Below are 70860 nucleotides of genomic sequence, written 5' to 3' on the forward strand. Positions count from 1 at the left end.
CATGTGCCAATCAGGGCTATCTTGGAGCAATCATCAGTCTCAAGGTAAATGGCTTTGATGTCTACTTTACTTGTCAGCTTGACATTGGTTGGCCCTGACTTCTTTTCTAGAATCTCAAGCTCTGTTGGGGATAGCTTCTTGGATGCGGCGAAAACTTGCATCATTGAGTTTGATACTTGGGTAGTTGTTGCTAGTTCCATGGCTTCTGTATCGCAGTCATACAACCTCTTCAAGTATCCGCGCAGGGAGAGTACTCCCTCGGGTCCCGGCATCTTGAGTACTAAGTACACATAGTGCGGGATGACCATGAATTTGGCCAATGTTGATCTTCCAAGGATGGCGTGGTATGATATTTTGAAGTTCACCACCTCAAACCAGATGTATTCTGCCCAGTAGTGTTCTTTGGTCCCAAAGGTAACTGGCAAAACCACCTGTCTGTGGGGTACAATTGTGTTGCTCGGGATATCCCATAGAATGGAGAGTTCATTGGGGCAAGCATATCGGTGAGTTGAGGCCCGTCTTCTTCAGTGTCTTGGCGAACAGGACGTTGAGACCGCTACCACCGTCGATGAGTACTTTAGTAAGTCTGGAACAAGCAACAACCGAGTCTAGGATGAGGGGATACTATCCTGAGTCTGAGAAACTAGTCCATTGGTCCTTTCTGGAGAAGGTAATTGGCACCTCGGACCATTTCAGGAACATTGGCGTTGTAGGTTCAATGGACATTATCTCTCGAACAGTGAGCTTCTGGGACCACTTAGTAGTAGTACCTGGGGTTCCATCGAAGATGATGTTGATGGTATTGGATGGGTTCTAGAACTTGCCATTGTCACCATCATCTTCTTCTTCCTTAGCCTTACCCTTGTCTTTGGTGCTAGATGGCTCTGGCAGGTCCTTCATGACTCTTCTTAGATTGAAACAATCTATCGTAGAGTGCTTGTGGTATGGGTGCCATGGGCATTATTTCTTCAGGAGTTTTTTGAATGAGGGCCTATCTTGATTCTTCTTGCCACCATTCTTGGACAAATGCAAATTTGCCACGACGGTATTGTCTGGCTTGCGCTTGCAGTTGTGACCTCCCAAGTAGTTATTTCGGTTTTCATTATTGGGGTGATCACTGCGGTTCTTGTCATTGTGTTGGCCATTGTTTTGATTGTTGCTGTTCTAACCCTTGTTGCGATTGGGCTCAAACCTTTCGATCTCCCTATCTTCTTCATCTGCCCATGTCTATACCATGATCTTGAGAGATTTGACATCAGTGGGGCATCTTCTGCCGAAGTACAAGAACATCCGGTGGTCGTGGATACCGTTTTGGAAGCAGTCAATAACGTCACACTCCATGACATCCACAATTGTGGCCTTCTTGTTGAAGAAGCGATATAAGTAGCTCCGCAGGGTCTCATCTTCTTGTTGTTTAACTTGAGATAAGTCGATCCTGTTGCCAGGACGCCACATTGCCCTTGTGTAGTTGTTGGTGAACGCTACCTTGAGGTCCTTCCATGAGTTGATAGAGTTCTTATCCAACGATTTGAGCCATGTGAGTGGCACTACCTCCATGCAGATAGGGAAGTAGATGACTTTGGTGTCGTCGTTTACCCCAGCTACTTGTACTGATAGCGAGTAGCACCGGAGCTATTGGACTGAGTCCTGCTTACCATCATACTTAGTAAGACCCGGGGGTTTGAACTTTTCAGGTACAGTTGTCCTCCTCACACATCTTGAGAAGGCAGGGAACCCATCAGTACCATCTCCTAGGTATTCGACTTCTTGCTCACACTCACGGTGCCGTCCATCAATGATGGTACGAGCATTGCAGCTGGTGTTGATCTTGTTGTGGAGGTCTCTTACATGGTGTTCAAGCTCTGGGTTAGCTCCACGGTGGCCACGGCCTCCCGAGGGTCTTGCCCGAATACCTTCAGCTCCAGCTTGACTTGGTCTAGTGCCTCCGGGTTGACTTGGTCTGGCACCTCCAGGTTGACTTGGTCTGGACAGAGAGCCTCTATGGCTGCTGACATGTTGACTTCGCTGGGATGGGGAGCATTGGACTAACTGTATCAGATTCTGCTAATCGAGTTGCTCGTACGCGAGCTTGTTCAGCCAACTGTCTTGTGTACTTGTTCTGAGGCATCACGTGGGTGATGAGATCAATAGACGTGACGGTAGCCAGGGAAGTACGATGGTGGCGGTGAATTCTGTAACAACTCTGCCTTAATTAGGTGTACTTAAACCTAAACCAGTTGTTAGTCGCTAAGCAAAAGAGGTAAAATGTCCTTTTGACCCTAAAAAGCTCTTTTTGGAGTTAAATTTAAGACTTGAGTTTTTATATACAAACTTAAATCTTTTGCCCAGATAAGAGTTGTAAAACTTTTAATTTCAAATAACTTTTGTTAAAAGACCCTTTGGCTAATTCGGAGTGCCCCCCCCAAAGTCGATAGTGTGCGGTGCCCGACCTTGCCTCGATGCCAGCGCGCCCAGGCATATTCGCCCGTGCGTCACTGGCGGCATGGCCGCCGTCCACCGGCAGCTCGCCGGCTCCCTATCCCCAACGAGGAAGCGATGGGACGGGAGCCTCGATGCCCAACCCGCGCCCACGACAAGATGGGGCGAGCGCCGTGCTGGCCAATCGCTGGCCGAGTACATCCTTCACCCCTGCCGCGCATCCATGCCCGCCAACCGGAGCTTTGCCCGCTCGCCGGAAAAGCCACCACGCTGCCATCATCCCACGCCTTCGCCCACTCGCCCAACCAGCGCCCGCGTCCTCCTTTCCCTCGCACACCATGCCACTACCGCACACCGGCCGAGCCGCCGCACCCAATCCTGCGCTTGACACGACCAGACACACACTCGACCTCGCCAATCCTTCCACCTAGCAAAACTGCGCTTGCCTAACGCTATCTTCCTTGCCCAATGCCCGAAGGATCCTGTCCCCGGAGCTCTGCTTCTCTGGCCAATGGAGGCGCCGACCAATCACCGCCGCGATAGAGCACTTCCTTCTTCCTTGATCTTATCCTCTCACCCACTCGAGCTCATTCATTCCTCCGAACACTTCCGCGCAGCTATAAAAGGGATACCGAAGCCTCTTACCGGAGTCCCCTTCACCATCACCGCCTTTGCTGCAATGCCTGCTCTATTCTTCTCCACCGCACTTGCCGTCGCACACTCCTCTGCTTCGCACTCAAGCACTCGCCGCCGCCTGAGCTCTCTGTGAAACTCCCCTTTTCACCCAACCCCACGCTTGGCCGATACCACCAACCACTTCACCCTCCTCTCGCACAACTCTAGAGCTTGCTGGTTGTCCACGAGAAGCACCACCACCGTCGGAGCACCAACGGACCTCGCCGCCACCCGAAGTTTACCGCCTCCCGCCGTTCCGCTTCGACTTGTTTCTTCCCGACCCCAAGACCTCGTCCGTTGGACCGGAGGTGAGCTGCCGACCCCAATCCATCTCGCCCAACCCTGTCCGCCTCGCCCGAGTGCTGTCCATCTCGCCCGACCCTGTCCGTCTCGCCCGACCCTATCCACCTCGCCCGAGTGTTGCCCGCCTCGCCCAAGGGCTCGGCTATGTCTTTTTCTTTTGACTGAGGGTATCTGTGTAAAATTCTGAGGACTTCTCTGTGTGAAATCTGAGGATCCTGATGCAGTTATTCCTTAAGTCTAAGGGTCAGATCGTAAGTTTTCCCGATCCGACTCTTTTAACTCGTTTTAAATCGATAGAAGCTTGGAAGTTACATCTTAAATCGAGGAAAAATCAGAAAAATGTGAAATCACTTGGGTTGGAATCCTCGTTCTGAGTAGAATCCAATAAAGTGGGTTCCGCACCTTTTCCTGTAGTTTTGCTACAGTTTTTGGGTTAAATCCTTGCAACCGCTGTTGAAATCACCGTCTAAGTGTCTTACCCTTGCATTGCATTTCGTGTAGAGCTGAACCTCGCCGACGGCACGTACGAGCTTCACCCGACACTGGAAGACAAAGCCGTAGCAGAGCTGCCGCCTACAGGAGTCAAGCCCGTGCACGCCGAGGACCAGTTCGCTACCGCCTCGCTTGAAGACAAGCTCCGGAGCATAACCCAATTTTTCTAAACTTGTGCATGCCTTTTGTTGTTATGTGTGTGCATTTACGTTCCATGAGTTGATTGACACCGTAGATGCATGACTTAGATTCCCTTTGATCTGAACACTAGTATGATAGGCCGAGTAGCTGCCTTGCTTAAATAGGACTCGGTAAAAGTTGAGTGATTTCCTGTCACTCGTGAGTTATAGGAGTTGCTTGCTCTCCTTTTTGTTACAACTATAAGGACGATGGACGGGGTAGGGCTCTGTGAACTATTTTGGTGGTCGGTGGATTGCCCCGTCTGTCTACATGAAATTGGTTTAAGGTCGAAAGGTGATGGTGTTCGTGATCAAGTATTTGAAAGTACTAATCTCATACCTAGTATGGGATAGGGAAGCCTAGTACCTAATTGAACTGGGGCGTGGCTTATACCCCTGCTTTCCCTGGAACGAGGTTCCCATGGTGCATCATGTGGGTGCAAGTGCGGTCATAGTGCAGTAATAGGCCAGGACTGTGGAGCATTGCATGCCAAGAGAAGTTTGGACCTGACACACGCCTGGGAATTGATGGGGACGGCTGAAAAATGAAGCAACCCTTCGTGGTGCGCGGATGTCATGAGATTAGGTTCACCATGCATGGTTAAGAAATTCGAATCGATTCGTCTGCCTCTCACAGTTTGGGACTGCTTGATCGCTATGCTACACTAAGTAAGAATGGAAGATGATGGTGATCTAAATATTGTTACTTGCTTAATTGCTTGGAAACCATTGCTTGTTTAGTATAGCTGCTAACCTAGAATGGTAAACAACAATAGAACTTGTGGCTAAAATGTTGAAAGTAAGGATCTACTGTAGTCGCTTTTGGCAAATCAAACCCCTCAGCCAAAAAGCCTTGCTTGTCTAGAAGTTGGTGGATTAGAACCACCCGTCGGTTAAGTCTTGTTGAGCATAGTTGCTCAGCCTTGCTTGTCGCACATCTTTCAGGTGATGTTAAAGCCCCTGATTTTGCTGCTTGTGGCACTTGGCCTCCCCAGCTTCCTCCTGGGTGGACGGTCGAGTGGGATCCCTCCTCGGACGGCGAGGATGGGACTCATTGATGTCATGATCGGCCTTGTCATGACGTCCGACTCCAACGCTAGCTTCCGTTAGATCATTTTCGCTGCTTAAGAACTCCGCAACTATGTTTGAATTTCGAACCCGATGTGTAATAAATTAATGTACTTGTTTAATTTTGGATGATCTATTGTATTCTCTGGAACCACTCACCTTCGTGTGAGCTCTGCTTTCTCGGTCCTGTGTAGTGGTTTATTGGATGAAATTCGACAGACTACCGAGTTAACTTGATTAAAGCATACGATCGCGTGTCAGGCGACTTGATTGTGCTTTAGCTAAGTTAATTAGAGTAGTTCCACCACAAGCTCATCCTGCAAAACATCATTCGAGTGACGCTCATGTCGCAGGTTTTTGTCCCGTTGCTCTTCTTCTTCATCCTCTTGTCCAGTAATGATGGCAAAGAGTTCTCACTCTTGAGAGTTGCTTCCCGAGCTTGAAGTGATGACCTTCATGGTGCCGCCTTCCTCGTAGATGGGCGACAGAGGAGCTCTCTCCTGGTACGGGAGAGTGTCAAGGTAGGCGATAAGGCGCGAATCGTCATCTTTGGCAAGAGCAGGTGGCTTCATGTTGGGCTAGTAGATGAATCTGCCTTGGGGAGTTGATATGATTACCAGGCCCTACTGCGGACCTGATAAAGGAGTCTTCTCGTCCAAATCCGAGTAGTAGTTGAGGTCCTTGATTGTATCTGTATCGGATTGTGATCTTTATTGGGCAGCCTGATAAATAGTGGCCACGTTGCGGAGTCCGAACGGGAATCAACTCGGGTGGTAGTTTGACTCGCACGATGGCTTATGTGCTAGCCCATGAAAGTCAATCTGACTGGCAGAAGAAGTTGAGTTGAACTCGGACTCGTCCCCCCAGCCTCTGACTAGGTCAGAAATTGAAAATTCGCTAAAATTCTTGATGAGATCCTCTTGAACTTGGCGCTGGAGGTTCATGGTTTGTTGCTTCTTCTCCGGGATCAACGCAATGTGGCGGTGGAAATTTCTAGCGCTGGTCAACCTAGGAGACGAATTAAGGATCATTAATGAAGGCAAGTCCTAGCACCCACCCCTTGATCATATTTTTATCCTATGTTTATGTAGATAATAAAATATACCAAAGTAATAATTGGACTTGCATGATTTTTGAAAGCCACAGGGACAACCCCTCTATTCCCTTCCTCGCCTTGACTTGAAGCCAATTCTAGCCAGAAATCCTATTAATGACCCTTGTCATGACTAGATCGATGATCGAGTGTCATTTAGAAATAGAATTCCTTATAAATATCACAATCATTATGTTTTCATGGTAAACCCTGAAAGGCATGAGTTTAATAAAATAAACCAACCAAAGAGTTAGAAACCATTAAGGACAGGACACGGGAGTAAGGGAGCAACCTCGTTGGAGGATTTTGTCCCAATGCTTACTCCAGTCATATAAGGATTGGTTCGTGGGAAAGTCTTTCTAGTGATATGTATAGCCATGCGTGATAAAAAGGTACAGCCTTCGGGAGTGCCTAATCATGTGAGGCCTTGATTCACACCCCACCAGCGAAACGTAGTAAACCATCCCAAGGGGCCACAGTGGACAACAGGTAGACTGGAGTAGGACCTTCGTAGAGTCCTAGGTTCGGTCAGCATGGGTCATAGGTTGAGGTCAAGAGGACCTAGTGGCATTGTATGCCAAGTTATGATGCATCTTTTTCCTAGGATAGTGTCCATGTGTGGACGTAGTATGGCCCCTGCTTAGATCCCAACAGTATCTTTGGATGGAGCTAGGGAATGTTGTTTAGGAATAGACGCCAGTTGGTACGGGTCTTGTAGGTCAGTACCGCCTAAAGCTGAGGTATGGGCTGACCGAATGTATGGGTAAAGTGTACACCTCCGCACAGAGTCATAAATATATCTGGATAGCCAAGGCTCACGGTTACAAGCCCACATAGTCAAAGCTTCCGTTGATTAAAATCATAACTTGAGTGTGGTAAGATGGGGCTAAGGCCCTAAGAGAATAATTTAGAATGAGGCATAAGCCGTCCCAGAAGGACCCTGACGATCTCTGGTGCTCCTTAAAATTTGGGAACTGGTAGGGGAGGTAAGATTCCCCCTCCAGGGACAAAAACTTAAAGAACATGCTTTCTTCCTATTCTTTACCAAAACTAACCTCACCCTGCATAAAATGAGTTTCTTCAAATAAAACCAAACCTCATAACCTCTCCTTGATCATCTCTGCATATAATATAATTTCAACACTAGGATTTGCTGTGAGTGTACTCAGACTTGCTTTCATTATACAGGAATAGGACTAGTGGTGCTCTAAATTCATTATACTTGTGGAATGGGTAACTGCACCGCTCTCCGCTACGTAAAGGTGAAAACCCTTTTTCTATGATTTTAAGCATCTTTTATTGTTTTGATACTAAACTGTAATGAGGACTGTATCAGCTACTGATCCAGGGATTGATACAGGGATGGATACAAGTAATCAGCAGGTTTCCGGAAGGAAGACGCTACTTGGGCGGTGAAGACGAAGGTTCCACTGACTCAGCCTCATCCTGTGGTTTATTTGTGCCGCCTGAAACGGTAGTACTAAGTGGATGTGAAACACCCGGGACTAAGGGTGGAGCATAATGACCACCAAAAGCAGGTTCCTGACCCGCGGCAACAGCTTCTTGATGAGGTTTCTGCAAATAACGAAGCATTCCTTTTTCCAACACGCTCATTTTCTTCGACTTATGCTGAGGGCCAACTATGATTTTCCCCTTGCCGAAAGAGGAACGACGATCGCCCCCACCATAGTCACTTCCTCCAGTAGCAAAAGCCATCTATGTACAAAAATTCTTACCTTAGCACTGCAAAAGTTGTTGAACTTGAAGACCGTGATCATCTCGCGAGCATATCCTCAACTGGGAGGCACCGCACTTTGTCATGAAAGAGGTTCGATGCTACAAAAAAGGGGACACAGTCACGATGTTCGTATCCACTCTTTCTCGTAGAATCGAACCTCCTTCTTGACATACGTTGCTGCTCGGTGGAGAACATCATCACAGAGATGAACACGGTATGCAAGTTCAACAAGTATGGATTTGAAAAACCATATTGAATTTGACAAGATAAACCATCTAGACAAGGTAACATCATTCTTAACCTACTGCAAGAATACATACTATATATGACACATCAATCTCCCTCACATTCTAGCTCAAAATACCCCTCCATTTTCTACTTCATCACATTCTAGCAAATAATCTTTCCATCTCCAAAGCATCAATCAAAGCATAACACGAGGATGAAGTAGCAAACCTTCACAACACTTGTGTTGGCTGAGTGAAATTCCCACGAAAATGAGGAAAAAAATTCGTGCAGCACCTCCCTTGCTTCAGCACCACCGGAGAGTAGGTGAAGCTCAGCTCTCTGTCTATGTGGTGGACTGGCTCGGGCTGGAGGAGGAAGAAAGGCCTCTGTCTTGGTATATAATGGGGATGAGTTTTTATCCCGGTTAAAAACTCCAACCGTTTGTCTCGGTTGAAAGATTAGTCCCGGTTGGAGCCTCCAACCGGGACAAAAGGATGCCCCCTTTAGTCCCGATTGCAAATACCAACCGGGAGTAAATCTCCCCTCCATTTTTGCCTACCGTGGCGCACCCTCTTTTGTCCCGAGCCAACTTTAAACCGGGACAAAAGGGGGCGCATCGAAAGCCAATTCTCTACTAGTGTCTTTTAGACAATATCTAACTACCAAGAACTGTTCAGAAGTGCACTATTTAAATTAGTTTTCTTCAATAGCAAGTTAGTTCTTACAATTCTATCCATCCTATCATCTAGGGGAAGTTATGGATTTCGATTCATCGACTTTCGAAGTATTTGCTCTGTGACAGTAAATGCAATTTAATTTTCCAAACAATTTTCAATATTGTTATAAGTGTACCTTGATGCTATTGATATATCACAGTATATTGAGATTTTCTTTGTGGATATAGATTACGCATGCTATTTTTCTTGGTTTTATGTATTTTGTGTGTACATGTACTCACAAATTTGGTAGAGGAAGAGACAGATTAAACAAACTGGTGGTGCGATACATTTAAACTACAATGTTACTGCACAACACAACAAAGCTTCCTTTGTATACAGATATATAGCACACATGGGCAGTAGTACTCAAGCAGACGGTTCTCCCGTTAAATATTTTTCCCCCAAGAAGAAAGAACCACCCAAAACTCTCCCAAGAGCTAGCGCTTATTCTGTTCCGGCGATCTTCTTCTTCAAGGTCTCAATGTCAGTAGCCAACTCTTTCCGGCTCTCCTGCAATCAAAAAGGAAAGAGGACGAATTTATTTCTGTAAGTTACGCCGAGATGCACGCGTTGCCAGTGCAAGGAAAACAGCTACGAAGTTGGAATGATTATATTTAAGCCAGATGCCTTGATAATTCAATATTTCTAGTGCGTTAGCTCTCCAGCCGAAATATGTTTAGTTATTGGTTCGTTATTACCTTGAAGAGGAGGTAGCGGTAGACGAACCAGCCGGTGTAGCCGAGCCCAACGAGCTCCAAGATTTTGGGGAGCTGCTCGATCAACCACACCGTATCACAGATTAGCACAATTCAGAGCAGCACGCACCAACACATACAAGAAGTTACATCATCACGAACACTACGACGACGTACCAGCGGCACGGCGTTGATGGCGCCGACAACCACGGACGTGAGCCAGAGGGCGACGACGGCGCCGCCGCCGTACAAGAGGACGGTGGGCTTGTCCTCAACGGCGTCCCACTGCACGATACGTCAAAGCCACGTCACATTGCCTCATGCTCATGGATTGCACCGCAGGCAGGCGTTCATCAACAGATACTAGCTAACACACGTACCTTGGCTTTGAGGTCCTCGATGAGCTCGTCGCCGGAGGCCGATGTGTCCTCGGAGGCGGCCTTCACGCGGAGCAGGGACAGCCTCGGCGCATCTGCAGAGGGAATCGCCAAAACAAACCATCATCAGTGACCGGTGTTCCTCTGAAACTGCTGCCACAAGAATCTGCTCCGAGATCGATGATGATACCTTGGAGGCGAAGCTGGCAGGCGGTGCGGCGCGGGAGGAGGGCGGAGCCGCGTGGGACGGCGGGGAGGCGCGCGCCGCCGAGGAGCGCCACGGAGTACGCCGTGGCCGCCATTGCCGCCGGTGGCACCAGCTACTACTCTACCCTTATCGCTACGGCTAGCCGAAGCGCTTCTCGGCCTCTCCTTTTTTTTCGCTCGCGCTCTGCTCTCTTGCTGTGTGCTGGCTCTACCTACCAAAGTGGGACGGTTATTGTGCACGTATGCTTCGGCCGTGCCCTGCTGGCCTCACGCACTGAGCGGTGAGCGCACACGTGGCTCGATGCTTGGTTCCGATTGGCTGCCCCCCTATCTTCGAAATCCATGGGTGGCCTCTCGTTCATTCCCGGGACTGATTTTGGGGCCCACCTGGCGCGGCTGTTTCTTTTTCTTGGCTTGTGTAGACTTTGGGCATTTGTTCTGATGACTGATGGGCACCTGGCACCTCGCTTTCGATGCTACGGCATGACCTTATTAGACAGAAAAATGGTAGTCATCACCGTGACACCGTTCGTACTCGTACAAGTGCAAAACCCCGAAGTACAACATGTATTGTCAATGCACAGATGAGGTTGTCAGTGAACTTGTATCAGTACAGCAAAGCATGAATTCATCTCGCTAGAACATATTGTTCACCGTTTTCTCGTTGACACATCTAAATCGTTCACTATATGGTTCTTCTCCTCACATACCTGATTCTGCTACACCGGGGAGCAGAATTTGCCTCCCCTACAGAAAGAAACTACACCGACAAAGTTAATGGGCTAAATTCCATCTGCACCCCATGACACGAGCCGAATGAAAGATGAAGAACTTCTGTTTATGGGCCATGACAGATCCAGTGACAGATCCCTTTCCACGCCCACCATGCTCCCAGTTCTCGAATAATTGACACTACACCTTCTGACCAACTGGATCACTAGTTCACTTCATCGGGACTCATCATCTGTGGAGAGATATGCATGTTGCGTCGTGCTCACTTCTTGCTCAGACCCGTTATCTTGCTCAGAATCATCTTCTTCCTCAAAATCATCTTCAACTGATTCTGTGAAGGCAAATTCAGCAATAATGGGCAAATGATCGCTGCCAATTTCCTGATAATTTATATGGCATATGTTAGAGATGAAATATAATCAGTATATAGAGGCAAAACAAACACAAGTTCAAGCCTCACTGAAGTTTAAGCTTACACTATTGATGCACCCAAAGGATACATTTAGAATACTACAAGGCATATCAGACGAGGCATTACCCTGGTTGGAAGACCCCTTGTTCTCCTCAAAACACCTATTGGGAACGTGTCCAAAACTCTAGAGCATTCAAGTCCATGAGTATACCTTTGATAAAAGAATCTTTAGTCATATTGTGTGTGTACAAGGAGCTGCAGACGATATTTAGAGGCATACCACAAATAATCCACCGTGCCGAGAAATTTCTTGTGAAAGGAAGTTGCAAGAGGCTCAGCATGAAGACCCCTATTACTTGAATTTCCCTATGATAACTAGCAATTAGTTTCATTTAAAGGCCCAAATGTAAAAAAGTCGGTGTGCTCCAGATATAGTAACACAAACTGGTACCTTTAAATTAGCATATGAACTACTGAGCTTCAATGGATGTTCAGCGACCATGACATTCGAATACCCTGTTGCATTTCTTACTTCTTCATCACTCCATTGGTACTTCAGTGAGCTACGAGAAATATTCAGATAAGTCTCCAACAGAGCAGATAAAGATAACTGCCTTCTACAATCAGATGTAAATTCAGACTGCTGACCTACAAAGCTCGTATAGATCAAATTCAGAGCTATCAAGTCCAGATAACTTTCTTCTATCATGCAAAGAAATGTTCAGCTGGTGACACAAAAATCAAACACAATGCACGTGCAAGTTAAATTTTGTAATAACTGGGGATAACTATAACTTCTAAGAAATTACTACCGCCGGTCGCGAAAGCTTGTTGTTTCAGACAAGCTATATAAGCTGCAAACAGGTTAAGTTTTCTTGACCGGAGGGAGTATAAGGCATCACTCTACCTTCATTGTCGACAAGAACTTGTAGATAGCACTCTGCTCTCGAAGGAAACAAGAAAACAAAATAGCAGAAGAAATAACAATGTCAGCAACATATCAGAAAGGCACACATATTCTTTAAACTAGATATCATATTAAGAACTTGAGATGGCCTAATGTACCACACTACTATGGCCACATAACTAATTTATAGAATATTACTAATGAATACTAGTGTGTTCACATTGCTATTGCATAACAAGATACTTGCTACACATCATTTTGTGCTATAAATAAGACAATCATATGTGTCAAGAGGAAATAGAAACATACATCAGGTGTGCTGTTGAAATCACCAGCAAGCACAATAGGAATTTCATCCCATTTTTCAGCAAGAGCATTTGCCTTCTCAAGTAGCAAGCGAATCTGCAGGGAGGACAATGAATTGGGTAATGTTCTGGGTGGTAAGAAAGCAACTTATTTTAAGCCCAAATGTCAAAACTATACATTCTATTAGCATCAGGCCATCAGTAAATATGATCATATCAATATAAATAGGGAAATTGTTAATAAAGGATATAAAGGGGAATAAATGAGGCTGAAGTAAACAGATATACCTGGCCCAATTTTACATCACCCCTCTTTGGATTAAACAAAACATGAATATTCCCGAGTACTAATTTGTGTGTTCCATTAAGCTGAAAAGTAAACAGATAAAAAAACAAACAGAAAATAAGGTCAATATACCAGCAATAAAACACCATTTACTTGGCTTTAAATTGACAAAGACAGCTTCAAAATAATAGCAGACTTTACACCTTATGGCAATTAGGGAACAGTTTCTGTAATTAGTAATAGACAGGTTTTGTTGATATTCTGTTTAGCAAATATACAATCATGAGTCAAATTGAGGTTCACAGCACAGGAGTGGCATACATGCAATTATTCTTGAACTAACAAATGCTAATTAAAGTACCTCAAAAACACATATTTGAGCAACATTATTTCGGAGATTGAATTCACTAAAGTCAATACTATCTTCCTCAAGCAGACGTAACCTACATTTGGAAACAAAGAAAGAAGATGAAAATACCACTTTATTCAGATCAACGGAATTACGAATATAACAAAGGCCAAATGCATCATTCATACCGTTTTGACTTCCAAAACATGGCACATCCATCTCTAGTATCTCCAGTTCGCCTCTGATGATCACACAACTTTCGCTTAAGAACTGGAACACAGCAATATTTGAACGGTAGCATTTCTATGGAGAAGTGATGTACCTGATATATACCTTCATACCCTCTGCTCTTCATTCCTGCAGCAATGTCCTGAAACCTATCCACCTCCTAACTTCCAGATAACGAAGTGTTATGCAGTACAGTCCGAAAATGTCATCGCCAGCATGGAGACTAGTAAGTTCTTACCTGAAGACACACTAGGTCAGGGTCCCAGTGCCTAATTTCATGGATAATAAGCCGCCTCCTTGAATCCCACCTCATTGCATCCCAAGGGACATCCCGATAGAGGTCAGGATGATTCCTTGCATGGTAATCAGCCAAGATGTTGTACGACATGATTGTGCAGGCATCTAGGAAAACAAAGCACAAGCACTAAACTAATGCAAGGGTGTCATCCATCATACAAGAACATAATTCCACACTAAATAATATGCACCAATACAGCTTCATGGCAGACGACCAGAAAAAATATCGCAACTTAAAGGGGGGCACAGAATTGTGCTGATTCGTGCAAATTCCTTAATAGCGATCTAAGTTGGTGAACAATGTCCTATCCAGTTCCTAGTATAGCAAAACTATAAAATAAGAAAGCAACGTCGCGACCATACTCAGGCATATTGACAAACACTTGGTGAGCAGAGGCAACTGGCAACTATGTTCTCCCAAAAATTAAGCAAAAGCTAGATTAGTAAAAGCGACGAATACCTCCAGAGGAGGATGTCGAGGCGCCCTCCGAGGAAACCCACCGCCGCGAGGTGGGCAAGGCAGACTGCGGCGGGCGGAACTGTCGCCAGACGCGATCAGGGGCACGCTCGGGGGCTCGCCAACGGCTGATTTGGTCGCGGGGCGCGACGTGCTCGGCGGAAGCGCGCCACGACGAAGTGCTTCTTGTGGAGGGGGGCGAGCGGCCGCGCTTCCTCGGGGGGCGGACGGCGGGTGCCGGCGGCGAGAGGCGCGCGCGCGGGGCGGCGGATGATGCCATTGCGGCGCGGCGAGACAGGGCGGTTGGGGAAACGCGCGACGCGTCCCGCTTTGGGGGCAGCGCGCGACCCGCCTGGTTGCCTTCCTGCGCTCCTCCTCTTTCGATGTTCTGTTTAGCAGCTCCTAAATTTACTCGAATCGAATGTTTAGATACTAATTAGAAGTATTAATATATACTAATTACAAAATCAATTACACAGATGCAGGCTAATTCACGAGACGAATCTATTAAGCTAAATTAATCCATCATTAGTACATGTTTACTGTAGCATCACATTATCAAATCATGAACTAATTAGTTTTATAATTAGCTCATGTTTAGTCCTCCTAATTAGCCTCCGAATATTCGATGTGACATGAATTTTAGTCCAGACTAAAGATCCAAACACTCATGTAGCCTTCCTAAAAAACGAAAATAGCAACAACCGCGGGGCGAGACGGTGCGGGAGGTGTCTTCCGCGGTGTGATTTATAGGGCGCGGCACTGTTTCTCGACCCCTCCCCATCTTCCTCCCCAAATTGGCGCCGCTCCTACGCCCTTGTGCAATAGCGCCTGCTACTACGCCGCCGTCCCAACCCGTGGAAAAAAAAAGGGCAAATCCCTGTTAGAGAAGAAGGCAAATCCCTCCAACTAATCTGGATTAAGGTAAATCTGTCATCCTTGCTTGCTGCGATTTGCCTCGACGTTGTTGGATTTTGCATCTGCAAACAAGATCACTTCTGTGGGGATATATAAAAATGAAAATTGCCTCTACAAATTTACCTATTCGTGGTGAAATATTATGTAATTTTGTCGTGCTTTGCTACAATTTAGCGTCAGAAGTTACAATCTGCATGATTTTGGAGGTTTCATGGATAGTTTTTGGCTGATATGGTAATTTAAGCTCAAGGAAACATATCTGTTTTTGGTGTGGCAACTTATGCTTTCCTAGCGTAGCAATTCGTATGTTAGGTGTGCCTATGTTACTAACGGATTGCATATGCTTATTTCTTTTTCTCTTACGTATCAACTTCTGTTTTGTGTTACAATCCCTGATCCTAGCCTTTTGTTTGTATTTTTATTTTGCAGTTCCAAGACGCTTTTTTGAGGTCTATTTGATCTGAATGCTGAGTTGTTGCCTACTACTGACATTCCAGATGTGGGTGTTGTTGGGCATGATGAGATTGATGAGGTGTTTGAAGCCCTGTTGCCTAAACCTGTACCTACTCCAGATGCCACATGTACCTACTCCAGATGCCACATTGTTGCAGCTTATCAGTCCACCTATGCCCAGCAGCAACTTGGGTGTTCAGTACCAACAGTAGCAACTGGGGTGTTCAGTAGCAACAATAGCTTGATTCAGAGGTGCTGCAAGCTAAGTCCGGCGGTGTCATGCTCGCATGATTGTGAGGAAGACATCCCAAAATCAGTGGGAGGTTGTTCATTTTGAAAAAGAACACAATCATGACTGTGTGAGAAAATTCTCGCTCACAAAATACCTTAACTCCCACTGAGAAATACCAAGTGAGGAAAGGGAGTTCATCAACCTACTCCATGGCTGCAACATTACAACTACACGAGCTTATCAGATAATGGGCGAGTTGTACGGTAGCATTGTGCATTGCCCATACATAGAGGGTGACGCCAAGAATTTGCGTGTTGAGTACCGTGCTGAAAATAAAGGCAAAGATATGAAGGCCACACTTGATTACTTCGAGGAGTTGAAGAAGGAAGATCCTGACTTCTATTACAATTACACTCTCGATGACGAGGATAGGGTTGAGAATTTATTTTGGGTGGATGGTGCAGCAAGGAAGGCGTATGAGCTCTACGACAATTGCATATCTTTTGACACGACATATTTGATAAATGCATACAATATGCCATGTACACCTTTCATAGGTAAAAAATAACCCCCCTCCCCCCCCACCCCAAATCTGCTTCGCTCTAAAATTGCACCGCTGGATTTCTATGTGACTGAACCAAATTTAAGTTGCTGCTGTTGAAAAAGATATGCCATTACTGATTTGTTGTATGATTGAACATAAGTTGCTGCTTCAAATATATACAAAATGATATTATGGTTACCCATAAGTTGCTTCTTCTGAAAAAAATGTTGCTACTTGCAAAATATATGCAACTTTAGTTTTGGTTGTTAGCTCTAATTTATTTTTTAAAAACAAACTCTCAGGGATTGATAGGAATGGCTTAACTATACAGCTGGGTTGCAGGTTCTTGAGAAATGAGAAGACCGATGATTTTATATGGTTGTTTACTGAATTCAAGAAAGCAATGGGTGGGAAAGACCCTATAACTATCATAACTGACCAGGACCTTGCAATGAAAGCTGCTATTGGTGAAGTTTTCACCACATCAATCCATAGGAATTGTAAGTGGCACATCATGGAGAATTCTGTAAGACCATGGGTTCTTTTTTGAATGGCAAGCAAGAATTATCTGATGACTTCAAGGATTGTCTTGATAACAGCTTCTTGCCAAGCGAATTTGAGGGCAAGTGGCAAGTGTTTTTGGATAAACATGGCTTGAATGATGATGAGATTCAAGCATCTGTATGACATGAGGCATAGCTGGGTCCCGGCTTATTTCATGCAGTACTTTTTCCCCTTCCTCCAGATCACGGCGTGAAGTGAAGGCTTCAATGTTGTCCTGAAGCGCTATGTGAACCCAAAGAACTCAATTTACAACTCTATTCAGCAGTATAGGAAGATTCAGTGGAGGATTTTTGGCAAGCAGGATTTGCAAGAGGCAAACACGGTCACAAAAGTCCCCCACTACTTGACGGGTCACCCTATGGAGCGCCAAATAAAGAAGGTTTACACAAGGAAGCTGTTCAATTTGTTCCTATATGAGCTCCAGCTACTATATTGTTCGCGTCGAGGGGGATAATCTGATAGATGTTGTTTCATACAAATATTATCGAGAGCCGCTGTACGGCACTAGAACATTCAAAGTCACCATAGACAAGTCGGAGGGTGTGTATAGCTGCACTTGCTGTAAATTCTAGAGAGATGGTGTGTTGTGTTGCCACGTAATGAAAGTGTTTGATACGCTTGCTGTTCGTGAGGTGCCTGAACAGTACATCTTACCTAGATGGTCAACTGAGGTAGTGGATCAAGATGATATTGAAGTTGTTAGTGAGTCGCTGCACGCACAGCAGCTTGCAAAGCCAGGGGAAGTACATTGTTCGTTATAGCAGGATTTACAACGGCTTTACAAAGATTGTTAGACCTTTCATGGGCAACAACGAGGGCTACGGTAGAGTTTCGAAGCATATGGTTACGATGCAGTCTGAACTTACTGCGTTGAAGAAGAGGAGAGCATCAAGTATTGATTCAAGGCTGCAATCCATTAGTGCTGCGGGCTCAAGGCAACACAAAAAGCAGTGCAAGAAAGCAAGTGCATCTGCTACCCAGGATGCTGCTGCTGTACCTTCAAACCCTATTGGTAGGAATGCAAGTTAAATTCATTTTTTTCTAGCAGCATTCTTTGAGATGGTAGCAACTTATGAATGAAAAAGTGTTTATCTCTGCTGCAACTTTTATTCATTTTGGCTATCAACTTTGGGTTAATGATAGCAACTTATTTATTACATTTTCAATTTGCCACTGGCTCGGGGGGTGTTGTTGCAGTGGTTGGTGATCTGCCAATAACCAAAAGGCAGGGGCGCCCAAGATCAAAAAGGTTGAGGACCGGGCTGGATCTCGTCTCACCAACTAAGAAGTTGTGTGGCTATTGTGAATCTATTGAACATATTAGAGCTCATTGTCTGTCCAAGCTAGCAAAGAAACGTACAAAGGAGCTTATTGATAAACCCCTAATGCAAAGCTAGTAGTGTGATGAGAAAAAAAAAGATTATTGTTTTGTTAGAAACTCGTTGGATTATAAGTTATAAGTTACTTTTAGTAGGATTAATATTTGAGTATACAAATATGTGGTTTGCGAAAAAGAGAATGTAATTATTTATCATGTGACTCCTTCCTCTTTAATACTATCCTCTGCAATCTGACTGCATGAATCTACAATCCGCAATTAATTTGCGTGGTTGCCACAAATAGTCCGGCAATCTGGCTGCATTCTATGGGAACAAAGGCAGCATTCTATGGGGATCATATATTTGCTCAAGAACTTCCACAAACTGTGGAACACTTTTCATATTTCGTAGTGTGTACATAGTTAATAAAAAGTTCATGTGCAAACTTATGAGTGAAACCAGTGAGGATTCCATGCAAAGTGAAGATTACACAACCGGTGAAGATTACACTTCTACTTAATACACAGAGTGGGCATAAAAGAAATGAGAAAAACATCTTTCACGTGCCATGGATTCCATGCAAAGCTTGTCTTTTTGTCTACATAGTTGCTGTCTTCTGCGAAGCTAAGTTCCCATGTTCTCAAAGAAACAAAAAAAAAGTGAGGATAAGTTCAGATGGCAGAACCAAAAAATAAGTTGTTGTATGTAGTAAACAAGCTGCTGCTGAGGGAATGCATTTAGCACACAAGTTGTTGTGTGGTGGGCTGTATGTATGTAGTAAACAAGTTGCTGCTTGGGCCAAAATATTTTTTTTTGTAAGGAAAAATAGAGCCTGTATATGAAATATAACAGTTTAAACTTACTTTGCTTTTCATTTTAGATAAGAGACAATTCCTCCAATCTATCTTGTTTGTTGGGCTGTTTATCCACTCAAAAAGCATGTCTTTTCTCAGTTTAAACTCGCCGTATCCTATAAGCTTGGGCAACCTGCTCCCATCCCAACATTGCATTGCCTTAAGAGTAAAAGGTCCATAGTCATGTCTAGAAAAAAAATGGGGGGAAATTAGGATAAAAGGGAGAGAAAAGTTGCATTCCAAGAAAAATAGAGAAAAAAGGCAAGAAAAGAAGTTATTTTTGGGATTGCAGCAACTTGTTTTACTTACATTCCATTGCTTGAAACCTGTGATAAACTCTAGCTCAAACAAGTAGATTGTAGGGACTGTGCATCCCATGTGTTTTGCTGTGTACTTTTTCCACAATGTGATCACTTTGGCGCGGACCTTATTCGCTTTGTCTCTCAATTCAGCATTGCTTGGCGCCCTCAAAGAGTCAATCACTTGGAACTTCTTAGCTTCCATGTTTACCACAATTGTGAACCAGTGCCCATCTCCCTTTGGTTCATTCTCATTGCTTTGGTGGATAGGGAATAGAATCTATTGGATAAATTGGATAAATTCATAAAATACGGTAAAGTTGCTGGATGATATGCACATGTTGCTGCTGATTTTTTTTTGGCCCCAGGGACTGCTATTTCCTAATTTGGGTGCAGAAAAAATGCAAATGGGTGCATGAGTAATTACCATGTTATAGTCTGCGTTCAGAAAGTCGAAAGCTTTCTCTACAAACTTGTTGTACATCCCATCTGACATCATTCTTAGCTGCTCGAGTAATGATAAAGAACAACCAAAAACAAAGAAAAGAAAAGTGAAGATGATGTTGATGATGTGCATTAATATAATAAAATAAAAGTGAAGCAAGATTAATGTTTTACCTCGACCCATGGAGACATTATCTTCTTCCTCTTTTGATATGGATCTTGTGATAGCACATAGGTACCTATATGGAGAAGCAGGTGTCTAGTGATCTGCCCATGAGCACACCATTTGCTATTTCACCTGCAGTGGCCGTGATCTCATTGGATTTGAATAAAATAGGGTTGCATCATAGTTGTAGTGGTTAAAAAAAATGCTGATTTGCCGGAGTATGTGTGTGTGAGTTGTGTAGGGGTGCGCATACCTCGTGTCGCTGGTAGGTTGAAACCTGTTGTAATTGCATAGTGCCATGTACAAATCATCCGTTTCCTACCTTGGCACGTGCTTTAGAATAAGCTCGTCTTCTAGTTCCTGTACCTACTGTTCGGTTGTTTGCTCTCCAATCTTCTTGTTCATTGCTTGTTCATAGGCCTGTTCCAGCATTGACCTAGTGATAGATCTTGATCCTGTTGATTTGTTTGGACTATTGCTTATTTCATCATCAAATCCAAGGGGGAAGCTTGGAGTATCTAGAGCGTCCTTCAAACCTTTGCTCTTCCTGATTTTATCGGGGGAGATGGGGGTTCGTTTTTACTTTTTAGAAAAAAAAATGTCTTCTTCAAAGACTTACATCTTCTGCATCACTGTGAGGAACATGACTACACCCTTCCCTATGCTTTCCTTTGCTGCCAGGCACATCCAAAATCTTGTTAAGTTGCTGCATAGAAAAAACAATAAAGTTGTTAGAAATTTCCACAAAGTTTTGGTAAAGTTGCTAGCTGTGTTTGTTGTCTTATCATGTTTGTTGTCTCCTTTTGAAGGGTATCTTCTGCTTGTGGTGCCTTTTCCACTTCGGCTGCCTTAGTATCTTTATGCTTTCGGGCATACACTACTACCCTTGCATCATTTTCTCTGTCACCATCTGGGCTGATGCTTTCGTTGGTGGGTGTCGCATCTTTTTGCTTGTTTTCTCTATCGCCATCGGACCCGTCTTGTCTAGATGCAACCCCACCTTCCTTTTCTAAAATCTTTTTTGGTTTTGGTGCAAGTGGCGGCAAATTGCCAACAGGCTTTACTCTTTTGGCGAGCTGCTTCCTTAAAGGAAAATATGTCCTTTGTGCACTTCTCTTGGTCCTTCCTGACTTGACCTTGCTTTGGGGAAGTGGAAGGGCAGCTGTCTCCTCTTGGACTATTTTAGCTTCAACCTTCTGGGCTGCTTCTTTCAGTGGCATATTCAGTTCATTAGCCGTGTCGGCTGCATCCCTGAGTTTCCAAGCTCTATCTCAGCTAGATTGGTGATAATATTCCCTAGGTTAAGGTGTGTGCGGGTTTCTAAGATTTCTGGCTGCTGAAACATAAGTTGTTCTGAAGGTCCCCTCTTGGCTCGTTCTTTTGGTGGTCCGGCCATAAATTCAAGCAACGACATGCCCGCATAAAATCCTTTTTCATTTGTGGGTGTTGGTGGCGTGAGGTCTTCATATTCATCAGTGGATGCGTTCGAGGCTTAGCTATTATTCTGACCTTGTGCACACTGCCTTGGTTTCCTTGAGCATCTTCATTAACCCTATTTGCGGGTGTTGCTTGTGTTGTGGGTGTCAAATATTCATGGCCTTCTTTTGTGCCCCCTGTCAAAGGTTGTTCATCATCTTCCTTGCTTGTTTCATCAGCAGTAGGAGCATGGGCATGCCCTTCTTTGTTGTTGATTTCCACTATCAAAAAAGAAATTTGTTGTATGAGTTACAATTTGAGCACAATTGACTTGGCATAATTATTGCTATTGACCCTAAAATTATTAAAAAGCAGACATTCTATTACCTTGTTTGTCGCCAGCAGTTGTGTGGCCATCCTTATCGCCTTGATTGCCTTCTTTTTTGCCCTCTATCAAATCTTGTTGGACATCTTCCTTGTTTGTTCTGTCAACATTAGAGACTTTGGTGTGCCCCTCTTTGTTGCTGCTTTGCAATGGCGAAAGTATTTTCAAAAAGCAAGGAAAAAGAGTGTGAGTGGAAAGAAAAAATAAAGTTAATGCTGTGAAAAAATACACATAAGTTGCTGCTTGAGCACACTGAATTTGCTTATAAGTTGTTGCTTGAGCACACTGAATTTGAATATAATTTGCTACATGGAGTTGCTATTTGAACGCGCTGACTTGGCATAAATTTACTATTGACCCTAAATTATAAAAAGCAACTTTTCTATTACCTTGTTTGTCACCAATAGTTGTGTGACCATCCTTGTGGCCTTCATGGCTTTCTTTTGTGCTCTCTATCGAATGTTGTTAGTCTTCATTGGCGTGTCCCTCTTTGTTGTTGCTTTGAACTGTCAAAAGTTATTTTCAAACAATAAGAAATATAAAAGCAAGTGAGTGGAAGAAATATAAAATTTAATTGCTGTGGAAAAAATACCCATAAGTTGCTACTTGAGCAAACTAACCTGGCTATAAGTTGCTAGAGAATCTGTGTACCAGTTATATTACCTTGTTTGTCAACAACAGTTGTGTGGCTCTGTGAACCAGCGTTCTCTGCTTCTTGTGTGACCACCTAACCGTCTTCGCTACAATCTCCGTGTGCACTGTCCTCCGGCTCACCATAGTCTTCTGGTTCCTCACTGCTGCTCTGAGCTGCATCAATGCTCTTCTCCTCATCAATTTGTGCCCTGGGGCTATCCTGTCTTCTTTTTGATCTAAGCTCACGAGTCCCACCGGTATCATCATCTGTCTCATCATCGTACGCCATTTTAGTAGTACCAGGGGGCGTATCACTTTTCTCTTCTAACTCATGCTCATCTATTGCCTTGGGGATCTTCAATGGTATCTTTTTGGTTGCCTTATTGCTCATCCTTCCTAACCCATGCGAGGTGCTAGGTTGCCCAGCAGCAGCACCGGCCGTGTTGATTTGACCAGTTGTGCTGGTATATGGGGCAATGTCATGATGTCCTTGCTGCTTTATACCACCCTAGCATAAGTTGAGTGTGAAGTTCAGCACAGCTCGGTTGATGGTTGTGCTGAAATTAGTCGACAAACCCTTGAAAGCCTCTCTGCTCTGCAATTACATGTGTGCCCATTTTTTAGTGAAGCAGTAACTCTAGGAAAAAAAGAGTAGGTGGAATTACAAGGGAAAATTACCAATGTGATGGAGTTTCCTGGCATAGTTGAATTCACAAAATCGTGGACACTGCTTGGTGGTATGAGCATTGATTGAGTTGAGCATGAGTATTCTTATTTTAGCTGTAAAAAGGAAAGGTTGGAAAGTTGCTGAGTGATGTGCACAAGTTGCTGATAAAAAATGAAATACACAAGTTGTTGGTAATGAGCACAAAAAGATGCAGGTAATGAAGAACAAGTTATTGGGGGCAATGTTTTTCTTACCAGTAGCTTGCCAAAATCATTGTCAGTAAGCCTATTCATGGAGCAAACTTTGCTGACAAGGGTGCCAGTCCAGACAGCAGCTCTTGTTTCCTCATCTTGGTCTACAAGCTGTCCCACCTCAAGTGAATCAAGATATAAAACCTGCCAAAAAAAATAAAAAATCATCACTTGTGGCGAATGGAAAAAAGAAAGAAAGAGGGGAACAGATTAGTATACACGTACAGTTAGGAAGAAAAGGTAACCCAACACAAACTTTCGATTCCTTTCCTTAAACTCCGTGATGCCTTTTTTGAGCCTTTCAACGATGAGCTGGCACTAGTTGTAGCTTGCGATATTGTTTGGATTTGCAATTGAATGGAAAGTTCTAGCACATAGTTTTGTGCTTGATGTCGGGCACAACAAGGTGCTGATGGCAAAAACTAACCAATATTGTAACCACCTGTCAGTGATTTTGCCCTTTCCTTCACCTAACAACCACTTTTCAGCTTCAACAAATGTGGGTGGTATCTGATCTTATTCGTGGCCAAAGATTTTGTAGAACTCAACAAAGGTATCGGCGCCGCTCTTCTTCTCGTAATCGATGTACTCCTCTCCAATAGGGAGATTGAAAACTCTATGGACAGCTTGGTCGTCGACCTTGATCCTACCCTTGTATGGAATGACCAACTCTGACTTCTCTATGTCAAAAATCTTAATGAGCCAGGAGGACAATTTCTCAGGTACGTAAATGCACTTGATCTTCAGTAGGCCACCAAACCCCACTCCTATGATTCTTCTTTCTGACGATCATCCAAATTGTTGTTGATGGTGATGAGTTTGCTTGCAGAACTACATCCTTGAAAAAAAAGGAAAAGTAATTAGTAGATTGCTGGAGTACGTATTAATAAGTTGCTGGAGTGGGGATTATAAGGTTCATACGTTGCTGTGCAATAGATAAGTTGATGGTGATTGAATTATCACAACAAAAATGGTGCAAGAAGGGTTGGTGCAATAATTGTTACCGGATCTGTTTTTTCGGTTGATCACCTTGTTCAATTTTCCCTTTCCCCTTGATATCGTTTTCTACATTGCCCTCTCCTCCAATCCCTTTAGCACATTGTCTTCTGGTTTGCCTTCTTTGTCCTACCTCTGCAAGCTGTGAGTCCTGGGAATTTTGCACTAAGATGCCCTAGTCGTTCTTCTTGGAGAGGGGGCTGGAACAATGGCATCTAATTTGTGCTTTGTTCCCATTCTGTAAAAAAAATTATGCAGTGCAGATCAGTTGAATGGCATCTAGTTTGCGCGTTAGGGGGTTATACCATTAATTCAGAGAACGAACTACCACATAACTCAAAAAACTAGTGTCCACGCAGGGGAATTGACAAATGAAAAACATAACTAAACTCCATCAGACTAGTTGTATTTGTCAGTTGCTACCAACCATGAGAATAAGTTGCCATGGAACAGAAAGTAAAAATATAGTGTTGTGCATTATCTCCCTAAAAATGCAACATATTTGAACTCTCTCCTAATGATCGTTCCTCGCACAAAGTCTCTCCCCATACCCCTTCCCCCAACATCAAACCAAAGAAACGACGGGAGGATGAGTGAGCATGCGAAAATTACTAGGTAAAAGCAAAACTAGTGGCTTTTTTTTTAGAAGTTACTGACAAGTCGCTAAACCATAAGAATAAGTTGTCTATCCTTCCTTCCTGGGACTTCCCCCCAAAAATAAAACCTAAAATCCGACAGGGGATGAGTAACCATGCGAGGGTGTGTGTCGCTGGGAGGCTGGGGAGAGGAGTTCTCACCTAGGATTGTCGCTGAAGGAGGCCGTGCGCCTAGCATCAGTGCCCTTGCGTCCCGCCGCAACCGTCACGGTGTCAGCCTGCCCTCCCGTGCTCCCAGTCACCTTGGGCATCTGGTCTGCGTCGCAAGCCCGCAAGCGTCGAACAGAAGGTGCCTCCCCCCCTCCCCCCGCCGAAGGCAACCCTGACGAGTCCCCTCCCCTCCACCTGTGCTCGCGGGTGCCGCCGGAGTAGGATCCAGTCGCGGCGGCGGCCCCTTCTCTCCGCTCCTCCAATGCTCGCGGCCGCCACCAGCGTGGGATCCAATCGCGACGGCGACCCCTTCTCTCCGCTCCTCCGATGCTCATGGTCGCCACCGGCGTGGGATCCAGTCGCGGCGCCGCCCTTCTCTTTGCTCTGCTCCTCTGAAGCAAAGCAATCAGTTACGTGATTTTGGGGGAGGTTCCTTTGGGACAAAAACGGTCGGAACCGCTGATTGGGAGGCGGTCTTAACGAGCCTAGGAGGAGGCCTGCTGGGCTGAGGCAGTCGCATTGGAGCGCGACCCTTCGTAAAGTAATTTTTTCCTTGGGGAAAGGGGAAGGAAATTGACGAGCTTGCTATGGCCTATGGGTTACGGCTGTTAGATCTCGACCGTGCGTCTTCTAATCAACGGCCACAGTGCGCTACAGAATTTACATCACCAAAACGCTCGAGAATCTCAAGTTAAAAATAGAATCTCAAGTAAAAAATATCGTAAAAAAATCTTCGACAGGTTCGTCCAAAAAAAGAATATTCCATAAATCACACTGTTGTGCACTTTTTTAAATAATAATAAATATACTACAGCTTTGTGTGCAAATGCGAAATGTGTTCGGCAAAAAAAATAAAAGGAGAATTCATGTGTCAACATATCAAAAAATAAAAGTGAATATACACATAGCCCAAGAAGAATAGATGCGATCGGTGTTCAGATCAACATATCAGCCGTCATTGAAATAGCATTGCCCTGTAAGAACTCACAGATGTATGTCTGGGTGTTGATCTTTTATTAAATATAAACACTACTGGAATGACTGGTAAGTGATCAGACCACCATAGTTCCAGATTAAGGAAATGAAAACCTTGGTTGCACAAAATATAAGATAAATCTGCACAAGTCACAAACAACCCCATGTGTGGGGTGCAAATTACTCACTCCATTCTAAATTTAGCTCTTTTAGATTCATAGATATTATTATTCATCTAAATATTGTATGTGTTTGGATGCATAATAATACCTATTGAATTTAGAGAAGTCAAAACGACCATAATTTGGAACGGAGGGAGCAGGAAACTAGATTAACGATAGCAATCTGCAACAGGATTAAGAGAAACAACCAAAGAAAATTGGTCACGGGGATGACAAATATTTACAACGCTTTGACCAATCCATAAACAAACAAACAGTGTACAGTGAAAACCCAACACGATGCTGCCAAGTATGGAGCACAAAGCATATCTCCATTGCTTGACTAAATGAACTTTGCCGCATGATATGAAGATGAAATGACCAGTGAACCAACATTCTTCTGCGACGACAGAAACTTTCACCATTGCTTAGACAGCACTGGCTGGAGCGACGGGTTTCACGAGGCTTTCACCAATAGCTGGACGGAGGCCGTTATCTGTAACGGCTGCAGGAGCTGCCCCTGGAGTATCTTCGTACGCAGCATCATGAACACCCAGAGCTGCACGGCCAGACTGTTCTTGGACCAGGCCGCGTCCCATTCAACAGCCTTGGCAGTGCTGCATGCCACACTTGGACCTCCAGGAACAGTCGACCTTGCTGCAGGCTGTAATAATCATAGGGTTATGTAGATGGGCAGACGCACTGTTTCAGGTTTAAGATTATTTCAGACCGAAATAGCTTTGCAAGAGCAATGCAGCTTACAGACCTTGGGGAAGTATTTTTTAAATATCATTCTATAGTAGTACCCTTCTTTTGTTGTGGGTGTGTTCTCTGGGTAAACAAAGCTAGCATTCATCATCATGGAATCTGAGACCTGAAAACACAAAGAATAAACATCAACCGCAAGTCCAAAAGGGACAAACTTCTTGAGTCGTTCAACATAGGAAATACGACATACATGTTCACTTGCATGGTCCTTCAAGCCATCAATCCAACTATACCCAACACCATCACTGAACTGTTCCTTTTGCCTGTATAGAATATGCTATTCACAGAAAGTAAAACTTACGTAAGTTGCCGCACCTAGGATTTAGAAAGTAACACCATGAAAATAACAAGAGAAACTTCAAACAACCTTAGGTAGATAGGGCCTCTTCTCATCATCGAATGCATTAGGATAACCCACTTCTCAATCCGACCAAGATCACGTTTTATCTAAAATTTTCAAGGCAATATTCAAAACAAAGCAATCGTGCTGGTTAGAACCAAAGAAATTTATTACAGCGAAATTAGATTCCTAATATTGTTGCAATACATATCAACATACCATCTTCCATACAGGATCAATGTCCATTGCTACATTGATGAAACTCTTGTGAAGGAATGGAACACGTGCCTCAACACCCCAAGCAGAAGTTGCTTTGTTCGCTCTCAAGCAGTCATATAAATGTAGAGCTTTTATCTAAAGAATCAGGGGAAAGATTCTCTTGTAAGTACATCTAATTGCAGCATTCACGATTGAATAACTAAGCAACTGTACTGAAAGAGGCAATATGTTTGTACTACTCTGCTTTAAATGCTTCAAGAGTACTTATTGGCTTAAAACTTTGGACAGTAACATATTTCCGGTGGAAACTTCCATTACCTTCCGACATGTTTCCTCATGGAATTCCTTCTTGTTTGGTGCCTTATGAAAATAAAGGTATCCACCAAAAATTTCATCTGAGCCTTCTCCAGAAAGAACCATCTTCACCCCCAAAGATTTGATTTTGCGTGACATCAAAAACATTGGGGTACTTGCTCTGATTGTTGTAACATCATATGTCTCAATATGGTAGATGACTTCTTCCAAGGCATCAATGCCCTCCTGATATTTTGTTGACAGCAGTACATAAAAAATTCAAAGAAAGGTTTTTTCTGATGTACAAAGAAAAAACAAATTGAGAACCTGCACAGTAAAGTGGAATTCATGGTGTACAATGCCAAGGTAGTCAGCAACTTCCCTAGCAGCTTTAAGATCAGGAGAACCCTAGAAAGAACGAAAGCAGAAGAATTCCATTACATTGTTCCTCTGCTTATATCATTCTCAGTAGATATTCCTTACTCTTGTCAAAATAGTAAGCAACAAGAAAACGAAATAAAACTGAGAAGATGGCAAAAAATGATGCTCAGCACTAAGGGTAAACAAGAAACTTACCTTCACCCGATACAAAACGTATGCAGTTTGTTTCCCCACTGTCTGGCAAATTTTGTTTCTTCTAAGTGCCATGAAGCAACAGATGCAACCAAAGAAGAGTCAAGTCCACCAGACAAGAGTACACCAAATGGCACATCAGTCATCAGCCTCTTAGTAACAGACTACAAAATTTGTAAATAATGTAAGATGGTATGGTAAATGATTAGTAAGCAAAACAATTTAGAACCAACCAGCAATAACTTCGAACATGTCACCTATCTAAATTCTTAATGAAGAAAGCAACACATTGAACCATCATTGAGTACATCACCACATATTATACTGGATTAACCATTGCACATACAAGATCAACTGATATACAGATAAGCAATTGAGCATTGCCCAACCAGAGGCATTAATACAACAGATAAGCATGAAAGTTAGATCAAAACTTAAAATAGATTAGCACTAAAACAAATACAGCATTCATAAACATATCAATAAATTATTACTATATGCATCAAAGGATGTGAAATGAAACAAGACGACTGCATAGACTGCAAATCAACTATACTTTATGTATCAATAGGTATCAAAGTAGAACATGGTAACAGGAAAGGAAATGCCTTCTCAAACATCCCTTGGAGGAGAAGAGGATTGTAAGGGGTTGAGGGAATGCTTTCTAGAAACCATGGTAGGTTGAACCATCTCCTTAGACCACCTAGAAAGGATATAAGAACTCAGGTTAGAATGCAAAACAAAAGGAAATTTCCAACATAAGTACTACCTTTTTTTATATGTAAGTACCACCTCTGATCACAAATATAAAGTCCATTTAGGATTATTGTTGGTCAAACTTTTTAAACTTTGACCATAAATATCTAAAAGAACATATAGATCGACAACATAAGATTGATCACTCTTAAATTCACCATGAAAAGAACTTTCATAATATATACTGTTAGTCAAAACTGTTACATTGGAGATCATATCCATGCCCAAATGGACAATTTTTTTAAATTGTGATCAGAGGAAATAGTAGCTTATTGCTTTTTCCTGCAGGGTCTAAAAACTTATTCTGGTATTATGGCTGGGATGGGATTGTCAGCTACAAAAGTCAACCTGTTTTGCTGGAGTACAAGGTGCCCAGGTGGGAAGGTTATGAAGCGTTCACAATCATCACTCAATGCCTTCATCTCCGAAGAAAACCAAACTGACCCTGAAAACATACAACAGTATGAATTAATGCCATGTGGCAGTTATCGAAATTCAAAAAAAAAGAAAAATTGGATGAATTGAGTTGGGTGACAACACAACACCGCGTATTTCCCGATATTGAAGAAAAGAAGAAAATAGTAACAGTTTTTTTCTCGAACACGCAGGAGATCTGCTATCATTATATTAAAGAAGAAAAGAGGGTATAAAGAACACTTCTTCAAATACAAGAACATAGTTTCCCTAAATAACATAGCTACATAGTACTTTTTTCTGTTTTTGTTATTGGGCAACAGAAAAGACTTTAGCAGTGATAATCCCACTTCCAGACTGGTAATGAAAACCAAAAGGCCCACAAGAGCCGCTCTTCAACTATGTGGTTTTGTCTCAGTAACCGTCCATAAAACTATTGATATTTCATTGACATGCACATACCAATATTGGTCATACCCCCACATTCCTACCTCCAAGAATACAGTGTGCCAATAACCAATCTGGCATCTTCCTTGCATGCAAGCAGGATCTAACCACCAGGAACAAATGCAGACAATTCATTGTTACCTATGGGCTTGCAAGTACCACTTACAATTTCCAGAAACAAAATTCATATAAAGGCCAAATTTTGCATATTCTTGTGCACACCCAGACATTAAAAAAGAATAGCATCGTATCCGGAACACTAAGTTAGATAATTCCTATCAGTTGGAGGCACTGTATTCCAGATGGTAAGATCTAGAACATTTGCCAACCTGTTGGCTCTTTCCAACTTATTATGGAAATTGATAGAAAGTGTTTTTTCTACTATTTATTTACTAGGAGATCAGCATTCAAAATTCAAATTTGAATAAAATCTTCTGTGCGGTTTCTAAAGTTCGTGGCAGTAACTGGCTGGTTGCAACCAGGATTTTTGGACCATGACCTTCAAGCACTGATTGACTACTGCCAACAATAATATAACAACAAAATTCACCATTGACAAATTTCTGAAAATAAAATTTGAGATGGATAAACATGAATAACACACCTGATTTTCTGCACAGGACAGAAATTTAATTATTCTTTATACATACCATCAAGACCCCATCCCATGTATAATGGGCAGATGCCAATAGCATCACGAGCTGCAATGAAGCTTTTATCACGTGTATCAAGAAGAACAAATGCGAACATGCCATCTAACATATCCACGAATTCTTCCCCATATTCTTCGTACTGTTTAAAAGCAACATTAAAAGGTCTCAATGCGGAGATTAAGCAGGCTTATTTATAGAGGATGATGTTAAGATGAAGATAAAGAAAGGGCGTAAGAAATAGATATGCAACTTACAAGATGGGCAATAACTTCACAATCACTGACAGTTTGGAATTTATGAGTTGTCAACTTAGCTTTCAACTCTTCATGGTTATAGATCTCTCCATTCACCTGGAAACACAAACCAGACGATAAGTTGTTGTTCTGATGTAACTATACACAAACAGAAACATATTTCCTCTAGTTTATTTAGTTCAATCAAGACTTCTGGTGGGTTAATAATTAATATAATGATGCATTAAGGCACGCTCAGCCCAATGATGACATTTGCAAACCCCATAACAAACTTTTGGAAACAGCTGACAGCTACCAAAAGCAGAACAATGAAAAAGTCATTTGTCGAAATGAAATCTGCAGTTAGCACAAAGAAATGAGTGGATACTGTGAAATTGTATTTCCAACCCAGATACAGACCGTTACAACAACCGATTTGTCCTCATTGTACAACAGCTGGTCTCCAGATGTGGGATCCACAATAGCCAACCGCTGGTGTGCAAGATAGCAATCCTGATGGCAGTGTAAACCGCTCCAATCAGGTCCTCGGTGCCGTAACCTACAAAAATTATAAATTTCATTTGAGAGAGTGCATAAGCTATTTATAAGATGCACCATGCACTATGTCTTCCAAAGAACAAAGTGCCCAAAAAAAAGCTACAGAGAAATTATATACTACAGCAAAGAAACATCTGGCTCTTGGTTCTGAATTCTGAAAGAAGACACTAATTTGTGTTCAACAGGTTATTTCTAGTAGAAGATTATGTTAATTCAGGAAATTGTAACTCTTTGATTCAACAATTGTGTGTTCCTTAAAGATGAAGAACTTGCTCATAAGTCATAAATTCTACTCACTCTGATTGCTTCTATAAATTGATTTAAACTTTTCAATTTTTCTCTGATCATAAGCCACCGTGGAACTTCTAGGCAATCTTGTTGTCTTTTCTTTCTCTTCTGCCATGCCAAATGTGTTGCATCACCCGTTGGCAATGAGAAATAATTTTAGGGTAACCCAGCAATTTCATTTAAAATTTTAATTCTTGTCACGAACCAAAACATCCATGCCACAAGCACTACCAACCAAAACCTAGAAGTGCATCACTGGACATAAAGCACATCAACACATGCTACTTTTTACTCAAATTCAAATCTACATTCAAAACCATGGACATCCCGGAGCACACAAGAAGCGCATCTGCTACAGATGAAACGTGTCCATACATACCCACTACTACTGTTCTTGAAAAATAAACATTCATCCCGAAACAAACACCTTCGGTATGACAACCTCACATGATGTCATATACAAAGCTACATAGTCTTCACGCCCAGAATCTGATCTTCCAAATTCTTCACACGAGCACACGACATAGATACGGCATCACTCGATCAGGGCACTTCACAAAGATCAGAGCCTGTCAGGGGCCACAGCCCATTCCTAGACCCTCGGAGACTAGCATTATACTATTATTCAGGTTTGACTGTATTGCCTGCGTATCGTTGATTCATTTCAGCTTGCGCAGATTCTTGACAAACTGTTAATCTAAATCAAATCGACAAGTGGACAGCTACAAATGGCCAGATAATCCAGAACGTTCCCATTTCGCCGAAAGTAAAATACGTTCTCTCAACCCGCCCAAATCCGCCACCAAATTTCCGCCACCCTCTCCCTCACGCGGGCGCAAGCACCCGCCGCCCCCGCTCGCTGCGCGTACAGACACAGAGGGAACCGATGGATAGGGAGATGGCGAGACGGGGCGGGGGCGGCGGGCCTCACCTGCGCGAGAGCTCGATGATGCGGGAGCGCTTGGCGAGGGAGACGTGAATTAGCACAGGTTCTGCAATTAGTTTTATAATTAGCTCATGTTTAGTCCTCCTAATTAGCATCCGAATATTCGATGTGACATTGCTAAAGTTTAGTACCCAGTATCCAAACACCCCCTTAGTTGACCCAGAGTCTATGGGTAGAGTCCATGATGCCAAAATCAGCTGGACACTACTGGACACTACACGTAGAAACTACTTCTCCCCATGGTTTCGTGTTGGTGGCCGGCGGCGAGAATCCACAGTTTCTTTTGAGTGAGAACCACCTAATATTCTATCCTTCGTCTCTCTCGTTCCCTCTCTCTCCACCCAATCCGCACGCCAAGAAGGGCAGCGGCAGCGAGCTGGTAGCCGGTAGCAGCCGCCAGTCGGTGGGGCCGTGCTCAAGCGTCCCCGTGCAGGCCATGGCTACCGGCCTAGCGCAGGCGATGACAACGCCCACAGCAAGGCCGCTGCACGGGCTAGGGGTTGCACGCTGTGCGCGAGGCCAAGCCACGGGGCGGCACGGGCAGTGACGACCATGACAAGGCTCATGTGCAGCTGTGAGGCTTCCGCGTGCAACGACATCAGAGCAAGCACGAGCAAACTACCACGAGGCCGCGAGTAGCGGCGACAAGGTGGGCAGGGGAAGAGGCAGAGCTCCCATCCCGTCCTCTTCTCTCCATCTTCTCTCTCAGATAATCTCTCCAAGCAGTGATTGCAAATTGGAATGTAATGCATATACAGGTTAGCAAATCTAAACTAGATTTTGCATATTTCGTTGCGAGATCCGATCCAATTTCCTTGCTTCGATTTGACTTGATTTATTCCCGCTTCTGTTTTGTTTGCTCTATCTTACTATTACTAATTGGAGGCTCCTTTTGAAACCTCCAGGTGAAGTGACCTAGGATCCTAGGTGGACACTCTAGAAAAAGAGAGAAATCCAAGAAATTCTAAAAAAAAACAAAAAATCTAGCCATCAATCAGTAGACTCAAATCATCATAGCTATTGGATCTATCATGTTTTCTAAAAAAGTACCCACCTATACCATTATATAAAATATACTCAAATAACCCCCTAATCTTCATCAAAATTACCCACTTTCACCATTATAAAAAATAATTTAAAATAACACCCTAAATCTGCAACTAAATTACTCACCACTAATATTATAAAAAATAACTTACTCAACCCCTTAAATTTCCATCAAAATTACCCACATATGTCATTATTAAAAAATTTGAATTCAAATCACCTTAAAAAAATATATCAAGAGGTATGACAATATATGATTTTAAATAGTCTATTTCTTACACTTTTGGTACAGAATAATAATTAAGGTATATACATTTAACATTTCATCATTTATAATATATAGAGGAAGTGATGATGATAATATAGATTTTCATGCTAAAATATAGTTCAAGTTAGGGTCCATTAAAAAATTCAAACACATACCTGCAATGTAAGATGAAAACAATAAATATTATAAACTAAAGTTTATCATAATTGGTTGAAGATAATAATTATATATCTATATAAGTATTGTGTTAACGTATTTAACAAATGAAAGAGAGGTTAAGGCATAACAATTTTGATTGTTAGCCATGCGCTCTTATTTTTTTTTCATTAGAGACTCCACAAGATGCGATAAGAAAAAACATACATACTAGAAATTCTCATAAAAAATAAAAAACATCTAAGCATCAATCATGTAGATTATAATAACCATAGCCATTAGTCTATTATATTTTCTTAAAATATTATCCACCACTAACATTATGAAAATATTTTAAAGTAAACCCTGAACTGATATCTAAATTACCCACCTTTGCACTATAAAAGATAATTTAAAGTAACCCTATAATCTTCTTCTAAATTTTCTGTATATGTTACTATAAAAAATAACTAAAAATGATTTTCTAAATTTGTATCTAAATTACTATTATATATCATTATTAAAAATAACCTAAACTAAACACCTGAATCGTAATACAATCATCTAAACTAAACACCTGAATCGTAATACAATCATCTGCATGTTCATTATATAGAAATGTCCAAAAGTAAAACAAATATAAGATTATAATTTACCTATTTCTACGTTTGTTAATATAAAAATACTAAGTATATATACAAGATGTGTGTCACCATGTAGACCATTTATACATGTAGGGGAGGAAGTGATAAAAAATATTGATTTATATGGAGGTGCATTATAAAGTAAAAAAAAGTATGAACGTGGATAAAAACGTGCGTAGAGTAATTACTAATTAAAAGTCAATCATAGAGTATTGTATTAGACTATTAAATAAATGAGAATCATAGATAAATAATTTTGATTATTAGTTAGGAATCTAATTTTTAAATAACTTTATAATATAATAATTTTTAAAATAATTAGCCCGTGCGGAAGCATGAGTTGATGCACTAGTTCTGATTCAATCAAACACGGTGCGTTGACGGGACTGTGGCTCCACACTGTCGGCGAGAGGCAGCAGGCAAGGCTCAGTGCAAGGTGCATGGCCACGCGCAGGCCACCGTGCCGAGCATGCAGACTGCAGGCTCCACGTGGGCGGCTGGGTCGCGCACAAGCTAGCGAGGCTGGGTCGCTAGCATGGGCGGCTGCGTGCGGGGCGCGCGGGCGGGCGGCGCAACTGCAGGGCTCACGGTCGGGACTCGAGCGTTGGGGCAGTGGCGGGCTGGGGCGAGGAGGGCGCAACTGCGTTTCTCTGGCGACGAAGTTGCTGGACCGTGGGTCCCGTGGGAAGAAACGCCAAAGCCTTCCAACGCGGAATCGCCCATGCCTTTGTGCCTCGGTCCGCGAGTCGACCCAGTTTCTCACCTGAGAAATGAAGTCTTGCATTTTTCTCCTCTCTCCTCGTTAAGTATACTGCCACATCATATTTTTCTGACATGTCACTCTATTAAATGCTATGGAAACTAGCTGAGGTGGAGGGTTGGGACTGCTCTAATGGTGCCCCCACCATGAGGCGGCGACTACCGCTTGGAAAGGGGTTGTAGGGGGAGTGACATGTGGTGTAGGTTCTTACATGGGTTCATGTGTCATTGGGGTTAGGTGGGGTGGAGCGAGGTGGACTTGGGAGAGGGCATGGTCAGAATCTTGGACCATGGGCGCACGGAGATTCTACCGGTCCACGTGATGAGGTGGGATTCCCTTGCTAGCGGACCTACGTGCGCCGCAGCTCGCCCACTGGTGCAGTTGAGCTGGCCGTCTCTGTCGTGACTCGGTTGCATGGTTTTGCAACATGATCATTTTGGGCTAGTTTGGCTGTGCTCCTTGGGGCTCTAGCTCCACCTGACACCGACCACTACAGCATGTTAGGAGCTGGAGCTGGAGGAGCCATGATTTCTAGTTCCACCGGCTCCTCCGGTGGCTGTGAGGGGGAGGGAGGGGAGAGAGAATACCGGTTCCGATGAACAGTGCTTCTACAGTAACGTGTCAGGTTGGTGTTAAAAAAAACAAGAGCTGTTGATAGCTGCACGAAACACATCCTTTGTTGGACCTGGCCTGTTGGTTCGTGCACAACCTTTGCACCAAAGCAATGACAAAAGGGTCAAAGGAGAAGATCAGATGACCATAATAGCATGCAACATCAAGGTAGACACGGGCGGATGTAGGAAAAAAAAAGATACCAACAAAAGTTCGTTGTTTCTAAGTCGTGTTACTGTTCACTGACAATCCATAGCGAGGGGTTGGTTTGGGACCGCCGCGTGCAGTGCTGGTCTTGGCGTCACATCCCGGCATCCCACCATGCCCTGCTTGCGGCCTTGGGTTGCTGCTCTACACGCATCGGCGCTTCCGGCGGCTCGCCGTTCTCCCTTGGCCCTCCGCCCTCGCAGCTTGAGGCAGGCCGTCGTAACTCCCAGGTGCGCGTAGGTTAGGACCATGGGCTTCATTTGTTTTGGGCTGTAGGCCATAGGCCACGTCCCAACTAATTGCCTAGTTCCTTTGCTCAGCCTTTTTCACCCATCCTAGTGGAATAACGCACAATTCATCTTCTACCTCTGTCTAAGCTAAGCAAGAGTGTTCGGTGCAGATTGCTGTGGCTGTTCAGCAGCCGCAGCTGGAGCCGGGCAGCCGGCTGCTGCAGCCAGCAGCTGCTGCCAGGCAGCAGCGGCTGCAGCCAGAGAAGCCAGACTTATTCACATTCAATCATTTAAAAAATGGGGAATCAAAAATTGAAATGGACTTTTAATCATGTATGCAAAGATGCACAAAATAAATGACATGCATATTGCACTCAAGAGTACACAAGGCACACAATTAGAACATTTCAGTGCTACAATAGTTGACAGCAATAGCAAATTCAGGTGAAGCCTCAGGCCACAACAAAGTTCAGTCAATGGTACCTCAGTTCATAGCAAGAAGATCAGTGCTTTCTCAAGTCACAACAACAAATTAGATAGAAATTGATAGGTTACATTCATAACAACAAATTAGCCATATTGAGAAAATATCTCCATCATGTCAACGCATAAAGTCCAGCTGCAATCCAATCACGCATTGTGGAAATATTATCACCAGATGTAGCCTTAAACCAATGTGATGCTAGTCCATTTTCTTCACCTGTCCTATTAAGGTACGTGTTGGAACCAAACATGTCCGCCATGTCCATGAGGCGGCTCGCTTCGCATCAATGACGACACGTAGCGTTCTGCGCGTTTTGCTTTTTTGTTCCTAATTTTTTTGCTCCACAATGTTATGATTCAAATTTTGTTTCTGAATTTATGAAAATTTTGCGCTTCCAAAGTTGTGCTTGAAAACTTTTTCCAAATTTTGTCTCTAATTTTTTTTGTTACAAACAGCAAAAATTGTAGGATCATGATCGGCAGTCGAAAGTTGTAGGATCTTAAAATTCATTTTTTTTTTGCTGGACAACTATTGGGGATCACCCAAAATAACGTTCAACCTCGAGATCGTGCTAGTCGCAGCCTGTTTCACTTTCGGATCAAAACCTCTAACCTCAAGCAGGTCCTAAAGCGTGCGAGCTTCGGGTGAAACCTAAGGAAGGATGTTCCGCTGTTTTGTAACCCCTATCTCATTCGCTAACTTTGCCATTCCAAATGAGTCATGTCTGTGCAGGATGACGAGATAGGAGCACCCGAGGATGAGCTACCGATGGGCGAAACCAAGCAGAGGTGAAGAAGCACCCGAAGCCAGGGGCGAGCTCTCTGTGTCGAAGCCATGAGAATCTGGAAGGACCCCGGAGGCGGCCGTATCCTTCGAAGCATCCGAAGCCACGTCAAACTTCGGATACGAAGCCAGCTCGTCCAATGACGTGAACGACATGGTAGCGTGATTTGCGGAACCATGTGAGAGCACAAATCACGAGGTTATGGGGTAGCGAAGAAAATGTGACACTTTTGTGACCAATTTGTAAGGCATATTCATGAATGTAGTGGTTAAGAATGGGTAAATGGATCATGTAAAAAGTTGTCTCAGGCATTATAAAAGGATAGCCTTGCCCTTTTTGTAAACGGTATGTAAAACTATTAATACGTTAGCCACCTGAAATTTATTGTTCGGACTAAGATTAAGAGAATTGTATGTTTCGATTTGCGTTGTATAGTGTTGGGCTCTAGGCAAAGTTCTGACCAACAACAACCAAGTCAGAAGCCGGTCACCCACGGTGTCCACTGCAGTGGCATCGATCCGTGATCACTTGCCAGCCGCCAATCAGTTGGCGGTGACCACGCCGTGCGCCCACGGCCCATGATTGCCGGGGGTCCAACCGCATCGTCATGCCTGATCCCACGGCGCACAGCCGGCACGTAGCCAGGCGTGGCCTGGCCTCTGCCCGTATCCCCGGCCGGCACGCCCGCCCCTGGGCTCTATCCCCACCCCTCACCTGCTCCCGCCACGCGCGAACGGCGAGCAGGACCGGCCGCGGGCGGTCATGATGAGAGGGATGAGGGAGATCTGATTTGGTTCCTCTTATTTATTTTTAGTACCTGTCATATCGAATGTTTAGATACTAATTAGGAGTATTAAATATAGATTATTTATAAAACCCATTACATAAGTGGAGGCTAAAAGGCGAGACGAATCTATTAAGCCTAATTAGTTCATGATTTGACAATGTGTTGCTAGAGTAAACATTTGCTAATGATGGATTAATTAGGCTTAATAGATTCGTCTCGCTGTTTAGCCTCCATAAGTTTTGTAAATAGTCTATGTTTAATACTTCTAATTAATATCTAAACATTCGATGTGACACGTACTAAAAATAAGGAAACGGAACCAAATGCCCCCGGAATCTGCCGCGGCCGCAGGCTCTTGCAGCCACACCCGTGGGCAAGCCTCTACAGGCTGCACTGCACCGTACCTGGAGCTCATACGCAACAGAAAATCTTTCCTGCACGGTGGATATATAGAACGCAGGAATTTCCCGGGAATTACACTAGGGTCCACGAGACGCAGGTTACGCTGCCGGGCCGGCTTGAGAATTGACAGTTTCAGACCATGACAGTGAAGGGGGTGTTTGGGAACATCGTGCTAAATTTTAGCACCTGTCACATTGGATGTTTGAATACTAATTAGAAGTACTAGTCCATCAACCCGTGCTCCCGCACGGGCTAATATTTTTAGAAGCTATTGTATTTGGAAATTATTTAGAAATTAAACTCCTTGCTAATAATCAAAATTGATTACCTACTACTCTCTTATTTTTTCAATACGTCAACATAATACTATATAGATACGTACCTATCTTTATCCAGTTGTGATTGATTTTTAATTAATAATTACTCTATACACTTTTTCATCCATATTCATACTTCTTCCATTTCGTATCGCACCTCCAATCCTCCATACATTATGTTTAACATACAAATCAATATTTTTCATCGATTCCTCACATACATATATAAATGGTCTAAATGGTGACACTCATCATGTGTATATACTTTAACTTAGTATTTTTATATTAATAATGACATAAATAGGTAATTTAAAATCATATCTTAGTTTACTTTTTGATATTTCTGTATGACGCACATGAAGACAATTAGATTAAGATTTAGGTGTTTAATTTAGGTTATTTTTAATAACAACATACGTGGGTAATATAGATAAAATTTTAGAATGACATTTTAAGTTATGCTTTATAACGATATGTATTAGTAAATTGGACGAAGATTATGAGGTTACTTTAGATTATTTTCTATAATAGTTGAGCTTGGTAATTTAGATATAGGTTTAAAGTTCATTTTTGAATATTTTCACAATGGTGGGTAACTTTTTAGAAAATATAATAGATCAATAGCTATGATTATTAGAGTTTACAGGATTGGCGTTTGATGTTTTTGATTCTTATGAGAATTTGTGTCTTTTTTGTAGCTTGTCTCGTGGGAACTAATGCGGAGTCTCCAATTGAAAAAATGGGACTACATTGCTAAAAAATATTACCATAAGCTACCTCTCGTTTGTTAAATATTCGAACACAATACTTATATAGATATATACTTATTATCTTCATCCAATTGTGATAGATTTTGGTTAGTAATTACTCTATAATATTTTCATCAATATTTATAATTTTTAACCTTTCACTTTGCATCGCAGGTATGCACTTGAATTTGTTTAATGAACCCTAAGTTTGTGATACAATTTTAACATAGAAATCTATATTGTCATCACTTCATCTATATCTTTATAATGGTGACACACATCATGCGTATAGACCTTAATTATTATATCATATACCAATAGTGCAAGATATAGATGATTTAGAATCATATATTGCTGTATATTTTTAATTAAGGTTATTTGATTCAAACGTAGGGTTATCATGTTATTTTTTATAATGGCATGTGTGGGTAATATAGATGCAAATTTAACGGGTTACTTTAAGTTTTTAAGTAATAGTGGTGGGCAATTCGGTTGCAAATTAGTGGGTTATTTTAAATATTATTTATAATGACATAAGTGGGTAATTTTGATGAAGATTAGAGGGTTACTTGAGTTTATTTTATATAATAGCATAGGTGGGTAATTTATATATATATATATATATTTAGGGGGTTACTTTAGGCAATTTTCATAATGGCATAGGTGGGTAATTTATATATAGATTTAGGGGGTTACGTTAGTCTATTTTCATAATGGCATAGGTGGGTAATTTTTTAGAAAACATAATAGATCCAATGGCTATGATAATTTGAATCAATCGATTGATGGTCGGATGTTTTGCTTTTTTGTGAGAATTTCTAGGATTTCGAAAAAGAGTGTCCACCTAGGAATCCTAGGTGGCTTCATCTGGAGGCTTCAAAAGGAGCCTCCAATTAGTAATAGTAAGATTAAATATAGTCTAATTATAAAACTAATTGCACATATGGAATCTAATTCGCGAGACGAATCTATTAAGCCCAATTAGTCCATGATTTGACAATATGGTGCTACAGTAACCATTTGCTAATGATAGATTAATTAGCTTTAATAGATTCGTCTCATGAATTAGACTCCATCCATGCAATAGGTTGTGCAATTAGTTTTGTAATTAGCTGATGTTTAATCCTTCTAATTAGCATCGGAACATCCGATATGACCCTACTAAAGTTTAGCACCTAGTATCCAAACACCTCCAAAGTCGAAATGGAAACGGAAGGAGGTTGTGCAAGTTTTTCCTACAAAGCTCAGAATCAGAATGGTACACTACACTAGCCGAATGGCTGCCGAATCTCAATAGCTCGTACTAGCCTACCGAGTTAAGTTACGAACACCACCAGAACTCCAGAAGTCATACGATTACAAGACTTCCGCGGCCTTTCTCTAGGGTCCGTTTGGTTTTGGGACCATGTGGGTTGGGTCGGAGCTAACCCAGTTTTCTGGGTCGGAGCCAACCCAGTTCTTGTTTGGTTGCAGGGTTGGGTTGAACCCAGTTTCTTGTTTGATTGGAGGATAAAGTGGGTTGGAGTGGTTCCATCTCTTGTTTGGTTTGAGGATGCGGGTTGGACAGTGAATATGTTCACCTTCTTGGTGAGATTACCACACACATAAGCTGCCACAATTCTACACACATGTTCAACAATCCGACAATTCATCAATTCTTAACAGTAATTCAACAATTGACCAAGTCAATATTTCATATATCTTGTTCAACACCATTTCACCAATTCAACAATTCTTAACACCATTTCACCAATTCTTAACACCATTTCACCATACAAAGTCCAAGCCTTACTTACATATACCAAGTTCAAGGCAATACAACAAGTTACACGAAGTTCAAGCCTTACATAATATAAGTTCAAGGCTTACACAGTGACATAAGATTTAAGTTCTAACAAAAGAAACATCCCACACTTCTAAATCACCCTTACATTCCAGGGAACTTCTCAGCAATGAACTTTGTGACCCAGTTTAACTTGTGCTCAAATGGCAGTGTATAGAAAGCTCTACCAATGTGAGGATTTTCCACCAAATGAGCATAGTAGAAAGATATGTGTGCTGAATTAAAACCAGGAAGTTGGTTCAACATGTCAAATAGGTCAGCTGGCAGGTCATTATCAGGTTTAGCAACCATTTTTATGGCAGCGGCAAGGTTCTCACCTACACATTTGAAAGCGGCAACCAGCCTATCCTCCTCCATTTCAGCTACCCTGGCCTTCTTACTTGGTCTACTAGCAGAAGATGTTGCCCCTTGAGTGGTAGGCCCATCACTTGGACCATGCCCTGTAACCTCATCCCCTCTTCTTGACTTTCAACCTCATCATCCTCTCTACCTAGAGGTGCACTTGAGTCTTTTGCAAAGTTTCCAGTAGCTATGGTATTGCCAAATATTGCCTCCATCTCTTTGTAGTGCAAGAGGGGCTTGTTCAAGAACTCAGCATCAACCTTGTGATCCTAGGCATGGAGGACGAATAAGTTAATTTAATGTAACACTTGTCAATGAATGAAGAACTAAGCAAAAGATAGTAAGCTTACATGGACATGGCCGTTGTAGTGCTCCTCATCTAGTGTAATCATACAGTTTTCTTCATCAAAGAGTGCACCACTCAACTTCTTCAATCTATTTATCTTTGCATACCTTTTCTGTCATGTTTTCAAATGATTCTTGACTTGCTCACCAGTGATCCTTGTGGTGAACTTCTCATTGATAACTCTAGCACATCCATTCAAAAGGTGTTTCTTAAAGCCCTTTGATGTCTTCAAACCACCAACCACCAAATCATTAAGATGGGAGAGCATTAAATCAGACATTACTGATGTCCACGTAGCATGCCCACTAGTTCCCCCACGCCCTTCAGCTACTTCCTCCATTGTTCTGCCACACAAAAAACACAAAATCAGCACCTAGATGTAGAAAAAATGTACAATAGCATCAATACAAACTCAACACATCAGAAATGGACATTATCACCACAAATTACAAAATTTCAGCAAGCAACATGTTCATAAAAATATTATTCAAAATCAAATATGTCCTTACAAATAGCAATACATCATCCAAGAAAGGCTAAAAGATGTTGTACAAATGAAACAAATTCAAGTTCGATACAAATATTAGTTAACATTGTTGTTTTGACGGTCTGCCCACATCTGTTCTGCTAGCTGCTGCCTAAAATTGACCATAGAAGCATGCTCATTTGCTTGGCCAATGCGTGTGGAAGCATGATTGTAGCTTGGCCAATTAATATCCTCTGAGAAGAACTCATCATGCCCATCTTGTATGACCCAATTGTGAATAATGCAACAAGCACAAACAATATCTACTTGTGTTGGAAAAGGGAAGAATGGAGTTGCATCATCAAGAATTTTGAATCTCCTCTTCAGTACCCCAAATGCTCGCTCTACAGTGACATGTAGCGATGAGTGCCTAAGGTTGAACAATTCCTTCTCATTTTGCACTGGATTACTTCCCCATTCGTTTAAGTGGTACCGAACTCCACGAAAGGGAGGCAAAAATCCTGGTTTGGCTCCATATCCAACATCCACTAGGTAGAATTTGCCTATCATTTGACAGACAGATTGGTCATAATACTATAAGCAGGAATTTGTATGTAAAAGTTGAGAGTTTACTACTTTATTACTGTCGTTGTCAAGATCAGCGGATCAAGACTTAGACTAGTAAATTTCTTTTATGCGCGTAAGCCTCAGGTGGTTGCGTGGGAGACACAGATTTAGACTGGTTCGGGCAAAGGGAGCCCTACGTCCAGTGTCGAGGATGCTCGTGTTGCCCATGCGGGGGTTCTGTAGTAGGGGGTTACAGATTGGCGAGAGAGGGACTGGTCCCAAGTCTCCTTGGTTTTTCGCGCTCTTAGGGAGAGTTGTAGTGTACTATGGTGTGTGGGAGAAGAAGCTGATCGACCGATCCCCCTCCTCCGGCCCTGGGTTCCTCCTTTTATACCGCAAGGGGATGGCCGGAGTCACAATTGGGATCGGGTCAAGAGGACTGTAAAGAGTAAAGGGTAGAATGGTAAAAAGGCACGGCAGGAAGGAGGAGCAAGATCCTAGGCGTTTGATGCCTCTGCCGGCCCCTGACAAGTGTTGGCCTGCATGCCGGAGGAGGAGGTCGCCCTGTGCCAAGTGTTGTTGCCTCCCATATAGCTACTTCGATGCTCGTAGGTATCAGGCCATGATGAGGGTGCTCCGTCATTACCCCAGCGTCTGTTAGGGAGAACGGTGGATGCCGCTGCTCAGGTGATGGCTGCTGAGAGGGAGAGCGTCACATCCGCGCTGCTGGGTGCACGGGACCCGAGGGTGTGCGGGACCCGAGGACAGGCCGCTCTCTCCTTTGCTCCGGTCGGCGCAGGCCATGAGTACCCTGCGGCGAATGGGAGCCGGCCGCCGGCACTGTAGCCTGCACAGGACGGTCGTGCACGGGTACTTGCACCAGGTTGCGTGAGGGGCGCGGTCGCCCTGCCCTCTGCCAAATCTGCGGCGCATTTATGGCGAGGCCGACGGGGGGACCCGCAGGATTTTGTCTGTCTTGCCCGTCTGGACCGTATCCGAGGGGGATGCCTCCCCGGGGGGCCCAGTGCGCCCGACCCCTTCGCTTGGGGTCGGACGAGGCGGAACCCCGTAGCGAGGGGTCGGGCGCCCCCGACCCCGGGGTTGCGGTCGGGCGAGGCGGAAACCTTGCGGAGGGGGGTCGGCCGTTCCCGATCCTGGCGTCTTGATCGGGCGAGGCGGAGTTTTGATCACGTCTTGGTGGGCCTGGGCCTTCTGCGTTTGCTTCCTTAAATGTTGTCTTAGGGGATCGTTAATATTTCCCCCCAACAGTAGCCCCCGAGCCTGTGGTGGAGCAGGAGTGCTCCTCCAGAGGCTTCTTTCGCTATTTTGCCGCGGGTTTTGTGTTATGGCATGCTTGTTTTATCTCAGCCACGTTTGAGAGAACCTGCGAGTTGTGACCACACGCGTGGTGGTTGGTTGCGAGGCTAGCCCCCGAGCTCCCGCTCGCTGCAGGAAACCGATCGGGAGGCTAGGTCGACTTTTTTGATCGTTGCCCCTCAAGCGTCCGTTCGCTAGGACGGAGGGGTTGAGCCGGGCCACGTTATCCGCATTGGACGAACCGTGGTGCTCGTTTGAGCTGCAAATGGGTAAGCTCGAGTGGAGTCCCGGTCCCCGTTCGGGGGGGTCCGGCTCAGGCCAAGCTGGTGGCGTACTCCAATTTCCCGCCGGTTAGTTCATATAGTTCCCGGACCCGTTCGACCGGATCTGAGGGCTCGTTGCCTTTCCCCGTGGAAAAACCATGAACTTTACACCGAGCAGGACTCGAACGTGAGGTTGGGGCGCCCTTGGCGTTCGCTCGCCTGGGTGTTGGCCGCTAGCGGGCCCGTCCCTTCTCACCCCTTGCTCGGAGGGTGTCCTGAGGCAGCTGTCGAACCCGTGTTGGGCCAGCTTTTGAACCCCTGGACCGTACTGGGCCGTAGGGGCGTTTTCAGCCCTGTATCCCTTTCTTACCTCCCTGTGGGCCTTGGACCGGAGCGGAGCGGTTGGTGTGCCTGGGCCGAACGTGGGGGGCGTCGTGGGCGCGGTACCCGGGAAGTGGAGTTATGGAAGCGCCGTCCCGCGAATCGAGGAAGATAGGATGTTTTCGCGGCCGATCGTGCGCATGGTTTTTGAAAAGGAAACGGGCGTGGCAGGGGCGTACCTGGCGCCGCATTTATGGTGGCCGGGGCGTCGATTTGGCTTCCCCGGTACCTTTCCTATAAAAGCAGGAGCTCACCACGCCGGTTCCTCTCTCCTTTCGCACTCGAGCCTCCTTGCCTTCCTCTTAGTTCACCTGCGCTCGCCTCGCTCGCCTCGTTCCCTTCGCTCCACGCCGCGCGCTTCGTCTTCACCTCCATCGATCTCCTCCCTTTCCCGACGATGGCCTCCTGGGGAGTTTCCCACTTCACCTCCAATCGCGCCGAGGGCCTGGTGCGGAAGGGGCTTCTCTGCGAGAGGACGGAGGCGGACGAGTGGAGGCTGCCGGGGCCGGAGCAGGTTCCGTCGCCTCCCGCCGGCTATGTCGTCTCCTTCGCCCACTTCCACGAGCGGGGATTCACCTCCCCCCCAAGCCGCTTCTTCCGCGGGCTCCTCCACCACTACGGGCTCGAGCTCCAGCATCTCAACCCCAACGGGATCCAGCACATCGCGGCGTTCGTCGCGCTGTGCGAGGGATTCCTGGGCATTGAGCCCCACTTCGAGCTGTGGAAGTAATTCTTCACAGTGAGCCTGTATCAGAAGGCGGGGAAGGCCGGGAGCCAGCAGCGGTCACCTCCGGTGCCGATCGGGTGCGCCGGGATCCATCTCCGTCATACTCGCTCCAAGGAGTACATGACGGTGAAGACCTCGGTGTCCCACAAGGGGTGGCACAATCAGTGGTTCTACGTGAAGAACTAACCGAACTCCCCCCTGCCGGTTTTCACCGGCCGCACCATCGACGCGGCGCCCGAGGTATGGGCGTACGGGCCGGTGGAGAAGGAGAAGAAGAAGATCTCCGACTTGCTGCAGGCCATTGAGCAGCTGAAGCGGAATGGGCTCACCGGCACCGGGGTCATCGGCGCGTACCACGCCCGGCGGGTGGCGCCGCTGATGCTCCGGGTCCGGCCGCTTGGCGCCATGACCCCCGACGCGCCGCCCGAGGGCACTGCCCTGGCGACGGGTGCACTCGCCGCCTCCGAGATCCGGCAACGGCTCCGGGAGGCGCTGGAGGACAAGGACGTCGACTACCCGATCCCCGGGCATCCGCCGATGCGCCCGGAGCCGGGCTTTGTAGACCTGGTAAGGAGTTGGGACACCGTTTCTCTTTCCTTGCGTCCCGCTGTTTTGTTGTTCCGACACGGATCTAATTTACGTTTGCAGGGCATGCTGACCCGGGTCGCGGACTCCCTCCCGCCGGTGCCGGAAGATGCCGAGCGGAGGGCTCGCAACCGTCTCCGGGTCGAGGAGCAGAAGCGCCGCAAGGACAAGGAGACGGCGAGGCGGCGGAAGAAGGCCGCCAAGGAGCTCCAGCGGCGGCGGAGGGGGGCAGTCGTGTCTGACGACGACGATGATGAAGAAGAAGAAGAAGAAGAAGAGGAAGAGGAGGAGGAGGAGGAGGAGATGGTTGCCCCCTGATCGGGGGCTTTGGTGATTCGCGATGCGCCCCCGCAGACGGCTGCGGGGGGTGCAGCGGCGGAAACGTCCGCCCGGGCTCCGGCTCCCCCGGGCCCTGGGGCTGTGCCCCAGGGGTCAACACAGCGCGCGGCCGAGGAGCCGGCGCGGACCGCCCCTCAGGGGTCGGCGCAGGGCGTCCCCCAAGAGCAGGTGCGGGACGCCACCCAGGGGTCGGCGTAGGGCCTTCCCCAGGAACGGGCGCAGGGCGCCTCCTCGGGGTCGGCTCAGGGCGTCCCCCAGGAGCGGGCGCGGGACGTTCCCCCGGGGTCAGCACAGGGCGTCCCCCAGGAGCGGGCGCGGGGCACTCCCCTAGGGTCGGCAAGGGATGCCCCCCCGGCGGCGACACGGAGTGCCCCTCGGGGGTCCTCAGAGCCTGCCCCCGCCGCCGCCTTGGGTCCGTCGCGGGGCGTTCCCCAGGGACCTGCTCGGGGCGCTCCTCGGGGGTCCGTGGAGCCTGCCTCCGCCGCCGTGCCTGCCGGTGGAGGGCAGCGAGGCGGTGACAAGCGGCCACTGCCGGATGCCCCGGGGTCAGCGTCCGGCTCCGAGTCGAAGCGCGCGCGCCGCCCCTACGCTTCGAGGGCGTAAGTTGACTTTCCCTATGTGTCATCCTTCCTCTCTTTTTTTGTTTGTTTCTGCTGACGCCTGGCCGTCGATGTGCAGCACTTCTCCCCGTGGCCTCTCTCTGCAGCTGGCGCCCAAGAAGGCGCTACGGACGTTGTCCTCCTCCGGGGGGCGGGCCGCGGCCCCGCCAGCGGCGATCGGCAGGGTTCCTGGTGTGGCCGCAGGTCCTCCTGCGGAGGTGGCCCCTGCGGAGGCGGCTGTCGGAGCGGTGGCGGCGTCAGGTGCAGGCGGGGGAGCGGACTCCACCCCGCCTCCAGCCTCTCTGATCGCCCTTCAGCTCAGGGCGTGATCCTCCCGGGCCCGCAGGTCGGGGAGGTGATCGACCTCGACGCCGATGAGGCGGAGGAGGCGATGACGACAGGAGGCAGGGCGGATGCCCCCGCTGACATGGCGGGATCGGAGGCGGAGGGGGCGCTTGCTCCCGGAGACGCAGCGGCGGCAGAGGCGGCGGTGACAGAGGCAGGGGCCTCTGCCCCGGTCACTCCCGCGGGAGTAACTCTGGTGGCTGAGGCGGAGGTGCCCACAGGGGTACTGTTGGCGGCCTCGGCGGCGACGAGCGTGCAGGCGCCGGGGCCGTCGGCGGATCCAGTGGTTTCTAGCGTCGTGGTGCCGTCCTCGACGGCGACGTCAGAGTCGGCCCCTGTCCCACCCTCGGCTTCCTCCGTCCCGAGGGAGTGGAGAGGGCCCGTCCTCCGCTGGGCATCCCGCGATGACCCGCCGAGGCACCTCTACGCGCTGGATGACGCCGCCGAGTGGCATAGGTGGCAGGCGATGCACGGCGGCGTCGCCCAGGTTCAGGCGGCTCTGACCTCGGCGCTGGGAGTTTTGGCCAACGCCGTGGTCCCTGGCAGCCAGGTATGTTGTTCCTGCCGCTTGGTGATGAATTCCTCCTCTTTGCTTTTTTGCTTTTAACGGCATGTTGCTTTGCAGGCTCTCCAAGAGGGCAGCAGGGAGAAATCTGATTTCCTCCGGCGGCAGCAGAGCCTCTGGGAGCACTACAACACTGAGAGGGAGCGCACCAGGGATCTGTCCCTGCAGCTTGGCGCCGCCCAGGGGGCCGTCCGCGACCTGGAGGGTCGTGAGCGAGCGGCGTTAGAGGAGGCGCGGCGCGCGGAGGCCAAGCTCCAGGCCGTCACCGAGAAGGCCCGCCTCAACCTCGAGGAGTTCCAGGCCGCCGTGGACAAGGCCCGCCGCGACGCCGAGGGGCTCAAAGCTGCTGCTGCTGAGAGGGCCTGCCGCGACGCCGAGGAGCTGGCGTGGCTGAGGGGGGAGGGTGGAGCCCTCCGCACGGAGAACGATCAACTCCGTTTGCATGTGCAGGGGCTTCAGTCCGCCTTGTCTCGCAGCGCCGACCGGGAGCGCGAGCTGAAGTCACAGGCCGACGGTGAGGCTCTTTCTGCTCCTATGTTTTTGTGTCGTTTGTGTTCCGCTCTTTTGACTCGGTGGGGTTTTCTGGGTGACTCCTGCAGGTGAGATCGCCAGGTTGCGGGCTCTGCTCGACGAGGAGCGCGGCGAGCATGGCGCCTTGCGAGATACGGTCCGCGTCATCTGCGAGGATTTCGGTGTAGCTCCGGAGGAGGGATCGAGCTCTCTGCCGGCTCGTGTCCTCGAGGTGCGACGTCGCCGTCGCGAGATCGCCGTGGACGCGCTTCACCTTGGCGTGCGGTGCGCCTTCGGGGTCTTCGGCTCTCACTATTCCGACATTAATTTTGCCAGGATGAGTGAAGGGTACTGCGCCGGCTACACCGAAGCCGAGCTGGACGAGATCGACGCCGGGGTGACCGCGCCGGCGGAGGCCCTCGCGAAGCTCCTGGAGGACGAAGCCGTCCCTCCTGCCGACCCTGAAGCTGGCCCTCCTGCCGACCCCGAGGCCGCTGCTGCTGCCGACCCTGAAGCCGCCGCTCCTGCCGACCCCGAAGCCGCTGCTCCAGCCGACCCCGAAGCCACTGCTCCAGCCGACCCTCCTGCGAATTAGTTGTACCGGGCTCGCGCCCGAAAAAAGTTTGTACTTATGTCAGTCCTTTTGAACTCGTTTGCGTTGGCCATACGGGCCTGTTCTTATGACTCTTTATTTGCGCAAAAGAAACCGATTCCCTTTGTTATTCCTTTGGTCTTGAAAGCTTTAGGATGCGTTGCCGGGTGCGTCAGTAAGTTTTTGATGAGCGAAGGTACCGTAGCCGCTGGGGCGTAGGCTTTTTCGCAGTCCGATCGCAACTTGCCTGAGTACCGTTCACGCATCCTTATCTTTTTGCATCCAAAGGTTTTCGAAAGGGAGTGTTCGGTTTTGAAAAAAGAAAAAGTGTTTTCTTTTTAGATGGCGCCCAGCGGCTGAGGTCGGGACCCCTGATAGCCCCCGAGGGGTATGCGGTCCTGGAGCCAGGCCAGGGTCGGATACCCCTGAGCTTAAAAGAAAAGGCCTTCTTTTTTCGCAGAAGAACAAAAACTGGTAGCCCCCGAGGGGTATGCGACCCTGGAACGAGGCCAGGGTCGGATACCCCTGAGCTTAAACGAAAGGACCTGAGCCAAGGTGGCTCAGGGTTTCTTTTTTCGCAGAAGAACAAAACTGGTAGCCCCCGAGGGGTATGTGACCCTGGAACGAGGCCAGGGTTGGATACCCCTGAGCTTAAACGAAAGGACCTGAGCCAAGGTGGCTCAGGGTTTTCTTTTTTCGCAGAAGAACAAAAACTGGTAGCCCCCGAGGGGTATGCGGCCCCGGAACGAGGCCAGGGTCGGATACCCCTGAGCTTAAGCGAAAGAACGGAAGAGACGGCAAGACTATGCATAACTTGGAAACGAAAGCTATGTGTAGAAGCGCCTTAGCTGTTCTATGTTCCAGGCGTTGCTGAAGATTTGCCCGTCGGGAGTTGCCAGCTTGTAGGTGCCTGGCCGTAGCACTTGTGCGACGATGAACGGGCCTTCCCATGGGGGAGTCAACTTGTGCCGATCCTGTTATCTTGGACGAGGCGGAGCACTAAATCTCCGACGTTGAAGGCGCGGCCTTGTATCCTGCGGCTGTGGTAACGCCGTAGGGCCTGCTGGTACTTAGCTGAGTGTAGTAGGGCTACATCTCGCGCCTCGTCGAGTTGGTCTTGTGCTTCCTCGAGTGACGCCTGGTTTCCCTGTTCGTCGTATGCTTTGACCCTCGGCGACCCATACTCCAAGTCGGTGGGCAAGATGGCCTCTGACCCGTAAACCATGAAGAACGGGGTGAACCCTGTCGCCCGGCTGGGGGTCATCCTCAAGCTCCAGAGGACTGCTGGGAGCTCCGCAACCCATCGTCCGCCGAACTTTTTAAGGCGGTCGAAGATCCGTGGCTTGAGACCCTGAAGTATCATGCCATTGGCTCGCTCGACTTGCCCGTTCGTGCGGGGGTGCGCCACTGCCGCCCAATCCACTCGAATGTGGTTGTCATCGCAGAACTGGAGGAATCTCTTCCCAGTGAACTGCGTGCCGTTGTCGGTGATGATGGAGTTTGGGATCCCGAAGCGGTGGATGATGTCGGTGAAGAATTGTACCGCTTGCTCGGACCTGATTGGCGCCACTGGCCTTGCTTCGATCCATTTGGAGAACTTGTCGACAGCGACGAGTAGATGGGTGAAGCCCCCGGGCACCCTTTTGAAGGGTCCGACGAGATCCAGCCCCCAGACCGTGAACGGCCACGTGATGGGGATGGTTTGCAACGCTTGCGCGGGCAGGTGGGTTTGGCGGGCGAAGAACTGGCATCCTTCGCAGGTGCGGACTACCTGGGTAGCATCCGCGACCGCGGTTGGCCAGTAGAAACCCTGTCGGAAGGCGTTGCCAACAAGTGTCCTTGGCGCAGCGTGGTGACCACAAGCCCCGGCGTGGATATCCTGGATCAGCGCCTTTCCCTGCTCGATCGGGATGCAGCGCTGGAGGATCCCAGTGTGACTTCGCTTGTAAAGCTCCTGGTCGATGATGGTGAAGGATTTCGCACGGCGCGCGATCCTGCGAGCTTCGGTTTTGTCTGCCGGGAGCGCGTCGTGGACAAGGTAGTCGAGGTACGGGGCTCTCCAGTCGGTCGTGGGGTCGGCCCCCGCCGCGGGGCCCGCCTCGATTTCCATAACCATGGGGTCGGAGGGCTTGGCTTCCAGGGCCGAGTCGGGTAGGGCAGCGTTGATTCCCTCGGGATCGGTGCTCGGGTCCAGGACAGGTGGCGCGCTGCCGACCTCCCCCGGCTCGGGTCCCGACCCTAGGGCTGGGCATGCCTCGCCGACCCCTGCTGGCTCCAGATAATGGATCGAAGGCTTCAGCTGGTCGCTAACGAAAACACCGTCGGGGATGGGCATCCGGCCGGATGCCGCCTTCGCTAGCTCGTCAGCGGCTTCGTTGAAGCGCCTTGCGACGTGGTTGAGCTCTAACCCGTCGAACTTGTCCTCGAGCTTATGGACCTCGTTGCAGTAGGCGGCCATTTTAGGGTCATGGCAGCTCCATTCCTTCATGACTTGCTCGACGACCAACTGGGAATCGCCTCGGACGTCTAGTCGACGGATGCCAAGCTCAATGGCGATGCGAAGCCCGTTGAGCAGGGCTTCATACTCAGCGACATTATTGGATGCAGGAAAATGGAGGCGGATCATGTACCTGTTGCGTACGCCCAACGGAGAGATGAAGACGAGGCCTGCTCCGGCGCGGGCCCTCATCAGCGACCCGTCGAAGTACATCGTCCAGTACTCCTGCTCCTCTGTCGCCGGCGGTGCTTGTACCTCTGTCCACTCGGCCACGAAATCGGCAAGTACCTGGGACTTGATGGCGGTGCGGGGGACGTAGGTGATACCCTGATCCATAAGCTCAAGCGCCCACTTCGCGATCCTTCCTGTTGCATTTGGGTTCCGGATTACTTCACCAAGCGGGAATGAAGAGACGACCGTTACCGGATGGGAGGTGAAGTAGTGACGCAGCTTCCTCTTCGTGATGAGGAAGGCGTAGACGAGCTTCTGGATCTGCGGATATCGTGCCTTGGACTCGGACAATACTTCGCTGATGAAGTACACCGGGCGTTGCACCTTAAGAGCGTGCCCCTCCTCCTCCCGCTCCACTACTAGGGCCGCGCTGACCACCTGGGTGGTCGCCACGACGTAGAGCAGAAGGGTCTCGCCGTCGGCCGGTGGAACTAGAATTGGGGCCTTCGTCAAAAGGTCCTTGAGTCGGTCAAGTGCCTCCTGTGCCTCGCTGGTCCACTCGAAGTGGTCGGATTTCTTCAGGAGCCGGTAGAGAGGAAGTCCTCGCTCGCCGAGGCGCGAGATGAAGCGGCTTAGGGATGCTAAGCACCCCATGACGCGCTGTACTCCCTTTATGTTCCGGATCGGCCCTATGTCGCTGATGGCTGCTATCTTCTCTGGGTTCGCCTCGATGCCGCGCACGGAGACGATGAAGCCTAATAGCATGCCCCTTGGGACACCGAACACACATTTCTCGGGGTTAAGCTTAATACGCTTATCCCTCAGCCTTTCGAAGGCTAGCTCCAGGTCGGGAACGAGCTGATCGCCCTTCCTGGATTTGACAACGATGTCGTCGACGTAGGCCTCAACGGTCCGCCCGATGAGATCTCCGAAGCACTTAAGCATACATCGCTGGAAGGTAGCCCCCGCGTTTTTGAGGCCGAACGGCATCTTAACGTAGCAGTAGGGGCCAAAGGGGGTGATGAAGGAGGTAGCGAGCTGGTCGGCCTCTTTCATCGGGATCTGGTGATAGCCGGAGTATGCGTCGAGGAAGCTGAGAGTTTCGCACCCGGCGGTTGAGTCGACTATTTGATCTATGCGTGGCAAAGGGAACGGATCCTTTGGACACGCTTTGTTGAGACCGGTATAATCGACACACATCCTCCACTTCCCGTTCTTTTTCGGTACAAGAACAGGATTGGCCAACCACTCGGGGTGGTGTACTTCCTTGATGAACCCGACCGCCAGGAGCTTCTGGAGCTCTTCACCAATGGCTCTGTGCCTTTCTTCGTCGAAACGGCGCAAGCCTTGCTTCACTGGTTTAGAGCCGGCCCTGATGTTCAAGGAATGCTCGGCGACTTCTCTCGGGATGCCTGGCATATCCGAGGGCTTCCACGCGAAGACGTCGCTGTTCACGCGGAGGAAGTCGACGAGCGCGCTTTCCTATTTGGGGGTTAGGGCCGCGCTGATCCGCACGACCCTACCACCGGAACTGCCGGGGTCGAGAGGGACTTCCTTGATACCTTCGATGGGCTCAAAGGAGGTACCTGACTGCTTGGCGTCGGGCTGGTCCTCGATCGCCTCCGCAAGCTGGACCGCCACGTCGCTCGAGAGGGTGACGGCCGCGGCGTACTCGCAGCACTCCACGTCGCACTCGTATGCCTTCTGGAAGGTTGTGCCGACGGTGATGACCCCGTTGGGCCCCGGCAGCTTGAGCTTGAGGTAGGTGTAGTTGGGGATGGCCATGAACTTCGCGTAGAACGGCCGTCCCAAGATGGCATGGTAGGTTCCGCGAAACCCTACCACCTCGAAGGTGAGGACCTCCTTCCTATAGTTGGAAGGGGTCCCAAACGTGACGGGCAGGTCGATCTGCCCGAGAGGCGTCGCTTGCTTCCCTGGCACGACACCATGGAAGGGTGCCTTGCTAGGACGGAGACGGGAGTGATCGATCCCCATGGCGTCGAGGGTCTCAGCGTAGAGGAGGTTGAGGCCGCTACCCCCATCCATGAGTACCTTGGTGAGACGCGTCGTGCCGACGATGGGGTCGACGACGAGAGGGTAGCGCCCTGGATGCCGGACGCGTCCAGGGTGGTCGGACCTATCAAAGGTGATGGCCGGTCCGGACCAATCGAGGAAGGCCGGAGTCGCAGGCTCGGCCGCGTAGACCTCCCGGCGCTCCAGCTTCTGCTGGCGCTTGGTGTCATACGCTGCGGAGCCCCCGAAGATCATGAAGCAGCCGTCAACTTTAGGGAAGCCTTCTTCCTTCTCTTCGTCGCCCTTCTTTTCCTCGTCGGGTTTCCGCTTCCGGTCACCTTTCACCGGATTGCCCACAAGGAACCTCTTCATGAGGTTACAGTCTTTGTAGGCGTGCTTGACGGGGAACTCGTGGTTCGGGCACGGTCCCTCGAGCAGCTTGTCGAAGAAGCCGGGAGCGCCTTCGGGGGGCGACTGCCCTCGCTTGCGTTCGACCGCGGCCACGAGGGGGGCCTCGCGCCGCTGCTTGCCCTTCTTCTTCTGCTGGCGGTTGGAGGTGCCTTCGTCGGCGTCCTCCTCCCATTTCGCCTTGCCCTTGGAACGATCGAAGATCGCTCCGACAGCCTCTTCGCCAGAGGCGTAGCTAGTGGCGATGTTGAGGAGCTCTTCCATGGTTCGCGGGCCTCGGCGCCCTAGCTCGTGGACGAGGGGTCGGCAAGAGGTCCCCGCTAGGAAGGCTCCTATGACGTCCGCGTCGGCAACGTTGGAGAGCTCGGTGCGCTTTCTGGAGAAGCGCCGGATGTAATCCTGGAGGGATTCGTCCGCCCCCTGGCGGCAACTCCGGAGATCCCAGAAGTTGCCTGGGCGTGTGTACGTCCCTTGGAAGTTTCCTACGAAAACCTCCTTCAGGTCGTTCCAGTTGCGAATGCGTCCTGAAGGGATATGTTCTAGCCAGGCTCGCGTGGAGTCTGCCAGAAAAAGGGGTAGGTTGCGGATGATGAACAGGTCATCGTCCGCCCCGCCAGCTTGACATGCAAGCCGGTAATCGCTGAGCCATACTCCAGGATTTGTCTCCCCCGAGTATTTGGCTACACTTGTGGGTTGCCTGAAGCGTGGTGGAAAGGGCGCATTTAGGATGCGCGCGAAGAAGGCCCGAGGCCCTGCCGCTCCGGGGCTCGGACTGCGGTCTTCCCCGCTGTCGTAGCGCCCACCACGGTGGACGTGGTAGCCTCGATCTGCCCCGTCCCCCCTATCCGCGCGGGAGCGTCTCCGCGCGTTCAGGGTGTCACGGGTGTCGCGGGCGAGGCCGACGCGCTGGTGGACGGACCGAGCCTCGCCTACCGCGGGTAGCGGGGTTCGTCGGGCGGATGCAGCCGGATTCACCCCCGAAGGGGGTTGATGGACAGATTCCCCCCGCCGTTCCGGGGGCGCGCCCTGCGTCGCCCGGCTGACGTTCTGGCCGCGTCGTCGAGACGCTGAACTTTCCGCCTGCTGGACGGCGGCGCACTCGAGCAAGTTGCGCATCTCTTGGCGTGCCCGACGCTCCTCGGGCGTTGCTGGCTCGGGGAGCTGTTGGAGCAACACCGCCGCGGCGGCGACGTTCTGGCTAGCGCGAGCAAAGAGCGGCGGACGCTCTCCGTCAGCACAGATGCGTTCCTGGATGTCGCGCGCCCGTTGTCGCGCTCTCCCCTCGTGGTGGGGGTGCTCTACCTCTTGGCGAGCGCCTGCGCGCGCTTCTGGTTGCTGAGAGCACTCTGGGGCCCTGGGTAAGGCCCTAGTTGTAGCTGCAGCGCGCGAGGGGTGAGCCCGTTGCCTCCCCTCGGCACCATCACCGTTGGACCCCTCGGAGTGCGCGTCAACCATAAGGCACTCGCGCGAGGGGCGGGGACTCCCGTCGCTGGAGCCAGTGTCGGAGATTGTCCTCGCCTCGCCCACGAGCTCGTTGCTCGCGGGTGACGTGGTCAAGGACCGTACTAGGAGGCGACCGTAAGCCTCCGTGGCGTTGCGTAGCCCGAAGGGCTGTCCCTCTGGCGAGGTCCTTTTGGTAGGCGACCGGCCGCTCGCCGCCGTCCTGGCGGCGGGGCCGAGGGCAGCGTGACGAGCGGGCAAGACGAGGACAGGGATCAGCTCGATCCCTTCCCCGGTGGCCAGGAAGTCCAGGCTCCCGAAACGGATCAGGGAGCCCGGAGCAAAGCTGCTATCGTGATTGGCCATCTGAGGCTGGAGATGCACGCGCAAAGGTCCCCTACCTGGCGCGCCAACTGTCGTTGTCAAGATCAGCGGATCAAGACTTAGACTAGTAAATTTCTTTTATGCGCGTAAGCCTCAGATGGTTGCGTGGGAGACACAGATTTAGACTAGTTCGGGCAAAGGGAGCCCTACGTCCAGTGTCGAGGATGCTCGTGTTGCCCACGCGGGGGTTCTGTAGTAGGGGGTTACAGATTGGCGAGAGAGGGACTGGTCCCAAGTCTCCTTGGTTTTTCGCGCTCTTAGGGAGAGTTGTAGTGTACTATGGTGTGTGGGAGAAGAAGCTGATCGACCGATCCCCCTCCTCCAGCCCTGGGTTCCTCCTTTTATACCGCAAGGGGATGGCCGGAGTCACAATTGGGATTGGGTCAAGAGGACTGTAAAGAGTAAAGGGTAGAATGGTAAAAAGGCACGGCAGGAAGGAGGAGCAAGATCCTAGGCGTTTGATGCCTCTGCCGGCCCCTGACAAGTGTTGGCCTGCATGCCGGAGGAGGAGGTCGCCCTGTGCCAAGTGTTGTTGCCTCCTACATATAGCTACTTCGATGCTCGTAGGTATCAGGCCATGATGAGGGTGCTCCGTCGTTACCCCAGCGTCTGTTAGGGAGAACGGTGGATGCCGCTGCTCAGGTGATGGCTGCTGAGAGGGAGAGCGTCACATCCGCGCTGCTGGGTGCGCGGGACCCGAGGGTGTGCGGGACCCGAGGACAGGCCGCTCTCTCCTTTGCTCCGGTCGGCGCAGGCCATGAGTACCCTACGGCGAATGGGAGCCGGCCGCCGGCACTGTAGCCTGCACAGGACGATCGTGCACGGGTACTTGCGCCAGGTTGCGTGAGGGGCGCGGTCGCCCTGCCCTCTGCCAAATCTGCGGCGCATTTATGGCGAGGCCGACGGGGGGACCCGCAGGATTTTGTCTGTCTTGCCCGTCTGGACCGTATCCGAGGGGGATGCCTCCCCGGGGGCCCCAGTGCGCCCGACCCCTTCGCTTGGGGTCGGACGAGGCGGAACCCCGTAGCGAGGGGTCGGGCGCCCCCGACCCCGGGGTTGCGGTCGGGCGAGGCGGAAACCTTGCGGAGGGGGGGTCGGCCGTTCCCGATCCTGGCGTCTTGATCGGGCAAGGCGGAGTTTTGATCACGTCTTGGTGGGCCTGGGCCTTCTGCGTTTGCTTCCTTAAATGTTTTCTTAGGGGATCGTTAATATTTCCCCCCAACAATTACCTTGTGCGACACGAAGGCCATTCTCACGTTCTAAAGCATCACGTAAAACTAGAGCATCATGTGCAGCCCCTTCCCAACCAGCCAACACATACGTGAACCGTAGATCAAAATCTACAGCTGCTATTACATTTTGTGTACAATAGGGTTTCCTACCATGAAAGGCATGCTCAATGTTCTTAGGAACAGATGCTCTTACATGAGTACCATCAATAGCTCCAATACAATCCTAATTTTTTAAAAAAGGTAAATATTAGGGACCACGTGAGGTTACAGTAATACAAAAGTCAAAATAAAATAGGGATAAGGCTCACACCTTAAAGTAAGGGTCCCATATGTTGTTCCCTGCAATTTTGCTTGGAGTGTCCAAAGACGGGGGCCTAATAAGTTCCCCTCACAGCTCTCCAATAGCACGGGGTACTTTGTTGAAATAGCGGCTAACTGTTTCTCCCGATCTATCAAAATTAGTTGCAACTAACCTATTCCTAAGGTTATGTCCCACTGTATTTAGAAACATACCCACCTGTTGCTCAACACACAAGTTACATGTATCTTGAAGCAAACCACACTCTCTAAAAAGAACTTGCCTCTATTAAGTCTTAACATGTTCAAGCAAGTTGTGTCATCCTTCCGATCTTTGTTATTTAAATAATCTAGTCTCATCCTATCCCTTGCCTCCATAGGCCCATAGGTAATACCAACCCTTCTTGTACATTGTTTACATTTTCTAGATTGAATAATCATGGCCATCATTGACAATAGCATGTATGCAGCAGCAACACAAGTTACAATCTTGGTGCTCTTATCCATCTACAATACAAGAATGAAAAAAACACATATTCTTAGAGACCATTAAACCAGGATGTCCAGCTACTAGTTACTGGATTATTTGTTCAATTCAACTCCCACAATACTATCAACCATGAGAGCAGGTGTTGACGCCGGATTTCGTCACCAGTAGAATCAGCACCAAGAAGAAAAGAAATCGGAGAAGTACAGTTGGGAATCGGCCAAATGGTGCTATAGTGCGGAATCGGCTGGCGACTTTTGTCTCGCTTCAGGATGAATGCACCAGAATCCCAATCGGTAATCTTTTGCCGATGAGAAATCGGCCGATTAGGAGGATGGACTAATTGGGCCTGTATGGGCTTGGAAAGGGATGGAAGGATAAGGTGGAGGTCAGCCCACGAAGCGTGGGGTAACCAACCTAGCACGAATTGTGCTTCTAGATATTCGTTTTCTGTTTGAATTAGAGATAGAATTCTAGTCGGTTAAGAAGTTATCTGTACGGGGCTATAAATAGCTATCTTTGTAAATCTGTAATCATCAACCAATCAATACAACAAGCTACTTTTTCTTCGTACTTACTTTCGAGCAGGCGACTTCGCTATTACTTTTTCTTCTCACGAGTTCGTGCAGATTGGCAGGGCTGCATCATCTTGATCTCCGGCCGATTCTGTAAGTTCCGTTTATCAAGTAATATCTAAGCTTTAACTTCGGGCGCATCGCTGTTGTTTCGTTTAGATTTATTCATCAGTTATCGATATTTGCTAGATTCATAGGTTTTTACCTGTTTTTCTAGTTTTTATCACCAGTTATCCAGCTAGGAATCGGTAGTATCGGCTTTCTCTATTTTCTAATGTTAGATTCATCCGTTGCCGATTAGATCTGTTCCTAGTGTTGTTATCATAAGCTTTGTACCGATTACTTTAGCAATTTCCTGTCTACAAAGCTATAGGGATCGGGCTGTCTTATAGCCGATTTCATTATCACAGTAAATCGGCCGATTCGCCGATAAACTCTCTCGATCGGAAACTTAGCCGATCGTAGTTTCTGAACCTGACACGTGTTCTTCCTTGCCAATCAACAGGTCAGATTGGCTGGCACGCCGCGCGAACCGCACCAGGGCATTCACCCGAACAGGAGCTAAGCAGATTCTCCCGGGTCGTGTGTCGGTCGCTGGGACTCGGTCGACCGATTTCTAGCGCCAACACACTTTTGGCACGCCCAGTGGGACCAATACAACCGCTATCATGTCGAAAGCTGCTGAAGTCTCTGAAGATAACATCATCGAAGTGACGGAAGCAGATCTAAAGGACGACCAAAAGGAAGATCTGAATAAGTATTTGGAGCAAGTCCGGAAAACCTGCTTAAAATCCTTCAGTCGTTCCAGGAGCGGGGAGACTGTTAAGAAGACTCCTTTCCCTACTCCCCGTCAGATCACAATTTCTGAGGATTCAGATAAAATGTCCGATATGATTCAACAATCTCTTCATCACGCCTTCATCAATCAATCCCCGGTGCTTTCAAACATGGTGCACAATGCCGTTGTCAACTCCTTCGCCGGAGGTATACCTCAAGGATACAGGGGACCAACGTATTTTCAGCCGATTCCACCAAATCAGGCTTATCCGGCTTCACAGCCGACCCAATCTTCTGTTGGAGGATCCGGTGCTTCTGCGTCATCGACTCCTTTGGGGTATGGTTCCATCCAACTGTCCTCTGCACCATGCCCTCCAGTCAGCCCTTCACCCTGGGGGGCACCTTTAAACACGGCCGGTCTGAATCAATCGGTCAGTCAAGGAAATCCTCCGTTCCAGACACCCTTCCAAACGGCCACCCGGCCGATCATACCACCATACCAGCCTGTCACTCCAGAGGTCAACAAGACGTCAGAGCTCATGCTATATGATGAAACGAGTGGTTCCTACAAACAGCCAACCTTTACTACACCGCCAGCTTATACTCAGATACCACCTTTTCATCAATCTCCTTTTATTCAGCCTCCGATTTATCAACATGTGCCGATACCGCAGCCAACTATTCCCCAGCAACAACCAGATTGGTCGGCGCAAATTGCGGAGGTAATGCAAGAACAATTCGGCTTGAAGCCGAAAATGCAAACTTATACCTATAGAACACCATACCCATCTACATATGACTTGTTGCCGTTCCCCCATCGGTACAAAGTTCCTGATTTTACCAAATTTTCGGGGATGGATGACACTTCGACCATAGAGCATGTGAATAGATTCATCATCCAATGCGGGGAGGCAGCTACGCAAGATGCCCTACGGGTACGGTTGTTCTCGTCATCCTTATCTGGACCGGCCTTCCAATGGTTCACGACTCTACCACCAAACTCAATTATCACATGGGCCAATCTAGAAAGACAGTTCCACAAGTACTTCTATGCTGGGGTCCATGAAATGAAGCTGTCCGATTTGACTAGCCTCCGGCAAAGAAGTGATGAGCCGATACCCTCGTATATACAGAGGTTTCGGGAAATCAGAAACAAATGCTACTCCCTGGCTCTAACCGATGCGCAGTTGGCCGATATAGCTTTCCAAGGCCTTCTGCCACACATTAAAGAGAAATATGCCTCACAAGAGTTCGAGAGCCTGAGCCAGATTGTTCACCGATTGTCCGGACAGGAAGTGCGTCCATTCGATCCGCGACGGAATTTCCAGAAGAAAGTGGCATTCCTGGAAGAGTTAGAGGATGAGGGAGATGTCGAAATCGGACTTGCGGAGTGGATTAAGGGAAAGAAGCCGATATCGTGCCCATTCGGCAAAAAGGAGCCGGAAGCATTCGGCTTCGATACGACTAAAGCCGATAAAATCTTTGATCTTCTCCTACAGGAAGGGCAGATTAAACTCTCGCCTTACCATACAATACCCTCTGCCGAACAATTAAAGAAGATGAAGTATTGCAAGTGGCACAATGCCACATCACATGATACCAACGAGTGCAAAATCTTCAGGCAACAAATACAGTCAGCCATTGAGCAAGGCAGACTCAAATTTGAAGTGCCGGCGAAATCGGCCAAACCAATGAAGATCGACCAGCACCCCTTTCCTACCAACATGGTTGATACGGGAAAGAATTCTCTCCAAACAAAAGTGCTGACGTCCGAATCGGCCAAAAAGAGTGGCTCTGTCGATCCCAGAAATCAAGCTACGCCTGAAGATGTCAAAGGGAAACGGCGAATGGAGGACGATTATGGTGAGTCAGATGGACCACGTATTACTTCCCAGTTCCTGCTCCAAAAGTACCAACGCCAACATGAACGTTCAAGGTCCCGAGAGGAAGCGATGCGTCGGCACGAGGAGCACTGGAGATGCCCGTTCTTCATTCATTGTTGGGAAAATAACCTTAGGCTACCATCGGCCGATACTTGCCCAGAGTGCAACGGTCCCTATCGAGGCAATCGGCCGTTCACCAGGTCTCGCTCCAGAGACGGAAGGCCAGAACTGATCAGCAGGAATCGACGCAACCAAGATGACCAGCGCCCTCCCGTGCGTGATCGGCTGGGGGGCAGAAGTGACCGATATGATCGGTCGAAAGATAGAAGCCATGATAGGCAGGGGGGCAGGGCTGATCGACATGATCAGTCAAATAACAAAGCTAGCGTTCACAGCCGGCTCGAAGACATGGCCGATGCTCGGGCAACGGACGAAAACCCGTTAGGACGCGAACCGGAGTGGGAACGCGCCAGGAAAGAAGGGAGGCCAATAAACCCCAGGTGGTGCCCCGATGGTTTGACCAAATCACAAAAATGGAGGATCCAACGTCTCCGCCAATGGGAACAGCAAGAAGAAGAGAGCGCAACGGACAAGAAGGAAGGGAGGCCTCGGGTGTGGCGCCCCAAAAGAAACGACAAGGGAAACAATGAGTCGGCGGGTGATGAATCGGCAGCTGAGATCGGTATGGTTTTCATATTGCCGATGGAGTTCATGACCCCCGCCGATCAACAGGACGTATCGGCGATAGAGGAACAGACAGCACGGTTGGCTTTAGAACCAATGATGGCCACGTTCGAAAAGCCCGAAGACGACGAATGACAACATATGAAGGCGTTGTTCCTTAAAGGGCATGTTGACGGTCGCCCCCTCACTAGATTGATGGTCGACGGAGGAGCTGCTGTCAATATCATGCCGTATGCCGTACTCCGAAAGCTGGGGAAGAGCGACGACGACCTAACCAGGATGGACATGATGCTCAAGGACTTCGAAGGCAAGGTGTCAAACGCTCGCGGTGCTCTCTGCGTCGACCTCACCATCGGCAGTAAGACTCTTCCTACCACGTTTTTCGTCATTAATGGCAAAGGGTCCTATAATATGCTTCTTGGCCGAGACTGGATACACGCAAACTGCTGCATCCCGTCAACTATGCATCAGTGCCTCGTACAATGGGTCGGCGATAACATCGAGGTGGTCAAAGCCGACTCCGCGTACAGCAATGGAGCTGCGAAACCGTCAGATGCATATCAGGTAGGGTGTGGGAAACCGATTTCTTGAAGGTCACCGATTTTGGCCTGCAGCCGATCCGAGCAGTCGGCTCCGAAGACGCGGAATAGATGGATCAGTTCGCCCAAGAAGATGGGAAGCTGGGGCACGGATTCACGTCGGCCGATTCATTAGAGATGATAGACTTACGTGACGGGACCAAACCAAGGCCGACTTTTATTAGTGCAAATTTAGATCCAGAGTATAAGTGTAAATTGACAAATTTATTAAGAGAATTCAAGGATTGTTTTGCTTGGGAGTATCACGAGATGCCCAGTTTAGATCGATCTATTGTTGAACATCGGCTACCCATAAAGCCAGGGTATCGGCCGTACCAACAACCCGCACGGCGATGCAATCCTAAAATTTTACCAGACATAAAAGCTGAAATAACTCGGCTAATCGAAGCAAAATTTATTCGGCAATGTCGTTATGCCGAGTGGATTTCTAATATCGTGCCGGTGTACAAGAAAAACGGGAAGCTGCGCGTTTGCGTTGATTTCAGGAATCTTAATCAGGCCACGCCAATGGATGGTTACCCCATGCCTACGGCCGATGTACTGATCGACGCCGCCGCGGGACACAAAATTATTAGCTTCATGGATGGAAACGCCGGATACAATCAAATACTTATGGCCGAAGAGGACATACCCAAAACGGCTTTCAGATGTCCAGGCCATCTTGGTTTATTCGAGTGGGTGGTGATGACTTTCGGCTTGAAGAATGCTGGCGCTACATATCAGAGAGCCATGAACTACATTTTTCACAAACTCATTGGCCTCTTGGTAGAAATCTACATCGATGATGTTGTGGTCAAGTCCAAGAATCACGAGGAACATCTAGCCGATTTGCGAAAGGTACTAGAGTGTACCAAAAAGCACGGTCTTAAGATGAATCCCAACAAATGCACTTTCGGCGTCTCCGCCGGACAGTTCTTAGGATTCATGGTGCACGAACGAGGTATAGAAGTCAATCAGAAGACCATAGCGGCCATCAACAAAGTCGTGGCCCCACAGAACAAAACTGAGCTACAGTCTCTAATCGGCAAGGTAAACTTCATCAGAAGATTTATATCTAATCTATCTGGATGAATTCAGGCGTTCACGCCGCTTCTGAAGTTGAAGCCAGACCAGGAATTTATATGGGGAGAAGAGCAGCGCAAGGCGTTGGAAGATATCAAGCGATACTTGGTCTCACCGCCAGTCTTGGTTCCTCCTCAAACTGGTAAACCGTTTAAACTGTATTTATCAGCCGATGAAAAAGCTATTGGGTCGGCTCTAGTCCAAGAGTTTGAAGGCAAAGAGCGGGTAATTTATTACGTCAGTAGAAGACTCTTAGATGCCGAAACAAGATATCCTCCGGTAGAGCGTTTGTGCTTGTGTCTTTACTTCTCATGCACCAAACTCAGGCACTATCTACTGTCGGCAGAATGTGTAGTCGTATGCAAAGATGACGTAGTAAAGTACATGCTATCACTGCCGATATTGAAAGGACGAATCGGTAAATGGATCTTAGCTTTATCAGAATTTGACCTACGGTATGAATCGGCAAAAGCCGTCAAGGGTCAAGTCATGGCCGATTTCGTCGCCCAGCACTGTGGACCGGAGATCGCCCTCGCGGAACTGGCGCCTTGGCAATTATTTTTCGACGGGTCATCATGCGGGGTCGGATCAGGAATCGGCATCGTTCTCATATCGCCTCGGGGGGCAAGCTATGATTTTTCTCTGCCGATAGAAACCGCCGCTACTAACAATCAAGCGGAGTACAGAGCTGTGTTAAAAGGCTTACAGTTATTAAGAGAAGTCAAGGCCGATTCTGTTGAGATCTTCGGAGATTCTATGCTTATTGTGGATCAACTGATCGGAAGGGCTGAGTGCAAAGATGACGTATTAAGAATTTATCACGAAGATTGCTTACAGCTTTTAAAAGAGTTCAGATCGGCAGTAATCGAGCATGTTCCAAGGGACCGCAACGAAGAAGCAAACAAACTCGCCCAGCACGCATCTGGGTATCGGCCGATTCTAGGTGCTATGGCCTTAGAACTTGCAGCCGACGACTGGCGTAAAGAATTTGCCGATTACTTAAAAGATCCGTCTAAAAAGGTGGAGCGACGAATACGCTTTCATGCCACCAAGTACGTACTGCTCGAAGATGATCTGTTCTACTGAACGATCGACGAAGTTCTTCTTAAATGCCTTGGAACAGAAGAAGCCAAGACTCTAATGGGAGAAATCCATGAAGGGGTATGCGGAGCACATCAATCGGCACATAAGATGAAGTGGATGATCAGGAACAACGGGTACTATTGGCCTACGATCCTCGAAGACTGTTTCAAATATTATAAGGGTTGTCAGGAATGTCAAAAGTTCGGAAATGTCCAACGTGCACCCGCGTCGGCCATGAATCCCATCATCAAGCCATGGCCGTTCAGGGGGTGGGGAATAGACCTCATCGGCCAAATTTATCCACCATCGAGCAAGGGGCACAAATTTATTCTGGTGGCTACTGATTACTTCACCAAATGGGTGGAGGCAATCCCGTTGAGGGCCGTGACATCGGCTATCATGGCCGACTTCGTAAGAGACCACATCGTCTACCGATTCGGCATCCCTCAAACTATAACAACCGATCAAGGAACAATGTTCACATCGGGGGAATTTGAGGAATTTACAACCGATATGGGCATCAAATTGTTAAATTCTTCTCCGTATTACGCCCAGGCCAATGGTCAAGCAGAATCCTCCAACAAAGGGATAATCAAATTGATCAAAAGGAAAATCGAGGAATATCCGAAGAAGTGGCACCTATGCTTGACTGAGGCCCTATGGGCGTACAGGATGGCTTGTCACGGGGCTACCAAGTTGTCTCCCTATCAGCTGGTGTACGGTCACGATGCAGTACTACCATGGGAATCGAGGGCAGGATCAAGGCGAATTTCACTTCAGGACCAGTTGTCAGCCGATGATTACTCATCTCTGATGAAAGGGGAACTCGATGATTTGGCTAACCAACGACTGAGGGCTCTGATAAGTATCGAAGAGAATAAAAAGAGAGTGGCCAGGTGGTACGATAAGAAGGTCAAAGTCAAGCAGTTCTCCCCTGGAGACTTGGTATGGAAGTTAGTACTGCCGATCGGGTCGAAAGATCCTAAATTCGGAAAATGGTCCCCTACCTGGGAAGGGCCGTATAAAATCGGCAGATGCGCTCCAGGAAATGCGTACATCTTGGAAACAATAGAAGGAGAAGAGTTTACTAGAGCTCTAAATGGAAGATACTTAAAAAGATACTACCCTAGCATACGGGTCGGAGCGTAAGGAATTGACCATAACGCAATCACACGTAGCCGATACAGATCGGTTCAAAACACATAAGTCGACCTAATCGGCCGATTACATTCATTCGGTACGGGCGACGTATTACATGGCCGACAAAACATTAGTCGCCCTTAGAACAAAAAATACAAAAAAGAAACTAATTGTTCTTCTTCTGGGATGCCTTCCCATTCCGCTCCAACTCATTCACAACATGGAGGCGCGAGGCCTCTGCCGCCGCAAGGAGAACTGGCCGAGGAAGCAGACGGGCCCTATCGGTGGAAGGCCACTGGCCGCCGTTCCTCTCCATGAAGTCCAGGATCGTGCGGGCTGCCGAAGTGACGTCATCTCCAGACGCGTCACGACGACGACCCCTCATGGTTGGAGATCGGCGATGGCCTTCACTTACCACGAAATCCAAGACCGCACGAGCCTCTGCAGTAATGTGGTCTTGAAGCTCCTCTCGGTGAGCCAGAATCAGCGCCTTGTTCTCCGGGGTCAATGGATCTTCAGAGTGGATGCACTCGATGGCGCGCACGAGCTCCGGACTGAGGCGTTGGGGCTGAAACAAAGAAGGAATAAGGCGAAACACTCGTTTCCTAAGATCTAAGAGGAAAAAGTCAGGGCTTCACCTGATTAACAGAAGAAGAGGACAATGAGGCCATGACGAAACAGTCGCGCCGATGAGAAGAAGAAGAAAAGTGAAATGAGAGCCGAGTTGATACTATCGGGAGTAGGCGCTGAGGTCGATATTTATGGAGAAAAAATGCGTGGAAAACTGGTGAGGCCACGTCCCATCGGTAATAAGGAAGGCAGTAAATAGAGAGGGCGTCGTGAGGGGCGGTCAAAGAAGATAGTAAATGTTCGTACAAAACGGTCAGTGTTTTACAGATTACCCAAAAGGGTATCGATAGCTGTGATGGCCCGGCGCCGGATCTGATCGGCAGAGTCAAGAACCTGTTGGTCTTCTTCCGCCGATCCAGGGGCCTCTGGTGCGCTGCGGTGAAGTCTCAGAGCCTCATGAGCAAAATGCTGCCGCTCCCGTGTCAAATCGGCAATAGCAGAGGGTAATTCTTGAAGTTTGTTCTCTTCGGCACTGATTGCCTTGGTCACTTGCTCCATCTCTTTGGCAAGTTCCGCCCTCCGACGTTTGAGGCGGTCTATTTCGCTAATGATCGCCAGGCGGGAGTCTTCTAGAACATGAATACGCCGATGCGCTTCTTGAGCCTGACGTTTGAAAGCGTCTTCATCTTCACGAGTTTTGGCCAGTTTCGCGCGATCGGCCATGTGACGAAGGGCCCTAAAGACTGGGATCCTCATGGACTCGATGAAGGCCGCCGGTGCCAAGGCCTCTTCCGCTTCCTCTGGTACTCGTCCGCTGACATCACTGAAGAGTTGCCGAATCGGCGAAGCATCTTCTACCAATCGGCCAATGTCCCCTTGTAGGAGGGATCGGATGTTGGTAAGTTTAGCTCGGACGTCATCAGGAACGGAGCTTAGAGCAACTTGGCGGGATGCAACCTCCTCGTCATCAGAAAGAGCAACCGCGAAGGAGAAGAGGCTGTTGTCGGGGGAATCTTGTTCCTGAGAAAATAACGAAAAGGGGTGAATCTGCGGGGAATCAGAGCGAATCGGCTGGTTGAAAGCTGGTTTAGGAACTTACCATTTTAAAGCGAATTTCTTCATGCTGCGCTTGTGAAGCCGTTGTGTTTTGCTCAGTGGCCTGTGCCATAGGTTCATCTGATGAAGAGGACTCCACGACAATCGGCGCGGTGCTCGGACCAGCCCCCTGAGAAGAAATCGGTGGTCGAGAAGCGCTCGGTGTGCCGATGGCCTGCGTCAAAGAGTCGGTTAAGTACATTATACAAGTGCCCGAAGGAAATTCGTAAGATAAGTACCGTACCTCAATGGATGAGGGCAGGGGCGCATTGGCGTCCGGTCGAGTTGTCGCCGATTGTGGTATTTCCATAGAGGTGCTCTGGGAAATACAAAGTTAAGAAGAGTTAATATCAAAATAACGATCGGAGATGGCAAAACTCGGACTTACCTGCATAGCTTCCAACAATAATGACGCGGCAGCCACCCCGGCTTGTGTGATGGCTTGAGTATCGGCACTTTGAGTGACCTGGGAAGGCGGTGCGGTCAAAGTTTCTACCGATACAAGCACAGGAGGATCCGCCGATTCCGTGCGAGCCCGGACGCGGCGACTGGTCTTTTTAGTGGTCCTTTTATGAACTTGCTTTGATCGGTCGGCGATCATGTCAACAGACGGGGCGTCATAGCCGATAAGAGGGTAGGTGGTATATGGATTGCTCTCTATCAACCGTCCGCTGCGGCTGTGCGTTGGAGGGGTCCGATTTCCGGCCTAAAGAAACAATGAAATCATTAGTGCTCAATCATGTTGGGAAGAATAAAAATCGGCGATCAGAAATACCTTGGCGTTTGGATCAATGTTGGCCGGATCTAGAAGGTTGCAGTATGCCGATGATGAGTTGCAGAATAGAAATTGCTTCCATTCGGCCCACCAAAGTTTGAACGGCTGGACGGGAAATGGAAATAATAGCCAGTCATTCAAATTAATCGTACTGGAGTCCGGAATTCGATCTCGCAGCCGACAGTAATCCAGGCCAGATGTGAGCACATCTCTGAACTTGATTCGGCCATCAAAATACACTTGTATCGGCAATGGACCCATGCCGAATTGTCGTGCGGCAGTAGACGGGTTGTAGAATTCGTATGTAGGGGCATCCTTCCCTGAAAAGAAGTTGGCCGGCAGGAGTCCTGGCTTGATCAGTTCTTCATAAAGATCCTCATCAAACCGGCCAGAAATCGAGTCAAAGCAGGTAGGGAGCTCAAAGACTGGGTTGTCTCGCTGGTACGGGAACCAAATGGATGCGACTTCATTAAATCCATTATAAAAGCACCGAAAGTACTCGGCTACCTTTGTAGCAGAATACGCACAACCTGGAAAAGCTGACGCTGCTTCACCAAAGGACATGCATCGGCGACGCTCGGTGGGGTCCTCCGCCGATTCGATATTGGAAAACATCATATGGTCCACCGGCTGCCGGGTGATTCTGCTCATGTAAAGGTTCAACCATAGATTGACAAACCACCAAGGCCCACCTAGGTTGCCGATTGGTTCTCCCTTGGAAAGTTTTGTGCCGATTTGATGGAGCATGTGGTACACGGCACCCAGAAGATGTTTCCCGAGAGGAATATGGCTTCCTCTGGACAGTGCTTCAGCTAAGGATTGGGTGTTGGTTGTTGGGCCGGCGGCTCTTCCACAAAAGAAGTGTTTTTCTAGCCACATCATCAGGAAAGTTGTGTGCTCCCTGTTCTCAATGGTACCGGTCTTCTTGTTACTATTGATGAAGCCTTTCCAGCCGCTGATTCCCCTTGTGTCCAGCCGATGCGACGTTGTGGTCAAAAGGCAGAAGGGTGTGTCAGAGGAAGAAATGTCCAGGCCGGTCAAGAGGACCACATCGGCCAGAGTAGGGGTCATAGGACCGTGTCCAAATAAGAACGCATTAAGTGCGTCAGACCAAAAATAGGAAGCCGCCATCACTAACGGCTCATTTTTCTCCATTTGAGACAGGGAGAGGTTGATGCATTGGCCGATTTTGAGCTCTTCCCACGAGACGCTCCGTGACGCGGCCACCCGTTGGTACCATTCCCTCCAACCTGGGGTTTCATTCGGCCAAGATCTTAAAGTGCTTACCCATTGATCTAAGTTCATATCGGATCGTTTGAAGGGTATCCGGTCGGTTTCCAAATTTATAAGATCTACCGGATCTGGGTCTCCCATAGGACCGAGGCAAACAAGGCCAGGACTTCCCGTGAGATGAATAGTAATTCTATGCCTTACCGCCTAAAAAAGGAAAATGAGTATGGGAATGTAAGAAGTAGATCTAAGATAAATACGTTGCCGATAGGGGAAGGATTCGGTATTTACCTCCGGGATAAAGTTCTGAGTAATCGGTGTGGTCGCCGATGCGGATGTGGATGACGGGGCCGCGATGGGGATCGCCATTGGGATTTCTGATGAAGCTCTTTCATCTGTGGATGGAGTGACGGTCGTCGTCACCACCACCGGAGGCGCTATCTCTGGAGTATTGCGTGCGGGGGAGCTACCGGACGGAGTCGCCATT

At 47.8% G+C, this 70860-nt stretch overlaps 3 protein-coding genes and 1 pseudogene across 5 annotated transcripts; all 4 read right to left on the minus strand.

The window, feature by feature from the left end:
* Window positions 1–9181: 9181 nt before the first annotated feature.
* Window positions 9182–10434, minus strand: LOC101754192 (protein CURVATURE THYLAKOID 1A, chloroplastic). Its single transcript, XM_004965130.3, has 5 exons — window positions 10197–10434; window positions 10010–10101; window positions 9807–9914; window positions 9633–9704; window positions 9182–9444 (listed from the first exon to the last, which is right to left on the minus strand). Exons 1-5 carry the CDS (start codon window positions 10306–10308, stop codon window positions 9379–9381), a joined length of 450 nt encoding a protein of 149 aa, XP_004965187.1. The 5' UTR covers window positions 10309–10434; the 3' UTR covers window positions 9182–9378.
* Window positions 10435–10757: 323 nt separating this feature from the next.
* LOC101754586 (carbon catabolite repressor protein 4 homolog 3) lies at window positions 10758–14556 on the minus strand. 3 transcript variants are annotated; one of them, XM_022825901.1, is made up of 12 exons: window positions 13671–14182; window positions 13527–13592; window positions 13393–13445; window positions 13217–13298; window positions 12858–12938; window positions 12574–12666; window positions 12265–12297; window positions 12006–12082; window positions 11809–11920; window positions 11638–11723; window positions 11484–11568; window positions 10758–11325 (listed from the first exon to the last, which is right to left on the minus strand). In XM_022825901.1, exons 1-12 carry the CDS (start codon window positions 13818–13820, stop codon window positions 11161–11163), a joined length of 1083 nt encoding a protein of 360 aa, XP_022681636.1. In that variant the 5' UTR covers window positions 13821–14182; the 3' UTR covers window positions 10758–11160. The 3 variants fall into 3 exon arrangements, 2 of the variants coding, with proteins under 2 accessions (XP_022681636.1, XP_022681637.1); XM_022825902.1 differs by having other exon boundaries at window positions 13527–13596; window positions 13671–13802; XR_002677374.1 differs by lacking the exon at window positions 12006–12082 and adding an exon at window positions 14190–14556 and having other exon boundaries at window positions 11114–11325; window positions 13671–13834.
* Window positions 14557–26470: 11914 nt separating this feature from the next.
* LOC101767996 lies at window positions 26471–33196 on the minus strand (annotated as a pseudogene).
* Window positions 33197–42111: 8915 nt separating this feature from the next.
* LOC106804265 lies at window positions 42112–58920 on the minus strand. Its single transcript, XM_022826076.1, has 4 exons — window positions 58786–58920; window positions 42720–42794; window positions 42467–42638; window positions 42112–42434 (listed from the first exon to the last, which is right to left on the minus strand). Exons 1-4 carry the CDS (start codon window positions 58918–58920, stop codon window positions 42112–42114), a joined length of 705 nt encoding a protein of 234 aa, XP_022681811.1.
* Between the last annotated feature and the right edge of the window lie 11940 nt (window positions 58921–70860).

The sequence above is a fragment of the Setaria italica genome, chromosome IV (genome assembly GCF_000263155.2).
Source record: "Setaria italica strain Yugu1 chromosome IV, Setaria_italica_v2.0, whole genome shotgun sequence".
Lineage (NCBI taxonomy): Eukaryota > Viridiplantae > Streptophyta > Magnoliopsida > Poales > Poaceae > Setaria > Setaria italica.

Bases quoted from the DNA above. Each gene is read 5' to 3' on its own strand.
- LOC106804265 (XM_022826076.1), bottom strand. From the start codon at position 58,920: ATGGATAAGAGCACCAAGATTGTAACTTGTGTTGCTGCTGCATACATG. The intron at 42,795-58,785 runs GCAAGGGATAGG...AGATTGAAGAAG, and splicing joins TTACCTATGGGCCTATGGAG to TTGAGTGGTGCACTCTTTGA. The intron at 42,639-42,719 runs GTAAGCTTACTA...CTCCATGCCTAG, and splicing joins ACTACAACGGCCATGTCCAT to GATCACAAGGTTGATGCTGA.
- LOC101754586 (XM_022825901.1), bottom strand. From the start codon at position 13,820: ATGTCGTACAACATCTTGGCTGATTACCATGCAAGGAATCATCCTGAC. The intron at 12,667-12,857 runs GTATATCTGTTT...TCCTCCCTGCAG, and splicing joins GTGATGTAAAATTGGGCCAG to ATTCGCTTGCTACTTGAGAA. The intron at 11,326-11,483 runs GTAATGCCTCGT...ATAAATTATCAG, and splicing joins CAAGGGGTCTTCCAACCAGG to GAAATTGGCAGCGATCATTT.
- LOC101754192 (XM_004965130.3), bottom strand. From the start codon at position 10,308: ATGGCGGCCACGGCGTACTCCGTGGCGCTCCTCGGCGGCGCGCGCCTC. The intron at 10,102-10,196 runs GTATCATCATCG...TTCCCTCTGCAG, and splicing joins CTGCCAGCTTCGCCTCCAAG to ATGCGCCGAGGCTGTCCCTG. The intron at 9,915-10,009 runs GTACGTGTGTTA...CGTATCGTGCAG, and splicing joins TCGAGGACCTCAAAGCCAAG to TGGGACGCCGTTGAGGACAA.